Source organism: Rhinolophus sinicus, linkage group LG16 (genome assembly GCF_036562045.2).
Source record: "Rhinolophus sinicus isolate RSC01 linkage group LG16, ASM3656204v1, whole genome shotgun sequence".
NCBI classification, from domain to species: Eukaryota; Metazoa; Chordata; class Mammalia; order Chiroptera; family Rhinolophidae; genus Rhinolophus; species Rhinolophus sinicus.
The window spans coordinates 25,812,285-25,873,403 of record NC_133765.1 but is presented as its reverse complement, the minus strand read 5'-3'; the positions used below and the strand labels follow the sequence as shown (position 1 = coordinate 25,873,403).

At 52.7% G+C, this 61,119-nt stretch overlaps 1 protein-coding gene across 1 annotated transcript; it reads right to left on the bottom strand.

Annotated features, from left to right (window-relative positions):
* Window positions 1-3,992: 3,992 nt before the first annotated feature.
* FAM222A (family with sequence similarity 222 member A) lies at window positions 3,993-60,897 on the bottom strand. The gene is made up of 3 exons (XM_019757504.2): window positions 59,861-60,897; window positions 31,537-31,664; window positions 3,993-6,530 (listed from the first exon to the last, which is right to left on the bottom strand). The coding sequence occupies exons 2-3, from the start codon at window positions 31,616-31,618 to the stop codon at window positions 5,254-5,256; spliced, it is 1,359 nt and encodes a 452-aa protein (XP_019613063.2). The 5' UTR covers window positions 31,619-31,664; window positions 59,861-60,897; the 3' UTR covers window positions 3,993-5,253.
* Between the last annotated feature and the right edge of the window lie 222 nt (window positions 60,898-61,119).

The following is a 61,119-nucleotide window of genomic DNA, read 5'->3' as shown; positions in this document are numbered from 1 at the left end:
CAGTTGGGAAAACCGATCAAGTCTCTCTCCTCTCGGGTTCTCAGTTTCACCAATTGCAATACAAGAGGCAGGACTCAGTATTTCCTGAAGTGTTGTTTGTTCCTTGGGATGTTAATAGAAACAAAAACTTAGATGATCAAAAAAGTTAGGGAAATGCTGAATTAAAGTTGAAAGGGTGTCTTGCCTGCAGGACTTTTCAGAGCCTTTAAAATGCTAAGGTGATGTGTTTCACTCCAAGTGGGAGGGGGGATTCGAATCTGTTTCTCAAACTTGTGTGACCTGGAAACTCAACTTTTCAAGGTGACAATCATCTGGACTAGGTGGTGACAGAAATGACACACCTAACTTTTGGGGCATCTCTTACCTAACAGGCTCTGTGCTGCCTGGGGGATTTGACCACCCATCTCCTATGTTCAACCCCCATGGTGCGTGCTTTGTAACGTTAGCCTCACTTTACAGTGGAGAAAGAGTCAGCTCAAAGTGGGCGATCACTTGCCAAAGACCACATGCGGGTGAGGGGCAGTATCAGAATTGGAACCTCCAGGCACCCACTGCCCTCTGGTGGCTGGGGTGGGGGTTGCCTCTCAAAGACAAATTTGCCCTGTCATCCTCATCACACATCACCTGGTGCCATCGCAGTCTGTCAGGTGCCACCATCGCCTTTGACAGATCAGGAATTGAGACTCAGAGAGGCCACACAAGTCGCCCCCGGGTCACACATGGAGTCTATGGGATACTGATGTCTCTTCCCCTCCTCTTGCCACCCTCTGGCAAGCTGGTGATGGTGGTGATTTAAACAAAATATTTTGTCCACTGGGCTCGCCCACGTCAGCCACGTTCCATCTTCCAGGGGGCTGGTGGGGACGCCCAGACCCTTTAAGAGAGTTCAGATGCGCAGGCGCAGTGCAGCGGAACCTCGGCGCGCCTGAAACTTACATGAGCGCAGTCCTGGCTGCAGCTGGGACCTGAGCCTTAAACTTGCTGTTTCGAGGCAAGTCAGGGGTCGAACTTGTCTCAGCTTCCCCTTCCCAGAAACGGGACTGCTCTAAATGCTGGGCAATGAGTTAAGGAAACACGGAGCCACCCTGGAAAGGTCAGTGTCCCTATAGCAATCCCTCTATGCAGGTATTTGCCGAAGCTCTCACGCCCCTCGGGGGCAGCTCTGATGTCTCTGGGAGATGTGGCGATCTTTTAATAGTTGTTGTGACAGTAATTGGTAACAATATAGTCGAGGTTATGTGCCAGCCACATGTCGCTACTGTACTGGATTGCTTAGCTTTAAGCGGTGTGAGACCAAGAACTAAATGGAAAGGAGGGGTGTCCCCGGAGAGACTTAAGAGACAGAGGAAGGATTGCACCTGGTTAGGGGGCTGGACCGGATGGCAGATTCTCCCCTCTGCTCCTTCATCAGCCCGGGGTCTGGCAGCTAGAGATGTGGGACTCAAGGCTGGACTAAGATTCTGGAACCAAACAGGCCACGTTTGGGGGTTGGCAGTGGTTTTATGTTCTGTGCGTAGAGCGGCAGTTAACTCTAACTGAATCAGAAAGCCTGTGTTCTTTCTATCCCCGCTGCTTCTCCGTTCTCCATCCTCAGCTGTGTGGCTTTGAGCAAATCACTGCCCTTCTCTGGGCCTTACTAGCCTCATCTGTGACATGGGAAGGTGCAGCTGTGTCACCTGTCGCGCGTGTGCCTGCACAGGTGTGAGGACTATATACAGTAGGTCCACAAATAGCTTTATTTCGATCAATGATGTTTCATTATCACGCTGATGAGATGCCACAGGAACTTAACTCTTGTTTATGTCAAGTGGCCTATGGAGACCTCGGTTTTGTCATACATTGTTTTGCTTCAAGTCGCAGACCTTATGGACATTAAATGAGGGCTTACTGTACCGTTTAGCGCTGCAGCTGGTGACTAATCTGCCTGCAGTGATTGTGGGTGGTTGGTAATTGTAGCAGCGATAGTGACATTCTCATTGTCACCTGTGCTGCCCCTCCAGTGTTGTCATCAAAGGTGATTGTATAAAGGACAAGGGTGCCGCGATGTTGGAGGGCCCTTTGAGATCAGCTGGCTTAGCTGCCAGGGAGAAGGAACCCTGCCCAGGCACCCAGGGAGCCTGTGCCAGGCCAGGGCTGGAACCCCAGCTGGGCCTGGGGCCGGGCTCAGACTGTGCCACCCACGTGCTCCAGCCTACACTGTACACTGACCTGCCTGGCAGAGGACGGTTTCCCAGGACAGGAGGTGGGTCCTCAGCTCCCACCTGCAAATATGAGGGACCTGGCCTGGAGGGTGGTTCTAGTCTCACCTCCATCCCCTCTCTGGATGCCCCAGTGTGGGTGGGCATGGCAGTGGGTGCAGGATGTGGGGACCTGGGCTACCCTGACATCATGTTGGTGCTGAGGTGGTCCCTAGGATCAGGCCAACGCCCAGCCGTGATGGCTGTGGACCCTGCTGCCCTGCCCCCTCCCAAGTACCCACCCTGCTTTTGTCTCCTTGAAATCCATCTCTGGTCTGGTTGGGAATGGAATTTCAGGGCCACTCAGAGTAGCAGTAGCAGGATTTGAACGCACATCTAGCTCCAGAGGCTGGGTCTGCTGAGCTTGCCTGCCTCCAGGGGCCACCCCAGGTGCTGTGACGCCCCCAGGGGTGTTTCTCCTATGTCTGAGGGTGGAGGCTGGGGAGAGAATGGTTTGTCTGGAGGCAGCCTGATGCAGGACGTGGGGTTGATGCCAGACCCTGGCTCCCTCTTCCCATCCCCATGGCTGTTTTTCACATTCTCTGTGCCCTCATCTGTAAAATGGGGATGGTTTTATTCTATGCCTGGGAGGGGTGTTGTGAAACTCAATTAAGTGAGGTCAGAAAAGCACTTTGTCACCTGCTGTCTACACTCTGTTTATGTTTACTCCCAGTGGTGTTCCACACAGCACTGACTTACCCAGCTCGTCACCCTGCAGGACCCTGCTCCCCAGGGCATGAGATTCTTGGTTCATTGACCCAGCTCAGAAAGGCCCAAGTCCCGCCCTGGACATGGCCCCTTCCTCTTGGAGCCTCCGTTTCCTGCTCCATGTTCTGCCAGGCTCAGGGGCCTGGGCTTAGGGAGGTGGATGCCCCCACTGCAGGGTCACATCCAGGGAGTCCCCTCTGTCCCCACCTCTGCCAGGACATCACCATGCCAGGCATCCATGCAGAGAGCTGTGCATGGGAAGGGAGGCCCGTATCAGACTGGGACTCCCCAGTTCCCTCTACCCAGATGTCAGTGGAGAAGGTAGGGACAGGACGTGAGGAAGAACCTATGCTGTGAGGTTCAAACCCCCAACTTTCAGACCTGCTGTGTGACCTCGGGCAGGTCACTTCACATCTCTGAGCCTCAGTTTCTTCCTCTTGAATACCCACACCATTGTAAGGAGTGTTGAGGCCCCAACAAGACACATGGTATATGGAAATGCCCAGCACACAGGAAGTGCTTGATAAACACTGAGCTCCCTGGGGTGGGGTTGGTTACTTGCACACCCCCAGGCTCCAGGGAATGAGGTGCGCTGGGGCTGGCCAGGGAGAAGACCACTAACCAGCCACTTTGGCCTGTCCCCAGCCACACTGCCCCCATGGAAGCCTGGAGCATGCCAGGCACAGAGGAAGAGCTGGGAAGGAATTCAGTAATGCAGGGGGACGCCACCCCCAGACCACATGTGCACTATTCAGGAAAGGAGCCAAGGGCCTGGGATCGGTTCCATCTCAGCTGCTCTACGTATGGATCGCTGGCCTGACATGTGAACAGGGCAAATGACAGTGTCCACCTCGAAAGAGCTGGAAGAGTAAATGGAACACCGAATGCAAAGTGACCCAGCACGGCGGGTGCCAGGAGGCTCGGGGCTGCTTCCTTGGGGCTCCAAGCCTGGTCAGCAGGGGAGGAGACAGCCCGTTTTACTCCTAAGGGGAGGAAGAAAGAAACACAAAACAAGAGCTACAAAACAATCCCACAGCTGAGACACCATCTGTGTTTTGCTTTTTTCTTTCTCTTCGTTTTTAAAACAATATAGTGCAGACCGCACTTCTCACAGTAGAATATAATGGTCAATTTTAGTATAAAAAAAAAACATTCTCAGAGATTTGTAAATGCACTTAGTGCTTGAACAGGCCTTGGAGAGAGATACAGTACCGCTTCTGGAGCGCCAGAGGGGCCAGGACTTGGGGAATTTGGGCCTTGGGGACTCAGTGGGGGGGACCCCTGCCTGTCTTCCCCTGCTTGATGGGCAGGCCTTGGAGGGAGCTGGCTGGAAAAGAGTTGCACTGGGTCTCCCAGTTAAAACCAGAAGGTTGCCCCCTCACTGGCTCCTAGGAGAAACCCTGAAGAGGGCATGCTATGGCCCCTCTGATGGGGTCTTAGATGGCAGGCCCATTATTAGCCCCTATGGTACCTTTGTGCGAATAGGGAAATGGCACCCCTTCTTTAAGATTCGGAAAATTGCTGTAATAAATATACAAGTCTAGGATGCAAGTGGTGTCTCCTTGGATGAGGTGCCCTTGTGCAGTGCACAGCCTATACAACTGTGCCCAGCAGCCCTGTACGATATACTGGAGAGAACGGGAAAGGTGGTAGTCCGGGGTTTGGAGATTTGGGGTGGGGGTGCGATTTTTCTGTGTTGGGAAGGAATGGGGGGAGGGGAAGGAGAGTCTAGAGGAGGAGGTGCAGGGGAGCCAGTAATAGTCCCTGGAGCCTCTATTCGAGTGGTCTTCACCTGGATTGGCCAGTGGAGGACACTGAGGGCCCAGTGACTTCTTACAGGCCCCCTCTGCTCCTTTTCCAGGCTACTGGGGAGCTCGTGGGGGCAGAAGCTATCTGACCCTTGGGAGCTACTTTGACCTCACTCTGACTCGAGACCATCACCTTTCTTCCTTCATCCCACCCTGGCCTGAGCTCCTCTCCTGGGAGAGCCAGGAAGAACCACTCCTATTTTTAAGTGGTTTCTCTCCCCCTGCTGCTCTGCCAGTGTGGATGGAGGAAGGCATGGACGTCAGCAGCTGCCCCAGAGCCCTCCCCGTGTCCTGGGGTAGCTGATAGGGGGAGGGGCCTTGGTGAATATGGTCACCCGGCCAAACCGCCACAGGCACGGCAGCAGCCAGCCTGGTTTCCCTGTGGGCATCAGTGGGCACAGGGCGGGGCTGGACACCCCCACGCGCCCCCACCCTGTTCTGTGGCCTGCCTCCCCCCATCGGTGCCCTGTCCATCTGTCCGTGCGTCCGCCAGGCGGGCCTTATCTGTAGACTGGCAGGCGGATGTGGGCGTGCTGGTGGTCGAGCAGCCGGGGCACTGCCACCGTCTCGTAGCCCTTGCCCAGCATCTGCTCTTTGATGCAGGGCGGCCGGATGTCGTTGATGAGATACTCCAGGGACTGCAGGCTGCTGCTCAGCACGGCTGTGTTGCACACGCTCTTGCTGGGCAGGCCTGACAACGCCTCCGCGGGGGGCCCCGCCAGGTCTCGGGCCACCCCAGGACCCAGCTCCGTGACGGCCACCGCTGCTGGGTTGTAGCAGTCGCTGGTGGGGGTCACCAGCACGCTGTTCCAGGGGGCGGCAAAGTACTGGCCCACGGTGAAGCTGGTGGGCAGCCCCACGCTGCAGTTGAGGGGCGACCCACTGGCCCTCTCATACGCTCGCCCCCCGCAAGCCTCGGGGGATTTGTTGGCCACCGTGCCGCCGCTGTAGGCCCGCAGTGGCTGGGGTGGTGGCGGGGGTGGCTTCTGTGGCCACAGCAGGTAATCCAGGCCGCTGTCCACATACCCTGCAGGCTTGGTGGCCCCCGCTAACGTCAAGGCAGCGGTGCTTCCCTGGCCCAGCTCGGCGCCTTTCCGGCAGTCGGGCAGGCCGGCAGCCGCCGAGTAGGCCATGCTGGGGAAGCTGGGCACAGGCCCGTGCTTGGCCGGGCTGGGGTGGGGCACGGCCACGCCCTGGCAGGCAGCGGGCACGGCGCCTGGGGCCTGGCACTGCTGGTTGAGCTGGTAGAGCAGGCTGTGAATGGAGGGCAGGTTGGAAGGCGGCAGGGCCATGCCGCGGCCTGGCAGAGGGATGACGGAGGTGGCAGTGGCAGCAGCCGTAGGCAGCCCAGGGGGCGGGGCGGGAGCCTCGGGGGGTTTGGGGTAGGCCAAGGGCCCCAGAGTGCTGGGTGCTGGGTAGGGGGCGATGCCCACCTGCACGGCAGCCGGTGACAGCTTGGTCCGCTTGCCCTCGGCACTCTTAAGCACGCTTTTGGCAGGCCCCGCGGGCGCGGCCACGCTGGAGGAGGAGACGGCAGCCTTGACAATGGCCAGCAGGCCCTGGTAGCCGGCGGCGTGCTGCGGGTAGGGGCTGTAGCGCTGGCCGCTGGTGTCGTAGCCATTGACGGTGCGGCTGAGGTGCTTGTGCTGTGGCACACGGATGGTGGTGGGGAAGATCTTAATGGACAGCGGGCTGTTGGCCACCTTCTCAGCGTAGGCGTCCAGCTCGGCGGGGCTTGGGTAGCGGGAGGAATGCATGGAGCTGGCCACCGTCTCGCCTGTGGGGACAGGTGAGGAGAGCAAAGCGCAGGTGAGCACCAACCTGGTGACATGGGGAGGCCTGCAGCCACACCCTCCAGTACTCCCCCCCAGGACTCCTGGGGCTGCAGGGCCACCGGCCCCTTGCGCATTTCTCCTTTCATTCATTCACTCCTACATTTTAAAGCTTTGGTGCAAAATATATAAGCGGAGCCGCACACAGAAGCTTGCTGAACTTTCACCAATGGGACCCGCTCGTGTAACAACACCTAGGTCAGGGGACAGAATGCTGCTGGTCTCCTAAGGGCCCCCGGCACCCCCCTCCCAGTCACTAGCCATGCCCAGGTTAGCGGCTCTCTCTGACTTCTAACCACATGGACTAGTTGTGTCTAGTGTTTGTCCATGGAAAGATGGACTCATGCAATGCATGTGCCTTTGCGTTGGCCTCTATCACTTCAGGCTGTTGTTTGAGAGATCCATCCGGGTGGCCATGGTTTGTTTTTCGCATTGCTGTGTGCTGTTCGTGTCTGACTATGTCACGATTTATTCATCCTACCTCCTGTTGACGGCATTTGGGTCGTGTCCAGTTTGACGCTGATACAAATGGTGTCCCCGCCCCCGGTGCATGTATTCAGTGAGGTCTTTTGGGAACACGCCCAGGAGCAGAATTGCTGGGACACAGGGGAGGCGAATGCTCTGCTTTAGCAGAAAATGCCCTAACAGTTTGCCAAAGAGACCGTGCCAGGCTACACGCCCACCAGCAAAGCACAGGGGCTCCACACCCTCGATGGCGCTTGGTATTGTCTGTCTTTGTGTCTGCCCTGGTGTCGTCTGATGAGTGTTCACTCCTCCCTATCTTCTCGGTGCCTGCCTTTCCTCATCTGTAAAATGGGATGCTTCTGTGAGTTGCTCCGTGAGCAGAGCTCAGCATGGCCGGCACGGGGAGAGGTGGTGCCAGTGGGAGCTGCTGCTGTTGGCTTTCACCTGGGCTCACCTTGTCTTGTTCAGTCAGTAGGCAGGTGAGGAGGAGGGGTTTCACCCTCCATCCCCCAGTCCCTCCCTGAGTCTGCCTGTCACCTGCAAGGCCAGTGTGGTGGCCACTGCCTTTTTTGTGAGCTGTTGGCATGGCGCTGAAATATGTACTTTGTGTGACAGGTTGACTATCCCCATGATCAGTGGGCACAACTGGCCATGGGGGAAGCAGGTCACTGGTGGGCAGACCCCCTTCTTTCTAAGCCCCCTCCAGTCCTGAGACAACCCTCAGTGCCACCCAGGACCCTCCACGGGTGTGGGGACTGCACGAGACAGACAGTCCCCCTGCCTGGGCTTTGGAGCTGGCTGGCCTGGTTGTGGGGCTATGGGGCCTGGTTGAGCCTGTTTCCCACCTGTGGAACAGGGGTAATGATCCTGCCAGGTCTGTGGGGTGGCCTCGAGGAAAGATTGCGCCAAGTGGCCCAGCAGGAGGCGAGGTGCACAGTAGCTGTGGGGTGATGGTGACCTCTCTGGGCCCTTAAGCAAGGAGGACTGTACAAGTTCTCCCAGGCATACTGCCTTCCTCCCAGGGCCCACCGGTGATTCCCCGGGAATTTGGGAGGGGGCTTCACGACGCTGAGCCTCAGTTTCACCATCTATAAAATAGGGGTGATACTGCTGTGAACGCTACCTCCCACCGTGGCTCTGAGGTTTTAACCAGTCACGTGCAGGGGAGCACGTTAGCAGAAGCTGGTGCTCTCCTAGTGTGAGTTCGTAAGTACCCTCCCTGTCTGCCCGGAGCAAGGATGTTCCTGGGAGAGGAAGGGGCAGGGGCGTGTGCACAGGTGGGCCTGGCATTATGGCTGGGGCAGTGTAGACACTATGTTCCATCCTTCCAGGGCCTCACCCGCAACTCCCTCATGGGCTCACAGCCAGTCCGGGCAAAATTTGTGCTGTGATGGGGAGGGCAGACAGGATGGGGACGTGGGGGAGCCACACCGAGCCAGGGCTTCAGGGATGGCTTTTGGGAAGAAAGAGCACCCCAGTTAAGGTGATGGTGAAAGGGGTGAGGAGGGAGGAGAGAAACGTATTTCAGGCAGAAGAAACAGCGTGGGCAGAGGTCCAGAGGTGGGGAAGCATGTCTGGGTGGGAACTGTAAATAGAGAGCAAGCAGAAGCTCAGAGCAGCGTGCAAAGACTAAGGGGTGGCTCGGCAAGAGGTGCGTGGGGCCAGAGCACACAGGTGGGACGCCCTTCCTTGCAGGGCAGTGGTTCTTAAGGGGCACTCCTGTCCCCCAGGGCACACTGGCAATGTCTGGAGACCTGTTTGGTTGTCACAACGTGAGGAGGGGGTGCAACTGGCATCTAGTGGGTATTGGTCAGGGGTGCTGCTAAACACCCTACAGCGCACAGCACAGCCCCCACCACAAGGAACTGTCGGCCCCAAGTGTCAGCCGGCCACCAGGGCATTAGCAGCCAGGGGAGGTTTCAATCGGAGGAGGGCAGGGACAGGGGCAGACATGCGTGTTAGAAAGGTCATTCGATCTGCCTTGGGGTGCAGGGATGTGGTCTGACCTAGGCAGGGCAGCATGGAGGGGAGAGGTAGGCAGTACCAAGCACCCCGAGTATGCTGGGGCAGTGCCCTTCCGTCCCTCTGGCCTAACCTGGGCCAGGCAGGTAGAACTGGCCACGGGCCCCCATCCTGACCCTGCCTGGGGCAGCCCCCACCTAAGTGGCCCAAAATAAACTCAGTGTGGAGAATGGAAATGTCATTTTGGCCAACGGGGGAATCTTTCTCCGAGATTGGATTTAAACTACATTATACAAGCAATTTCATGGGCACTTAGCACCGCTCGGAGAGTCCCGCAAAAAAGGGACCAGCTCTTCATTTACCAGCCATAAATCAGCAGTTGCTATAATGAGCACAAAAATGTCACTTTTATGCAATTTTACAGATGAACAAAACTGGTGAAATTAACTGTGGTAACCTACTATAGTCAGCAAAAGCGGCTGCTGGGGAAAAAAAAAAAATTATCTGCATGTATTTCTGTTCCTCTTAAACTCTCTTCCCAAGCAAGTTTCTGCCATTGTGGTGTGAAAACTCATTTGTCCTCACCATTATCCTTTCATTTGGAGTTTATCTTGAGTATCCAATGAGCCACCAACTGTGAAAATGATTAAATCTACAAAATCTATCTAATGGATGGAATAAATTAGGTGTTTAAAACTTTAAGAAGAGGGGGGTGGGAAAGCAATGCCTGTTTCTAGTTTCCATTCATTGAAAGAAGGGGCCTGTGTGGCCCCTGATTGGTCAACAGGGCAAGAGTGGGTTGGTGTCTCTGGCTTTTGTTGGAGCCGATGGTGGTGCCATTGTAACACACAGCCTGCCCTTGGCCGAGCACTAAGGATGTGCTGGGCTCTGGGCCTATAGCTTTTCTTGGCTCCCTTTCTTTGGAGCACCTGACAGCGCTGAGAGGTGGTCCCCATTCCGCAGCAGAGGAAGCAGATAAGTTGTGGCATTTGGCAGGTGGCCTCCAAGACCTGCCATGCCCCCCGCCCCAGTGATTCTCACCTCACGGTATTCACGTCCTTGTACGGTCCCCTCCTACTACAAACGGGGCTGACCTGTAATGACCTATGAGATACCGTGGAAGTGAAGGAGTGTAATTTCCACAGCTAGGTCATAAAAGGCACTGCGGCTTCCTCCTTGCTCATTCTCTCTTGGACGACTTGCTCTGGGGGAAGCGGCTGCCACGTGAGGACACTGGAGCAGCCTGTGGGGAGACCCACATGGGGACCAGCTGAGGCCTCCTGCAACAGCACGTGAGCCTTCTTGGAAGTGGGTCCTCCAGCCACAGTCAAACCTTCCGATGACGGCAGCCTCACGAGAGACACAGAGCAGAACTGCCCAGCTGGGCCACACCTGAATTCCTGAGCCACAGAAACCACGAGAGATGCTGCATGATTCTTGATGTTTCACGCCACTAAGTTTTGGTGCAACTTGTTATGCAGCCATAGATAACTAATACAGGCCCCCATGTTACAGGTGAGGAAATGGAAGTTCAGCGCTTTCTGAGCCCACACCCCGTAAGGGGCACAGCTCAAGTGGGGCCTGGCCTGCTTTCCAGGTCATCTTCAGCTCGCTCTCCCATCCCTCCCTCTGCACCCGGTGGAAGCCAGGAGACTCATGAGGTTCTCCCTCTTCTTCCAGAGAATGAGGGGAACAATCCTGAGGAGGGACCGTAAAGACAGCCTGGAGGCTCAGAGAGGCCGGAGGTGACCCCCCCCCCGGGGGCCACACGGGCAGGCAGCTCTTACTCCTATTCTAGGCTGCTGCCTTGCTTCTAGAGACCGCCAGCTCGTGGCCTGAGCCGGTCTCACCCGGACACATGCTCGGTTGGGCCTGCTCAGCGCTCTTTGGTCTTTTGGACGTAAGAACCTTCAGGTGGACAGGCTGGTCACCAGAGTCCCGTCTCAAACCTGGCCTGGCTGCTGTGCCACTGTGGCCCCTGCTTTATGCCTTGTTCCTGCAGAGCTTTCTCCTGAGCCACCCAGGGTGCCTCAAACCCAGCCTTTTCCACCAGAATAGCCGTGGTCGTGGCTTGGGGTCCCGGCCACTCAGACCAGCCTGGACCCCTTACCCCAGCTTGGCTGAAGGCTCTAGAGCCTCCCTGGAGGTGGGCCCAGCCACCAGTGTTTGGTGCCATTCCGTAGCTTTGCTTTGGCAAATATAATGACACAGTAAAAGGCCTCACATGAAGGAACAAGCTGAGCCTGCGGTCTGGGGCAAGCTTCTAAGTGGGGGTGAGGATGGGGCAGCATTCACAGGGTTAATGTGGGAGGGGCCCATGGCCCTGTGGGCCCATTGGGGAACCGCAGGGCCCAGCCTCCATGCTATTTTCCTCTCCGCCTTCCCTGAGTCGCCTTCCCTGAGTCCCCTGTTGGGTGAGGGGCCTGGGCTTCATCACCGCATGATTGCTGGGGGTTTGTCCCTCTCAGGAGTCCCTGAACTGGCTTGTTCACTGCTGTGTCCCCACTCACACATACTAGGTGCTCAAGAATGTGGTATTGAATGGATGACGAGGCTGTGGCCAGCTAGACGTATCCAGACCCTGTTCACTGCCAGTCACAACACCTGGGAGGGGCTAAGCCAGACACAGCTCCATGGACCACTGCCTTCCAGAAGCCTCCCTGCAGCCCCACAGCCCCTAGACCAGGGGTGCCCAAACTGCGGCCCATGATCCATTGTTAATTGTCCCGCAGCAAATTCCAAAAATATATTTCGTTTACTTAAATAAACCAGGTGAGGCAATACGTACTTCACCTCGAGTGAGTGGCCCGGCTGTTTGTGTATTTTACCGCATATGGCCCTTGGTGAAAACTGTTGAAAAAAGTTTGGACACCCCTGGGTTAGATGTTTCCTGAGCCCAACTGTGTGGCAGCAAGCAGTGCCTTGGGCCTTAGGGACGCAGCAGCTGTCACAGCAAAGCAAAGGCCTGTCCTTGTGGGGCTGACCGCCTAGTCGGGGAAGACAACGCTGTATAACGCGTGAGGCAGCGGCTCGCCCATGAACGAGAATAAAGTGGCTCGGTGCACTGGTTTTAAAATATGTCCCTAGAATCTGTGACACACCCCCTACAAAGGGGGGCGCCTGATTTCCCTTCACTTGGACTAGCTGGGCGGCTCGATTCTACTGAATAGAAGGCGTGGTGTGGGTGATTTGGCCAGCACCCGCCACCCGATGTGTGAGGGAGCAAGCCTCAGGAGAGCGCAGCCCCCAGGCTGGGGCTTCCAGCAGATGCCCTTCCCTCCCAGCGACATCATGGAGCAGGGCCTCCATCCTCATTGGGCCCCGTCTGTATTCCAGAACATACTAAACGGCTGTTGGACGCCATTGAGTTTTGGGGTAATCTGTCACACAGCCCTAGTAGTATTTGTCACACAGCAGGGTATTAAGGACCGAGAGTGACGAGATGGAGGGGTGCCTACTTTGGACAGGGTGATCAGCGAAGAAACCTTCTCTGCTAAAGTGGCTTTGGAAGAAAGATCAGGAGGTGAGGGAGTGAGCCACGTGGGTGTCTGATGAACAGGCCGTCTTGGAATGGGGCCAGTGAACGCGAAGGCTCAGGGGAGTGGGCCAGGCGCGTCTGGGAAAGCAGAGTCAGCAGGGGAGGCCCGCAGAAGATGAATGGGAGAGGCGGGGGCGTGCAGGGTGCTAACACCTGTTGGAGTGGCTATTATCACAAACACTAGAAATAACAAGTGCTGGCGAGGATGTGGAGAAAAGGGAACCCTCGTGCACTGGGTGAGATTGCAAATGGGTGCAGCCACGATGGAAATCAGTATGGAGGTCCCTCAGAAAATTAAAAATAGAGTTGCCTTATGACCCAGCAATTCACCTTCTGGGTATTTATCCGAAGGAAATGAAATCACTGTCATGAAAAGATATTGGCATCTCCATGTTCACTGCAGCATTACTTACAACAGCCAAGACACAGAAACCGCCTAAGTGCCCATCGATGGACGAACGGGTAAAGAACATGTGGTATATTCACAATGGCATATTATTCAGGCATAAGAATGAAATCTTGTCATTTGTGGCAACGTGGATGGACTTCCAGGGCATTATGCTAAATGAAATAAGTCAGAGAAAGACAAATACTGTATGATCTCACTTCTATGTGAAATCTGAAAAATACATATTTAAAAAAACCAAGCTTATAGACACAGGGAACAGATTGGCGGTTGTCAGAGGGAGGCAGGGTGGGTGGAAGAAATGGGTGAATTATTATTATTGTTTTATTTTTTCAGTTAAAAAACAAAAAACAAAACAAAACCAACCTCAAGTGCCCTGTGAGGCCCTGGGCGTTTGTTCCACATTGGATGATGGGAACAGAGAAGAGCTAGGACCTGACCCGGGCTTTAACAGGAGCCCTCAGGCCGCTGGTTGGAAAATAGGGCTGGAAAAGGGGCCTCAGGAAGAGGTCCTGGAAGTAGCCGGACGGTCCCCAGGAGACGGAGCATGCAGGAGGTCCTCTAGCAGAAATATGCCTTGCTGGGCATTAAAACATAGCTTCTAGAAGGCTCTGACAACAGACAAATGTGTACGGTACCGGTATGTGGAAAGAGGTTACAAGGGGGTTGGCTTTGCCACACGAGCCTCGGTCTCCCTCCTTCCCTCTCGAAGGGTCTCAAACCAAGATTTGAAGAGAAAAGCCCCAGATGCCAACTGGGTCCCGGCCTAGGCCGGGGCATTTTATTTCTTCTCTGTGCTTTTCTGTAATCGCCAGTGGTAGCCACAACCGCTTGTTGCTTTAGGGTAGGGGGTAGGCTAGGGCTCCCGTTCCCACCAGGCGTCCTATCCTTGACATCTGCGTCATGCAGCCGAGTCAAAGCGGCCTCTGTTTCCCGTGGCCTTGAGCCGCCCAAGGCCCTCCTTTGCTCCCCGTCCGCTATCATCAGGCCAGGTCTGCTCCTGAGCAGAGCACACAGGGGGGTTGGCAGCCTTTTGAGAAGGCAGGGGGGTGCGAATGCCAGCTGAGTCACAGACACCTGGGTTCAAATCCTGGCTCTGCCACATACTGTGTGGCCTTGAGCAGGCCACTGCCCCTCTCTGAGCTTTGGCTTCTCTCTTGTGTAAAAGCGGGACGATGCTATTGCTGCTGCTGACCTTGGAGAGTTTTTGTGAGGACTGTCAAGGGTGCCTACCCTCCGTGGGGGCTGCGGTTGTTGGCGATCACTTCACTAAAGCCTCTTCTGCCGCTTCCACGCTCCCAGCTGCTTCTCTCTGTAAAACCCTCTAATGAGGCCGTCTGTGTGTCGTCTGAGCTACACAGGGTACAGTCACGGCCCTGGCCACCTGGCTCAGACCTCCCTCTGGCCCCTGGACGATGTCCTCCCACATGCCGACAGCCACCCTCTGTTGAGGGTTTGCCTCTGGACCAGCTATTGTGCCAAACGCTCAAGTCAGTCCCCATGGCGGCCTTGGGAGGTCGGCCCTAGGTTTCAGGAGAGGAAGTCAGATGTCCAAGGAACAGGGTGTCAAGCAGGGGTTGCAAACACACATGCCCACGTGTTTTTGCCGACCACTGGAGGACAGATGGGCTGGGAACAGCTAGAAAGCCCAGGAAGGGCAGCTGAAGTGTTCAGGGAGGGCGTGCCCTGCCCAGGGACATTCACTTTTGAAACGATGTTCAAACACGAAGCAGGGCAGACCATACACCTGGTGGGCAGGGTGAATGTGGCCCACAGGCCACCAGTTTGAGACCTCTGATGGCACAGAAAGGACTTGTGAGCCAGGATCTGAGCCCTGGTCATCCGTCTCCTGGGCCCCTGCTCTCAGTTACTAGGTACCATGGATGCTGGGACTTGGGCCAGTTGTCTCAAGCTGATGCACCTTCCTTTGCTAACCCAAACCCCACGGGTCCTTCAGTGTCCAGCTCGCATGATTCCTCCTTGACTGACTCCCTGGACACCCTACTCATGGGGGCTGTGTCCCTCTGTCTCCCTCGTCTCATGCCTGGATGGGAAGTGCCCCATCTCTGGGTCCCAGAGTGATGAATCCGGGGTTGGGGGGAATGTCCACACCGTGCCTGGCACACAGTAGCTGCTTGAATTATGTGCCAGAAGAATGAAGAGGAGTTGCCTACACCTTCCTTGTCTGCTGGCTCTGACCCTGCAGATCTCAGCCAACATACCCCCCAATCCAGGCAGCTTTCCCTGACATGCCCTTCCCCGCACCCCCAGACTGTAGCTGTCTGTTGATTTGTCTCCTAGGCTAGATTTGGAAGCCTTTGAGGGCAGGCCCTGCTCTTGCTCAGCATGCCTAAAAGAATGGGTGCAGAGTCCAGCAAATCCCGTTTCGGTGCCTCCGAGGCAGCCGCCAGACAGAACCTGGGCTCCTGTGTGCAGAAAGCTCCTGTGTGAACTGCCCCACTCTCCGCCCCCGCCCGCATGGCCCCCATCAAAGCCTTGTCAGGAAATTTTAAAAGGCTGCTGTGAGTGCGGGCTCGTCATCTCTGCCATTAACTTAATGTTATGGGCCTTTTACAGGTGCGTTAAGTAGACATGGTTATTAACGAGTATATTAAGCCAATTAAAAGCAGCCCTTTGTGTGAGATTTAATGTCGCTACAGGGAGACATGAAAGTGGGGCAGGACTCAGCAGTGCCCTGCCTTTCGGAAACTGAGCAGGGGAGCGGCATGGGGGCCCTACTGTGGAGACCACAGAGGTGAGAGGCTCAGGCTCTGGCTGGAGTCGGGCTGTGGTGGTTTGACGCCCAGCGTTACCACTTGATGTGGGTGACCTTGCATAGCAACGTGATCTGACCCTCAGTCTCTCGTCTGTAGGGGTGACTGGTGGACACGTCATACTTGCCGAAGTCGGCGCAGTTCTCTGCCCTGTAAGGCAGGGGGTGCTTGCTCATCGAGGGGCAGGTAGAGGTGGGGATGGTGGTGGACAGGGCGGGGGTGCAACGCCAGCCCAGAGTGCCTGGTCCCACACTCCAGGGTTCTCTGTGGCACCCCAGGCACCTGCCATGGATGTACCTCAGTCTGTCAGTTACCGTCCAGCTGAATGCAGGGTCCTACGGATCCACTGGACATACCCCTGGAGAGGTGGTTCCCTCAGCAGACCTCAGATTTTTTTGGCTGTAAATGGAGCTAACTGTAGCTTTCCCAAGGGAACGGTGAGAGAATTAAAGTTGTGCCAGGCATGCAGTAGGTGTTTAGCGAATGCCATTTTTCTCATGCTGTTGCAAGTTTTGCCTATTGCCTTCTCCCTTAAGGCTCCGGAAGTCACTGTGGGCATTATCTGTGTGGAGATGGTGGGGGAAGGGGTGTCCAGGGCTGTTCCAGGACAGAAGGGGCCCCTGGGCACAGGGCCTGGCCTCGGCTCGCAGGGAGGAGCAGCCCACATCTGCATTCCCCTTGGCTGAGACACTCTGCCCTTGGAAGTGGCAGCCTCCTGAATGCTCAATTAACGTGACACTAATTAGCTGGTGGCACCAGCAGAATCCCTAATGAGGCTGCCCAGGAGAGGGGCAGGGCAAGGTGGCTGGGCCAGGGCAGATGCAGCTGTTCTCTGGCCTCTGCTGGGAGGGCTGTGGTGAGAGGCAGAGCGGTTGCCAGCCACCCTGACTGCCCCCAGCTCCCGCCTACTGACCGGGGTGTCCGTCCCCGGGCCTTTGACGTCAGCCTCGGGTGTGAATCCAAGTGTCCCAGTTACTAGCTGGGGAACCTCAGGGAAGTGACAACAGCTCCCTGGCCTCTGTTTCCCCTAAGGGGACAGAGATTAAGTCAGAGGATAGATGTCAGAAGGCTTGGTACATAGTGGGTGTGTAGAAAAGGCTGGCTGCCTTCCTTCTAGCTGTTTCTGGGCCAGACTAAGCAGTGCAGGGTGGTGGTTATATCGCTGGGCACTACACAAAGGACCGTCTCGCATTCTCCACCCATGTGTGTGCACACATGTGAGCTCAGACACACGTGCTGAGACATTCAGGACCATCCTGCACAAAGCCTGGCAGGTGCTCACAGGCACACGTGTGTATCCACACACGCCTTCCACACCCCCTAAGCCCGGGCGGGAGCTCTGCAGTCCCTGTAGGCAGGGCTGGGAGGACTTTCATCCATCCCCAGCCTGACTTTCCTGCCCCTCACCTGTGCCTCAGTTTCTCTTATCTGCTCCCTGTCTGAGCTCTCTCTTTGGGAGTCCACTCCTTACTCTCTCCCTGTCCCCAGGTCCCTGGTTGGTCTGTGTTCCTGTCTAGCCTGGCGGCTGTTTTTGCCCTTTGGAACTACTGTTGCTTCATCTCTCCCTCCTTTATACACACCGCTGTCTGTCTCCATCCACACCCAGGCTGGTCTGACTCACCTACCCCTCCCCTCCTCACGCCAGTCTCAGTCTCCAGCTCTCACTCTTGGTCCCTCCTGCCCCTGGTCCCTGCCCTTCCCCATCACTCTCATTCGGTAGCCACGTCTGTGGCTCTCTAATCTGGATACTGGGCCATTATAAGTGCTGCAGACACCGTCTCTCACTTTTTGGCTCGTCTTGACTATTGTACGGTATATTTTGCTGAGCTGCAGTTTTTAATTTTAGTATGGTTCAACTTGCCTTTTCTTTATTTGTGCTGTTTTCCTTCTCAGTTTGCCAGTACTTTGTATCCTGAGGATGCTAGTCTGTCATTTTCTTCAAAAAATAATACGGTTCTGTTTTCCATGATACAGTAGTTCCCCCTTATCCGTCGTTTTGCCTTCTGTGGTTTCAACCACCTGTGGTCTACCACAGTCTGAAAATATTAAATGGAACATTCCAGAAATAAACAATTCATAAGTTTTATGTTACGTGCTATTCTGAGTAGCACAATGAACTCTTGCACCGTCCCACTCTGTCTCACCTGGGACGTGAATTCTCCCTTTGTATACGCTACCCACCCATCAGTCACTCAATAGCCATATTGGTAATCAGAGAGAGAGAACATATTCACGTAACTTTTATTATAATATATTGCTATAATTATTCTACTTTATTAGTTATGATTGTTAATTTCCTACTGTGCCTAATTTATACATTAAACTTTATAACAGGTATGCCTGGGTAGGAAAAAACATAGTAGATATAGGGTTTGGTAGTATCTGTGATTTCAGGCATCCCCTGGGGGTCTTGGAACGTATCCATCATAGGGGGATAGCTGATAAGGGGGGAACTACTGTATTAGATTTTTTGTATTAGATTTGTAGTCTGCCCAGAAGTCCTTTTTGTGTCTGTGTGAGTTAGGGCTCCAGTGTCATTTAGTCCATATGGGTGACCAGTTGTCCCAGCACCGTACATCCTACCCCAGTGAGCGGCAAGGCCCACTTGGTCCTTGATTGAGCTCACAGGTGTGTGGAACCACTTTTAGATACTCAGCTCCATTCCTTGGTCCCCTCTGCCCCTTTGCTGATTCCGTGGTCTCAGCCTTAAGCCATGGCACTCCCGGTCCTTCCACCACCCTTGTATTTCATTGTCAAAAGCACCTTGACATTTCATGGCCCTTTGTCCTTTCCTTGTCGACTTCAATGTCAGCTTTTCAAGTGACACACAGATGGTCAGGATGTAGGGATTGAACTGAATTTTTTCCACATCGAATCTCTGTCCATGTGCATAGTATATGTCTAAATTTATTTAGGTCTTTAAAAATAGAATTGAATAAACTTATGTTTTTCTCCATAGAGGTCATTTATCTCCTTTGTGAATTTATTTTAGATTCCTTAATAAACTATAATAGTATCATAATTTAGAGAAAATGGAAAATTCCTAGATAGACATAAACTACCAAAATTGAATTAAGAAGAAATAGAAAATCTAAATAGACGTAGAACAAGTAAAGAGATTGAATTAATAATCAAAACACGACCCACAAAGAAAAGCCCAGGCCAAGATGGCTTCACTGGTGAAGTGTACCCTACATGAAAGAAGAATGAATGCCAATTTTCCATAAACTTTTCTAAAAAAGAGAAGAAAAGGGAACCCTTGCAAACTAATTCTGTGAGGCCAGTATTACCCTGATTGCAAAACCAGACAAAGACACAACAAAATAACTGTAGACTAATATCTCATATGAATATGTATGTAAAAAAATCAACAAGTTGTTAGCAAACTGAATCCAGCAACATACAAAGAGAATTATACATCATAGCCAAGAAGACTTATCCCAGGAATGCAAGGTTGGTTTAACATCGAAAACTCAATTAACGTAACACACCATATTGACAGAACAAGGGACAACTAACTACTACATGATCAGACACAGAAAAAGCATTTGATGTCATCCAACGTCCCTTCATGATAAAAACACTCAACAAACTAGGCTAGAAGGGAACTGCCTCAACCTGACAAAGAGTAGATAGGAAAAACGCACAGCTAACATCATATTTAATGGTAAAAGAGAGTGTTTTCCCTCTAAAATCAGGAACAAGACAAAGATGTCCACACTTGCCACTTCTATTCAACATTGTACTGGAGATTCTAGCCATGGCACCTACACAAGAAAAAGAAATAAAAGGCATTCATATTAAAAAAGCAAGAAGTAAAACTGTGTTCATATATGCCATAATCTTGCACACAGAAAATCCTATGAAATCCACTAAAAAAATCGTGAGAACAAACAAGTTCAGCAAGTTTGCGGATACAAGACCAATATACAAAAACCAGTTGTATTTCTATATACTCACAATGAACAATCCAAACTGATATTAAGAAAACAATTCTACACGCAGGAGCGTCAAAAAGAATTAAATACGTAGAAACAAATTTAACAAAAGAAGAGTAAAACTTAGACTCTGAAAAACAGAACACATTGTTGAAAGAAATTAAAGAAGATTTAAATAAATGGAAAGACATCCCACGTTCATGAACTGGAGGACTTCCTGTCAAATGGTAATGCTCCCGAAATTGATGTACAGATCCAACACAATCCCTGTCAAAATCCCAGATGGCTTCTGTGCAGAAATTGACAAGCTGATCCTAACATGCGTGGGACTCAAAAGAGCCAAAACCATCTGGAAAAAGGACAGAGTTGGAGGATTCACAATTTAGAATTTCACTACTTACCACAAAGCTACAGTAATAAAGACAGTGTAACCCTGGCACAAAGGTAGACATACAGATCAATAGAATAGAATTGAGAATCCAGAAACAAACCCTCACATTTGTGGTCAATTGATTTTTGCCAAAGGCGCCAAAACAGTTCAGTAGGGAAAGACTGGTCTCTTCAATAAATGGTGCTGGGACAAAAGGTAGCCGTAGGCAAAAGAATGAAGCTGGACCTTCTTTCTCACACCATACACAAAAATTAACTCAAAATAGGTCACAGACGTGAAGGTAGGAGCTAAAACTAGAAAATTCTTAAAAGAAAACACAGCAAATTTTCACATCCTACGATTAAGCAAAGCCTTCTTAGATATAACACCAAAAGCACAGGTAACGAAAGAAATTCTGACCTCATCAAAATTAAAACCTTTTATGCTTCAAAGGACACCATGAAGAAAGTAAAACAACCATAGAAGGGGAGAAAATATTTGCAAATCATGAATCTGGTAAGGGACTTGTATCTAGAATGTATATATAAAGAACTTCTACAACTTAAAAAAAAAGAACCCAATTTAAAAATGGGCAAGAGAGCAGAATAGACATGTCTTCAAAGAAGACCTACAAAGGCCAGTAAAGCACATGAGAAGATTCCCCATATTCTTAAGTCATTAGGGAAATGCAAATCAAAACCACAATGAGATACCGTTTCATACACACCAGGATGGCTAGAATCAGAAAGACCTGGTAAGTGTTGGTGAGGATGTGGAGAAATTGGAAGCCTCATACACTGCTGGTGGGAATGTAACATGGTACAGCTGCTTTGGAAGCCAGTTTGGCAGTTCTTCAAAAAATTAAGCATAGAGTTAACCATGTGACCCAGCCATTCCACTCCTAGGTATGTGCACAAGTGAAATGTAAACATATGTCCACACAGAAACTCGAACACATGATTGTAGCAGCATTATTCCTAATTGCTAAAAATGTGGAAACATTCCAAATGTCTGTCAGCTGATAAATGGATAAATAAAAGGTGGCATATCCACACAATGGAATATTATTCGGCAATAACAAGGAATGAAGTGCTACAACATGGATGAACCTTGAAAACACTATACTAATTGAAAAACAGCCAGACACAAAAAGCTATATATGATTCCATTTATATGAAATGTCCAAAGCAGGTAAATATGTAGAAAGACAAAGTAGTTTAGTTGTTGCCTAGGGTTTGATGGGGCTGTAATGGGTATCGGGGTGCTTTTGGGGGTGATGAGGCAATGTTCTGGAATTTGATGGTGGTGACGCTTGCACAGCTCTGTGAATTTCTACTAAGAAGTCCTCACTAGTACACTTTGAATGGGTGAATTGTATGGTATGTGTGTTACCATCCACATAAAGCTGTTTCCCAAAGATTGTAATAGTATCTTTTTGTAACCTGTATTTTCCAGTTCTTTGTTACAGGTGTGGAGCAGGAGCATGCAAATCTGGCCTGTTGCCTGCTTTTGTAAATAAAGTTTTATTGGAACACAGCCATGCCCATTCATGTCTATGCATCTAGGACAGTTTTCATGCCACAGCGCAGCAGAGTTCTGTGGTTAAATAGAGACTGTATGGCCTGCAGGGCCGAAAATCTTGGCTCTTTACTGAAAAAGTGTGACAACTTCTGTTGTACAGGGATAGAGTTGCGTTCCTGTGTTGATCTTATATTTGTGATCTTGCTGAATTCTTACTCTCTTGGGGTCTCTATGCAGATAGTTTTACTTCTCTTTAATCCTTGTAACTTGTTATTTATGTTCCCTGTCATATGCGCTGGCCAGGACCTCTGTACAATGTGGAAAGGCAGTGATTTGGATCTGTCTCCTCTGATTTTTATCTACTCTCAGGTCGGCTCGTTGTGGTTTGTGGTTGAATACTCTGTAATAGATGAAGGGATTTGCCTGCCTTCCTAGTTTGCTAAGAGCTTATCTGTATTTGTTAAATCATAAAAGGGGGTAACTCTGTCCAGCCCTCTCCTAGCCCCTCATCCCTGAGGCTGTGTCCTCTCCTATGTCCCCTTCCCATGGCAGGGGCGGCACTGGACCTTCCTTCCACCCGCCCCCCAGGCTGCACTCAGCAACAGCTACATAATTGGATCTGCTGTGCGGGCAGAGGTTTGTTTTTAATTTTATTGGAATTTTAAATTGCTTTGTTTCTTCCGTATTTTATTAGTGTCAGTGGAAGCAGCTGCACCTGCAGGAATGCTGGGGGGGGGCAGGGGCCCCAGCTTCTCAGAGTCAGGCTGTTGCATGAGGGTGGGATGAGGGGTGGGAGTTGGGGAGAAGAGCTGCTCCCTGATTTGGGGGTAGCAAGCCCTTCGAAACTTCTCACCATGCTGAGAGAGAGGTCCGGGGATCCGCTTTTTCCCTGTGGGTATGAGTGTGGGGAGGGGGTCTCCCAGCCTCTGGAGGGGATGGGGGCAGGTAAAGTGTTTGAGTCCACACGCCCTGGGGGTTCTCTCCTTCTGTTCTTATCCCCACATCACAGCGGAGGAAACTGAGGGCCAGAGAGGGCCGTTCACTCTCTTGCCCAAGCCCACGCCCCATGCAGGGCAGAGCCAGGCCTTGACCCACAGACTGTGTTGGTCTCAAAGCCTGTGCCCTGGGGTCTCACAGGGATGAGGGCAGGGTGGGCACGCTACCCTCCCTTACAGAGGAGCAGACTGAGGCTGCATCACTTATACAGGGTGGCAGAGTGAGGGTGGAAGCTCGTGTCGGTGTCCTGGGGTAGCTGCCTCCGCTCCCCTCCTTGGCCTCTTTGGATGACAGGTCCCTGAGTCCCGCCCCACCCCCACCAGCCCCCACAGCACCTCTCTGGAGCTGTCTGCACAGCCTGTACTTTTAGCAGCATGTGACTCAGAGTTTACGTATCAACATCATGATGAGAAAGTCAAATATTTATTAGCAGGGAAGGTCCTGAGCAGCTGAGAAAAACAGGCTTCAGTCGCAGGGGTGGGCAGGTCCTGTTTGGAACCCAGGGACTCTGGCCAGCTGGGAGTAGTCCAAGATCTTAGGCCTGAGGGAGGGGACAGGGAATGGGCTTTCCCTCCCCCAGCATCATTTTTTCCTTTCTTTTTCTCCAGGTTACTTTCTCTACTCACCCAGAACAGGCTACGACAGCCAACTCCCAGGCTCCCCTACCTGCCTGACCTCGGATCCTAGACAGGTGAGCTGCCATTTCTGGTTCACTGGCCATGTTGAGGGCATATGTGGTGGCCGTATCCTCACGCAGCCCTGAGTAGTCAGGCTCGCTGATGCCATTTTACAGGAAGCGTGGGGAGGAGGTCTCAGACTGGGCCACGTCTTCCCCCCACCGGGCTTCTGACACTAGCATCACAGGTGGTTAGAGCTGGACGGCTTCTTAGGGCCATCTGATCTGACCCTTCCCTTTCTAGAAGGGGGAACACAGGCCCTAAGAGGCTGACAGACTCATCCAAAGTCATGCTGAATATGGATGGCCCAGTTGAGACCTTTCTCTCTTGGTGAGAAACACAGCCCAGTTCCAGCTCTGGTCCTGAAACCCTGTCTTGATTCTGCCCAGGGGCCATAGGGACAAGAGGGTGGGCTTAGGGCCTGACTGCCCAGGAGGAAAGGGCAGGAGCCTCCCCTGCCAATTATCCAGGCCTTGACTGGCGGCAGGGTGCCCAATTCAATTTGCTTATCTCCCTGCCTGCCTCCCTTTCCTGTGCTCTTCAATTACAGGCAGAGACAATGTCTTTTCCAATAAGTACAAAGATATCAAAGAGGCTGAGTGGGCAGGGGCAGCAGGACGTCCTTGGTAGACCTCCACGCTCCCTAGTTCCAGCCTTGGAGCAGGAAGGAAGGACCAGCCCAGGTCATCAGGCCCAGTCCCAGCTGGCAGCAAGAGGCAAGGCAGGCAACCCGGGCAGCTGGACAGCAGCAATCACAGGGGAAAATGCACAGATCCTTTGAGCTAGCAAGTCCATCCTGGAAGAATTTTTCTTTGCACAGATACACACACATGAATACAAAGGACGTTCATCACAGCACTGTTCAGAATAGCAAGAGACTAGAAACAACCTAAATGTCCATCAACAGGGGTATGTTATTATTCTTTATCCGTGCAATGGAATACAGTGCAGCTGTTAGAATGAGGGCACTCTTTCTGTCCGATGGGGAATAATCTCTAAGATATACTGGGAAGGCAAACAGGCAAGGAGCTGAGAAGAGTGTGTAGGGGTGTAAATGTTTACTTAAAAGGTATTTACTGCCCCTCATGCATGTGTGTATTTTTCAGGGGGGTGTTTAAGAATACACTGGTTTGCTCTGGGAAGGACAGTTATTTTTCATTCTAAATTCTTATGTTTTCTGAATGGAGTGCCATGGACAACCTATTCAGTGAAGTATTTAATTTTAAAAAGGCAATGAGATGTGGGGCAGCCAGATGGTTCAGTTGGTTAGAGGCCGAGCTCTCAACAACAAGGTTGCCCGTTGAAAATGGCAACTGGTCTTGGAGCCAAGCTGTGCCCTCCACAACTAGATTGAAGGACAACAACTTGACTTGGAGCTGATGGATCCTGGAGAAACACACTGTTCCCCAATAAAATAAAATAAAATAATAAAATAAAATTTAAAAAGGCAATGAGATGTTCTCCCTGGAGATCCCATAAAGGAGTGAAGGGGGCTGGTCATGAAAAACATTTTTCCTTGAAACTGAAGGCCATTCCAGATTGTCTGTCATTGTTCTGTTTTTGATGAGACAAATATTTCATTAAAGCTCTGTCTCTGAAAGGCCATCAGAGGACCTTCAGTTCTGAGGATGTTGATATAATATCTTAGGTCCCCTTTCTCTTCCTAGAAATACCCTGAAAGCAACATGGAACAAAAGCACAAGCTCCACTCTTGGAAAAACTAGGAGATCACTAACCCCCTAAGCAAACAAAACATAGGTGGCTAGGCTGCCCAGAGCAATTGCGATCAAGTGGGGCTAAGGGAGGAAGCAGAAGGAAGGTGCCACAGCTGTAGATTTCAGAAAGAGCCAGCAGTGTCCACTTCCCAGATGTGAGGGGCACACCCTGCCTGAGGTATAAAATTGAAACTCCTTCTTTGCAGCAGTGAAACCTGGGGTGCATCACCTCGAAACAGAGCTTCCTTAGACCCACTTGGTTCCAAAGAGCAAAGGAGGTAGGAATCGATAAGAAATCACACAAATATACCATATTTGCAGGAACCTGTTTGTCTCTGGGGCAACTGGAGGGAAATAACTGGGCTGGGAGAAACTCACCTCCTCTAGAGGCAAATAATCAAAATTGAACCAGCACAGGACTTAATAAAATATATATATATATATATATATATATATATATATATATATATATATGTATGCATACACACACACACACACATATATACGTATATATATATACACACATATATGTATATATATATGAAAGGTGAAGGAAAGGCAAAACATAAGTAAAGTAATGCATGGGAAAAATAAAACCCCCCAAAACCAAAACACTTCCCATCAGAAAAATGTGGCCCCAGAAGAGATGAAGATTATGGCTAAATATTTCATTGTGAAGGAAAAAGCTTAGTAAACAATTGTTTCTATAAAGCAAAAACACAAAGCAGATATACAAGAGAAGAAAACTTATTGCAAAAGGGGAACATGGAATGAGTGCAAGAAAAAAAAGGGACAGAAAACAGGAATAAAACTGAAAAAAAGAAAAGGAAATAAGGAGTTAGAACGGTTTAATCAGAAGAGAATATATAGGGAAGATGGGAGAAAGACAGCCAATCTACGCTTATCTGGGAAAGAAAGAAACTGAAATAATACAAGCTTTGGATCTGCCTGTCAGAAGGGCACAGTGTTGTGTTCCAGGAAAAGTAGATTTGAATGGTCAACCCTAAGACACATGCTGGTCAAGTAATGACATGAAAGATATGGAAAGATCAAAATGAAATACAAACGAGAAAAAAATCAGGCTTCCCCTTCTCCATGGCAACATTCAACATTAGAAGAGAACAGAACAAGGTCTACAGAAATCTTCAAGGAAACTAAGTGGCCCAGAGATGCCTTTTGACTCATTCAAGTAGAAAAGTGACAGATAGACAGTTCTGAAGATGCATGAACTCCAGGAATGCTGTTCACTTGAGACCTTAAGCCACAGACTAGAGGGCCAGCTTCAGATGCTAGGAAAAGCAGGCACAAGTACTGGTGGTGAGCGCTGACCCATTTACCCATAAGACTCAGATTGAAATTATTGGGAGATGGTTGTAATGTAACCAGATGCTATCATTACAAGCCCTAGGACAGTAATGGTATCCTAATAACAGAAGCGAGGGGACAAGGAAAGGAGACAGTAATGTAAGTACATGGATGTCCTCATTTTTAATAGCTGGGATCAAAGAACATCATTTAAAGCTGATGTCCAGTAATAGAGGTTTAAAGGTTTGAAATGAACTACAAGAAAATGTGCAAAGAAAAAGAAAATACAGTTGGCTCTCGATCAACATATTTTGTATCTATATGATATGTATTATATACTGTATTCTTACAATAAAGTAAGCTAGAGAAAAAAATGTTACTAAGAAAATCGTGAGGAAGAGAAAATACATTTACAGCACTGTACGTATTTATGGGAAAAAAATCCATGTATAAGTGGACCCACGTAGTTCAAACCTGTGTTGTTCAAGGGTCAACTGTACACTAATTACATCATATTGTTCATCTTAGGGAAAGTAATAGATACTGTTCCAAAGAAATAGAGAATTAGGGATTATTTAAAGGGGTAATTACTAATAAATAAACTAGAAAAACACTAGCCTTCCTCATGGTTAATAGGTGTACAAAAGAATACAAAAAAACATAGATCACATAGGGAAAGACTTTTAGAAGCAATTAAAACAAAGCACAAAATGATTGAGTTAAGATGAGACATCTGTCATATCAATAAATGTGAATGGGCTAAACTCTCAAAAAATTTAAAAAGGCATTCAGATTGGATCACAAAATTTAATCCAACTCTGTAGTATATGAGTCATAGCTAAACAAAATAATCCAGAAAGGCTGAAATAAAAGGATTGGCAAAAAGGTCTCAAGAAAAATGTGAATCAAAAGAGCAAAGGTTATCATCTTAATAGATAAAATTGAATCTACCCCCAAAGTATTAAATACAGCAAAGAAGTATGCAATTCACTATGAAGATTTAAGGTATTAATATCTATGTGTTAAATAACATTGTATCACCACTCCTAAGGCCAAACATACAGGTGCTACAAGAAGAAAAAGGTTGGAACACAGCAGTAGGCATCTAATTCATTTCTCTCTACATGACAGGTAAGTGAGGATATAGAAGACCTAATTTGCATAATAAATAGGGTAGATATAATTAGTATACACCAAAATCTGAATCCTGAAAACAGAACCATTATCTTCTTTTCAAGTCCCCATAAAAAAAAGTCTCAAAACTCACAAAAATGACCATATATTGGAAAGAAAACTTTGGTAAAGTATAAAAAGTAAAGATTATAGACAACATTCTTTGATCATAATGCAATAAAACTAGAAAAACAAAACACAAAGCACCTATTGCCTGGGTAAGAGATGGCACTCAAATGAGCCTTACGTCAAAGAAGAAATGAAAGCCAAAATTATAAAATACCTACAAAAAAAATGATAATACTACATATTAGAACCTATAGGATATAGCAAAAGCAGTGTTCAAAGAATTCATACCCTTAATTTCCCCTTTTTTTCCTTGTTTATCAGTATAAAGATTTAAGCCTCTATCTCAAATTAAAAAATAAAGAAAACAGGAAGAAGAGCTTAATAAAGGCACAAATTAATGAATTAGAAACCAGGAAGGGCTCTGGGTAGTGAACACACAATGTGAGATATAGATAATGTATTGCAGAATTGTACACCTGAAATCTATGTAACTTTACTAAAAATTGTCGCCCCAATAAACTTTAATTAAAGAGGAAAAAAAAAGAAACCAGGAAGGGGTAATTACTAATAAATAAATCCTAAAGATGAATCTTTGGAAATAGGGGACAGATAACCTCATTAGCTAACTAATCTAATTGAGAAAAAAATGAGGGGGAAAAAGTACAAAATATATAATATGAGAAAGAGGGTGAAATAATTTTGTTCAACCTCATGCAAATAAATTTGAAAACGTGGACAAAATGAATACTTTTCTAGAGAAATGTAATTTACCAAATGCATTCTAGGAACAGAACAATTAACACAAATAAATTATTACAGAAGAAACCAGAGAACATTATCAAACAGCTACTCACCCAACCCATATAAATGCACTAGCACGGAATGTTTCAAGGAGGATCAACCGATCTTTAAAGAACAGATAATCTATTTCTACTTACACTGTTACAAAATCTATTTCTATTTACACTGTTACAAAGCATAGAGAAAGAAGGAAATCCTCCATTCTCTTTATGAAGTGAGCATAACACTGAGAGCAAAACCCCCCAAAACACTGTTCCACGAACAGAAAACTAAAGACTACTCTCATTGATGAAATTGAGGCAAAACTCCTAAGTAAAAGAGCACATGCGATCCCTCAGTAATTATAAAGAAATATTCACCACAACCAAGTGGGATTCCACTAGGAATGCAAGGATGGTTCAATATTAAGAAATCTATATCACTATTTCTATCAATATATCAAAGGGAAAAAAACTATATGATCATTTTTATAGACACTGAAAAGTAATTTGGTAAACTTCAACTTCCATTCTTGATTTTTAAAATTATTAATAAAACAGGGAAGGATGGATGCTTATTTAACCTGATAAAATATCTGCCCCCAAAACAGCATTTTGCTAAAGGAGAAATACTAGAAGCTTCTCGTTCAAGTCAGGGACAAAGCAAGAATATCTATTGTCACCATTATTATTTTTCATTGTTCCAGGGATAGAAGCCAACACTATTAAAAAGACAAAGAAATGAAGGTATAAAACTTCCAATGTAGGAGGTAAAATGATCATTTGCAAGTGATATGATAGTGTAACTGGAAAACCTAAGAGACTAAATTAAAAAATCATTACAAACAGAAGATTTCAGTAAGGTGGTAAGACTTAATAGCCTTTACATAAACAACCTCCATTTATGGAAGAAAAGACTAGCCAAAAAAGGCTATCCAGAAGACGTAAACTTAGAAAATGTACAAGATTTAAATGAAGCAAAATATTAAAACATCACAAGGGACACACAGGAAAATCTGAACAAAGAGAAGGGTATATCATGTCTTTGAAAGGAAAGACATCATCCCAAAAATGGCATTTCTTCTAAATTAATTTATAAATTTAATGCAGTCCCAGTAAAAACACAAACGGGATTTTTGTTCTTACCTAGATGATGTCTATAGTTCAGACAGAAATAAACAGAACATCAAGGAAACTCTGCATGGGGGGCTGGTGAATGACAAGGAACACACACCACCAAATATTAAAATTTGTTTTACATACACTACAATACAGATGAACCTTGAAAACATTCTGTTAAGTGAAAGAAGCCAGCCATAAAAGGCCACATACTATGAATATATGATTCCCTCCTTACGACAGTCCAGAATATGGGAATCTATAGAGAAAGAAGTAGGTGAGGGAATAAGGGAATGACTGCTAATGGGTAAGGGATTTCTTCTTGAGGTGATAAAAATGCTCTAAAACTGACTGTGGTGATGGCTGCAAAATTCTGTAAATATCCTAAAAACCATTAAATCGTGCACTTCAAACGGGTGGATTGTATGTGAATTACATCTCCATAAAGCTGTTTTAAAAATTTTAAATGTATTATAATGTTACAAAAATGAAACCATTATTGCAGTGATGCTTGATGAGACTTGGATCCACAACCTCACACTTGCCACCAGATAAATTACAAAACAATCGGATATCAGATATTTTGAAAATTAAAATGTAAAAGAACTAGAAGAAACCCTGTGGCAGAAGTTCTGTGTTTTTTGTTTTGTTTTGTTTTATTTTTAATAATTGCAGCATGAGGAAGGGCATTATAAATATGACACAAAAATCCAAGGTCTAATTCCATCATATACAAAGAGCTCCTACAAATCAGTAAGGACAAAAACAACCCAATTGGAAAAATGGACCAAACAGATGACAGATAAGTCCGTCAGAACCACATCTATCAAAATTACAAATGCACATACCTTTGACACAGTATTTCCACGTCTAGAAATTTATCCTGTAGTTTTATTCACACCTTTGTGGTTGTTTAGCAACAGATGGGGTATGGTTCTACTTAGGGGACTAGTCAAATAAATTATGGGTCATCCTTGCTCTGGAAGACTATATGGCAAAAGAATGAGGAAGCTTTTTAGATGTATTGCTAAGTGAAAAAGTGAGGTGCAGGACAGTGTGTACACACATTTGATGGGATGTGCATAAAGGAGACACAGGAAGCTGACAACACAGGCTGCCTCTGGAAGTAAACGGGGCTGGACAACATGGGGAGAGGGAGGCTTTTGTCTGTATACCCTTTCATTCCTTTTGAATATTGGACCACGTGAATGTATTACCATTTCTGAAGATACATATTAAAAAGGAAAAAAGCAACAGTGTAAGCACACTGCTCAATGGCAACGGATCCAGTGCTATAGGATAGGCGCTAAGGAGGGGTGGGGACTGAGGTGCACTAGGGAGGGGCGTCCCCTTTAAAAAGGCAATCGTTCAGTTCTAACCAATGGCTGCTACAGGATGACAGGCCTGTTTCTAGATCCTCTGATTTTTTATCAAGAGACACTAGAAAGCCAGATTTTTATACAAATCGCTCTGTTTTTAAATGTTTCCAAATTCTTCACAACTAAAACAACAACAACAACAACAACAAAACCCTAGGGTGGCTAAAAATAATCCGATCAGAGGGCTTGGGATCCCTACCCTAGGTACTCAAGGGGGACAGACCCTTGGTGGACCATGTCCAGCTCCCGAATCTGACTCATTGAAAAGCAAGGCCTCTAGAGGGAAAGGAGACACAGTGAATCAGGCCCTGAATGGCGATCCCATTCAGGCTATTTGCTTCCTCCTTAGCCTACTCTCTGCTAATGCAGGAAAATGGTGGTGAGCAAGACAGACATGGCATCTGGTAGGGTCACGGTGGGGGCTGGCATTGGGGCCATGGTGCTGGCAGTAGTTAGAGAAGGCTGCTGGGAAGGTGGTCACACCCAGTGGGAGCTGGCCAGACAAAGGGAGTGGGTGCCACTGTAGGGGAGGGCCTCCGAGGAGCCAGCACTGCATGAGCAAAGGCCGAGAGGAACATGGCGAGCTCCAGACAGGGCTGGCGTGCGGAGGGCATTCCTTCCCTGCCTGGGTACTGCCCTGCAAAGGTCTGAGATAGGACAAGGCTGGTATGTCCAGGAACAGAAACAGAGCCCTGTGGACTCAGGGTGGGCAGAGGAAGGGGAGAGGCGGAGGGGGTATTGTGCAGGGTGAGGGCTCCCACTCACACTTCCGCAGCTCCAGGCTCTTGCTCGGGCAGGCCAGGTGTTGGCCTGGTGGGTTCTGGGTCCTCTGCAGACAGGCCAGCATGGCTGAGCTGGGGGCCTGCGGTACGGCACACTCTGCGGCAGGTTCCCTGTGAGGAGGGAGATGAAGTGCTTGTCACACAGGCTGCCATGCCCACCTCCCACCTCCCTCAGGTGGGACTCACCGCCAGCAGCTTCCCCACTACCCTGCAGAACACCGGAGACTTTCCAAGCAGACACCCTTCCTATTTGACAGATGACGCCGAGAGGTATCAAGAGGCTCCTGCATGGCCTCACAGGAAGGAAAAGAATCCAGATCTCCTGAGTGGTGGACTTCTACCATGACAGGGCCAGAACTGCTCAGAGGGTGGGTCACCTCCTCCAGGGTGGCTTCCCTGATGCCACAGGTCTGCTCAGCCCCTCGCCCCTCCATGTTTCCTTCCAGGTGGTGGCTTCCAGTTCCCTCGTAACCACCTGGGAGCACATCTGTAGTCCTGCCCCCTTCAGCCTTGAGCTCATCAAGGGCATAGACCCGGTCTGGTCATTTTGGAAGCTGCACGGAGGGGTGCCCAGGAACTACCAGTGGGCGTATACGTGTTCCAGTTTATTGAAGCTGGTCTGCCTCTTGTCTGGGGTCTGCTCACATCACCTTGGAGGGCTGATGTCCAGGATGGCGTCCCTGAGAGAACGAGGGGGGCTCCCACCCTGACCCATGATGAGCTTGGCCTTGACCTCAGACTGAGCCCTGAGCCCAGGTCCCAAAGGCCACAAGGGCTCCCTGACTGAGTTTCCTACCCCAATGGAAAGGGCAGCCCTGGCAGGCTGGGAAGAGGTCCCCATAGCTGGCAGCTCAGATGTGACTCCAGACAGGTCCACGTTTGCTCGCTCACCCAGAGTCAGATGCCCAGCGTTCATACGGAAATGCACATTTATTTCACGAAACCCACTTTTCTGAGAACCCAGAGTCCCTGAGGAGCAGGGTGTTACAGGCAAGGCCTTCCCTGGAGGCCACGGGAGAGGGTGGGGCTTTCCCTGCCAAGTCTTTCCCTTCTTCTCTTCTTAGTAAGAAACAGCAGGCCCAGGGGTGAGCTGAACACTGGACACCCCTGATGTCCAACCAGCCTGGGCACCCCATCCCTACGACCTCCTGACCCCACCCCACTCCCATGCCCAGAGTCCCAAGCGGCCAAGCTTGGCCAACTCAAACCTCATGCTGGTTTTAAAAAAAAGAAAGAAGAGAGTGTGTGTGGTTGGGGGGGGTTCCAGGGGGGAGTTGGGGGGTTGGGGGCGGTTTAAGGGGGAGAAAAGGAAGTTATTTAATACTAAACAGGTGTCTGGAGCCCTAAATTCTGCCGCTTTCTTCTAATAATGAAGTATTCATGAGGAAAAGCCTTTTTTCACTACTTTCTTAAGATACTAATTTCACAACAAGCTCCTTGTTACCACGCAATTATTCCCGTCTTGTATTTCCCGAGACGGCTGCAGCCTCCTGTCTGTCCTGGCCTCGTGGTAAATGAAAGACAATCACGTAACCACCTTTCATTATGCTCTATTTTACTCTCAGCAAAGGTGCCCTGAAAGAAATGATTTACACTGAAAGGGACTTTTATTCAGTTTCGAAACCAATTTTCTTCTATTACTGTCTAAAAAAAAAAAAGAAAAAAAAACAAGAGCGAGAAAGTAGGGGATAGATGGGGGAGGGGAGGTGGTTCTCATCCTTCCCCCACCCCCCAATCGCCAGCTTTAACACAGCGACGTAATAAAAGCTACAGTATCCACTTTCTGGCTTTGATTTCTGGTAATTTTAAAATATGCCATTACAATCAGGCAGAAATTATACAGTTTAAAAAGGGAATGAAGTGGGGCTTATTGCAGAGATGAAAACCCTTGACTGAGGGAACGAGGCACCGGCTCCTTGGGGACTTGGGACGTGAGCAGGCGGCAGGAACAGGCCTCACTGGGGCCCTTCAGGACACAGCCACACACCGTGGACATGCTCTGCCCCTCGCGGACACTTGGGGACACTTGGACATGCCATCCACCGCACTGGGCGTCCACACACACGTACTCACTCACTGCATGTCTGCCTGCACGTGGGCATATAACTGTTGCACCCTTGCCCACACCACGTGACACACCCCTCCACACCGTCTGGCACCCTCTCACACACACAGAGGCAATCTACAGACACAGACATGCACACCTGGAAGGTAAGAGGCCAGTGGCTACCCCACGGCACAGCTTCTCTTCCCCACTCCAGCCAAGGGCAGCCTCCACCTCCTGCCTCTCTGATGCAGGGGTTGGACAAGGCCAGCTCTCCCCTCTGTCCCAAGCCTCTCCCTCCACAGATGGGGAAACCCAAGCCAAAGGGAAGCAGCACCCTGCCCAGTGGCACCCAGCAGGCAATGGCTGGGGGAACCTGCCCCCTCACCACTGGGCTATAGTGCTGCCCACAGCCCGGGGCAGTGCTGGGCTGGAGAGGAGGGAGGCCAGTGACCCAGTGCGCTGAGGAAACCTGGGCTGGAAGCCTGCATCCCCCCACAGCCCAGCTCCTGCTGTGCACCCAAGGGAAGAGACCCCCTCGCTCACAAAAGGGGCTCCATGACCCCTCCCAGGTCATTTTCCTCCAGGGTCCTGGACGGGCGCAGCCCCATCTCTGGAGGTCCTCCCCACCTCTGGCCTTTCCCTGGGGGCCAGGGGCCGAGAAGCCCAGCCCCCGACACGTCCCTACTGCCACGCATCCCAGCATGCTTTGCAGCTGAAAAGGGCAGGCTGGGGGCTATAGTTGCTAGCAGGGCAGGGGCAAGCTGTATATTCTGGGGCCTCTCTGGACTCCCTCTCTGTCCTTCCAGTTGGACTCTGGTTTGCAGAGGGCACTAATAATGGACACCCAGGCAGTTCTGGGAGGCAGGAGGTCATCTGCCCCAACTCCCCTGAGGCCTCAGCTCTGCTTTTCCAGTGCGGCCACCTGCATTCATCCCCGCTTCTAGAGGCCCCCCCCCCAGTTCCCCCAACTCACTGCCCATTCTCCCAGGAACCCCGTGTCCTGCTGCTGGGGAAGGTGGGGGACCAGGGTGGGAGGGGGACAAGGGCCAGCTGAGCGTGAGGACGAGTGGACCACCACCTCCAGCTTCTGTATCATCTCCATCATCTCCACGCAAAACGAAGTCAGATCCCTCTTCTTGGCCTTAACACTTCTGCCTGGCCTCACACTAGAAACCAGCCCTCCTTGCCTGGCCCTCGGGGCCCCCATGGCTGGCCACCTTCATCTCTCCCAGCTTCCTCTTAGCCCTCCTGCCAGCCTGGCTGCCTCACACCTCTAAACCTTTGCCTGCGCCGGTCCTTCTGCCTACAGCACTGCTTCCCTGATCCGCTTTAACTTGGACTCTGGCTCCCTACCTCTGGGCATCCGCCTTCTCAGCCCTCATCACACCGAGTTGTAACTGCCAATTTTCATGTCTGTCGCTGTCCACCGGACTCTGAGTTTCTCAGGGCCAAGGACCATGTCTTATTTGTCATTCTCCCCAGTGCCTGGCACAGTAACCTTTTAATAAACAGGTGCTGAATGAATGGCTGAATCAATGAACTGGTTATTGTCAGATGAAGTGACGGAGGCCCAGAGAAGCCAACTGCCCTGCACAAGGTCACACAGCAAGCGGGGGACAGAACTGGGGCAGGCACCTAAAACACTCATGATCCTCCCGTGACCCCACCCTGCCCCTTCTCTGTTTAGCATCATCCCATCTGCAGAACGCCAGCCCTTCAGAGCCCCCACCCACACTCATTACTCCCCCAGCCAGGGACCATCCTGGGAGCGCTGCTCATTTTGAAACCCTATCTGCAAATCGGGCTGTTTATAAGCCCAAGGTCTTTTGTGACTTTAATAATAAAAAAGGGGAGGGGAGGGAGGGGGAAGTGTCGCAAGCCTCAATGATTAGAATGCTTTGGCACCATCCCTGACATGGGGGCTGATAAGACACCTTATCTCAGAGGCACCCCTAGGAAAAGGTCCCCTCCACCAGATAACGCCCCCAGCTGTCGATATGCCCTTTCATAGCTGAGGATTTAGATAAAGGAAATGTGACAGGGGAGGGGAGAGAAAGGAAGGAACTTTTCAAGTCCAAGGAGGAATTGAGTCTGTGCTGTTTGCCTTGGCAGAACAATGCATAGGAGAAGGATGTCTAAAGCCTCTTTATTTTTATTTAAAAAAACCGAGAATTGGGGTCTGGGGCCCTGCCTGCCTTTTGTCATCTCTCCCTTTCTGTCTGGCTTTCGGGACCTCCAGACCAGTGGGAGGGGGTAACTCGAAAACAACAATCCCCCCACGAGTACTAATAATAGCAGCGCACATTTATCAGGTGCTTCCTCTGTTCCACACCCCACGTGCATCCTGTCTGTTATACCTCGCCACATTCTCCTAGCAGCTTCTGTGGTCTGTTCTGTTTTCAGTCCCATTTTACAGATTAGGAAATGGTCACAGAGAGGGGAAGTCATCTGCACAAGGTCACACAGCTTTCAGGTGGCACAGCCCGAGGGTGTCAACCCCCACCAGAGCTGCACCCTCAGCCCCACTCTGTACGGCCCACACCCCTGGCTCCATCGAGGCTGGGGGCCTGCCAGCCTCTAGCTCCTAGACAGCGAGGCAGGAAGAGCAGAAGCAAAAGCCTGCTTCTCCCCAAGGCCCAAATCGACTTTGATGCTACTCCAGGAGGGGCTGGGGTCACAGAGAGGGAGGAGGTGAGAGGAGGGGAAGGAGGCCAGGCTCCCAAGGAGGCCACTTATCCCATAAATATTCATGGCGGACAAGTGTAAGGCCTGCCTTGGGCACAGCAATACTGAGATGGAGAAAGCCTAGGCCCGGCCTCTGCGAGGGAACCATTTTGAAGTGGCTGTTATTTCCCCACCCATCCTTCTCATTCATTCATTCATGCATCCATGCATGCAGGCAGGCAGGCAGCAAACACTCCCTGAGCACCTTCTGTGGGCCCATCCTGTGCCACGTGCTGGGAGAATGAAAATCGGTGGGTGTCCTACCAAAAGGCAACATCCAACCAGAACTGGCTTCCCACTCCCAAAACTGGCCCATTAAAAATGGGCTGGTTCCTCCCGCTGGCCTCCAACGTTTCCCTGAAGCGACAGGTGGGCAGAACTTTCCCTGTAGTCAGCAGTCTGCCCCTCGCCATGCTGGGCTGGCCTTGGAGCAGGGCGCAATGTGAGTACACACTCGGGCTCCCCAGCAGCGTGAGGCTGGGACCCCAGGAAGGTCAAGGACCGAGCCACTTCCAGCCCCTGTCCTTCCTCTCTCCCAGGGGCTGCCTACTCTGGCCTCTGTGGCTCCACTCAAGGCCAAAGACTGGCGTTGGCTCGGAGGCGAAGGTCATGCCAGTCTGGCCCTTCCCAGCATCCAATGAGACTAGGAGTTCAGAGAGGAGGGCCAGCCCTGGAGGCCTCAGGGTGGCACCTGCCAGGCAATGCCAAGCACTGGGGTTCTGACTGACCTTGAGGAAGTCACGGCACCTCTGGGAGTCTGTTTCCCTCACTGAATCTTGATGGGGAGTAGGCCAGCAGATGGTAGGAGGGCCATCCAGCCTGCATGAGGGGATATTATAATCTGGTTTGCAAACACAGTCCAGTGTGCTAGCTTTGTGCAAGACACAGGGCTAGGTCCTTGGCGCACTGGCACACAGAGGGGTTTCTAGAAGCCGTCCATCCTTGAGGGATTTAGAATCTTGAGTGGGGATGAGACAGGAAGCTAGAAAAACCCAGCAGTTCATGTACAGCGATTAGTGGAGCGTTAGGACTAAGCGAAGGAGATGCCTGCTATTCCCAGGGCCTCACAACCTTGCTGTACGTGAAGCCCATTCTGCTTCACCCAGGCCTGGCCACAGAGTCAGTCCCCAAATGCAGGGAAGAATTTGAAGTGGTGGCAGGCGCCCAGGGCCTGGGGAGGGGAACGAGCAATGGATTGGGAGGCTGGGAGAGCTAGGGTCAGATCCTGACTGGATGGCCCTGAGTGCGTGGCTTTTCTGCGTGGGTCCTACCACCACGAGCCGGCCAGCATGAAGCCTCAGAAAGCTCAGTCCTCCCTAAACATCCAGGACTCCAGGACGGAATGAGAAACCCTCGCCCAGGAGAGCCAGGGACTCTGGGTGCACGGTCCCTCCCACAACAGGAGGATTCCTGTCTGTCTTTCTTCCTCTCCTGTCTCTATCCCTTTCTCTTCCTGTGTCTGCCTCCCTGTCCTTCTCCTCCTTTCCCACTGGCTCCTTTCTTACTCCCTTCCTGACCCCACTCTCCGCTACCCTTTCCCTCTCTCCCCCCACTCTATCTCTCTGCAAAGCAGCCAGAGGAAAAGCCCACTCCCAGCCCCCTCCTGCAGCTCCCTCCCCCACCCCTGTTCCAAGCCTGAGGCCTTCCAGGGGACCCTGTTAATAATTAAATGTTAATCTAAAAAGCAATTTGAGCTGCGCCTAGGCAGATCTGGTTAGAGATTACATTAGCATGGCGGAGGAGAGGGTAATTTTCTTTAACCCCTCTCCTGCTCTCTCAAGCCTGGGAATCTTTAAGTCACACTGGCACTGCTGATTAAACTGGCGCAGGGCTTGGCTGTGGATAAGGGGCCTGTGAAAAGTGATTATTTCCCACTGCCATTTGGGCCACAGCACGAGAAGGGGATTTTCACTTTCTTTTTTTTAAGGCGGGGATGCGGGGGTCATTGCCCCCCTTCAACAGGAGGCCTCATCTATTGCCAAGATTACTGCTGCATTCATCCCCACAATTGGAGGTCTCTCTAAAATGCAAATCTGGACACAGAGCATACCTAGCCCCCTCTGGTCCCAGGACAGAAATGTCAGTCTCTGGTTGGGCGACACCCCTCCATTCAACCCTCACTCACTGTTCCTAGGACCTCATCTGGACCTGGGTGAGGCACCGGAGCCACAGATACTGGCAGGTCTGGGCCAAGGAGAGGCCAAAATGCGAACTGACAATCACTCATTCTGGACAGAGAAGTCCCAAGGCAGGCATCCCCCAGAAAACACCTCTCACAGCCACACTGGCAGGCCTTTGCCCACGTAATCCCTTCTGTTTGCAAGGCCTTCTCACATCTCTACCCCTTGAAATTCTACTCGACTTTCAACGGAAGCCCAGGTTTCTCAAGGGCTTCTCGGAGACATGCAAAGTGCTTAATGAACGTCTGATGAGTAATCGAATGAATGGGGCTCCTTGCGTGACTCTCCCTGACCAGTTCCCCATGGGTTCAGGATGCTATGACCAGTGCCTGTGTATAGCAGGCCCTCAGGAAACCGTCAGCTGAAGGAAGGATGGGCGAGAGGCTGGCTCGGGGAGTCAGGGCGAGGAGGGGCTCAGGAAGTGTCCAACTGGAACGCAGGCCTGAGGTATGGGGGTGGGCGGCGGTCCGGGCCTTCAGCACCACGGCCAGATCCCAGCGCACGTGCCCTGGAGAAAGGGGCGGGGCCGAGCCTGGGAGCATAGTGACGTCAGTCGCCATGGGAACTAACCGTGTATCTGCCCTGGGCAGCAGTCTAACCTCCCCGATATAGCATGACAATTAAGCACCCACGTACTGTGTGCCAGAACCTGTGCTAAATGCTGAGGTAGTGACAGACCCTGACGGGGAAGGGAGTCAGAGGGGCAATTATAAAGCAGAGTAACAAGCCAAGATGGGGCCACCTTACCTACCCTGGGAGTGTCAAGACAAAAGGACAGCCCTGCTGTCTCCTCAGGTTAGTCTCCACGGTACTATACCCCAGGCTTTGGAGCCAGATGCCTGAGCTTTATCTCTTAACTAAATCCCAGCTTTACTCCTTAACTCTGTGGCCTATGGCAAATTCCTCTCTGAGCCTCAGTTTCCTCATCTCAAAAAGGGGTTAACTCCTTACCACAAATTACTACAAATAAAGTGCCAGAGTCATAATAGTAACTTCCTAAGTGGTAGCCATTATTAGTATGATTTTTTATTATCACCATAATCATTGTCATCAGCAGGGAAAGTTGGTAGGATACAGCCAAGTGAAGAAGGCGGTGGGAGAGGGCCCCAAGCAGAGGACTGTACAGGCAAGTGTATGGAGACGTGAAAGAAATTGGTGTGTGTGGAGAAGCTGAAGCAGCTTCAGGTTGAAGAAGAAACCCTCTTGGTGAATAATAGAGAACACGCCATCTGTACAAGGCCAGGCCGAGTCACCAGAACAGAGGGAACAGGCGCAGGGACCCCCACCTCAAGGTGGGGTGATCAGCTTCCTGTGGACAACTGCTGGTTCAGGGCAGGGCGAGGCTAAGAGAAGGTGCTCGGTGGATGTATTGGGGGGGCTCATATGAAGGCTCAAAAGCTGCCCCCTTCAGTGATGGGGTTAAGGGGGCAGTCATTGCCACTGGCCACAGACCTGGTGGCCCTCTCCCAGAGCCAAGGTCCCCCCAGGGGCAGCACCTAGGGAGTGAATGGGGGGGGCTCATTCTCATGCAAATGATCCTTTCCTAAGCCCTAGATGGGGGAGCAAAGCACCTAAATCTCAGACACCCCACCCCCAGCTTCCACCCCCTAAAGCATTCTTCCCTGACAGCCAGAGCTCATGGTGGGAAGTTTGGGGTGGGGCCAACTGTACAAGTCATTGGAGACCTCCCCTCTCCTAGTTCTGGCTTTGGCTCTTTAATGACAAGTGCTGTCAAGTCTCCATCCTCACCCCCCAGAAAAGGGGTGGGGGGTGGGTGAAGCTGGGGATCAGTACGTCAGTGTTCTGACGCTATACTGGGGGCTGAGGGAGCTCAGGGGAAAGGCCTCAACCCAGCATTTCTGGAGAGAGTCACAGAACCTTCCTGAAGGAGCAACATATTAGCAGAGACCAAAAGGACAGCGAGCATTACCAGATGACACTGGATAACAGGATAACAGCTGGAACTGTGTGTGCAAAGGGCAAAAGTAAGACCCATTGAGGACCTGGGAGGAGTTAGCTGCTCCCAGCCATCCTCTCACCTGTTCCCCTGCCCACCCCCATTCCTGTACCCACAGTTCAGGCTTAACTCAACGACAGGAAAGGAGAAAATCTAATAATCAAAGCAATAATAGGAGCTAGTTTTTATTTCCAGTGTTCCCCATGGGCTCAGCACTTTACAGACATCACCTCATTTAACCTACCCCCCACTCGGGAGAAAGAGAGAATTACTATGGTCACCGTACCCACGAGCAAACAAAGGCCCTAGACAGAAGGGGCTGCCCGGGGCCACAGGCTGGTTGGGAAGAGGATTAGACCCCAAGGAGAGAGGAGGAAGGGAAGAAGACTGGGCCCGGCAGGAAGAGCCAGGAGGGCTGAGGGGAAAGAAGCTGAGAAGCCGAGGAGGGAGAGGAGGATACAAGTGGCTGGTGGAGGCTGGTGTTGATTTTAGCTTGAAGCCAAGGTTCAACAGATGCTTCCAGAGGTCAGGCCGGTGCAGAAATAAGCGGAGACTTGGGGCAGGGGCTGGGCAACAGGACAGGGCACTCCAGCCCAACAACAGAAGCACACACACACACACACACACACACACACACACACACACACGGGAACCACCCACAGCTTCTACCCTTTGCTGGGCTGGGTGGGGAATGCAGTGTCTCTAATCCCTTTTTGGGTGGAGGAGCTCCCTGTGTGTCATCAGGTCACAGGGGACCCTGATGTTAGCACTGGGGTGCAGGGGCCAGACCACCTGGGTTCCAACCCTAGCTACGCCACCACCTGGCTGTGTGACTATGTTTATCTCTGGGGAGTCTTGAGTTTTCTTCTTTGTGCGTCTCTGCATTTCTAATTTTTCTACAGTAAACATGCATCACTTTTCTTTCAAATAGCTTTTTAAAAGGGATCGAACCACGGACGCCCAGGATGCTGGGGTGTATTGTAAATTCACTGACGTGACAGGGAGCAGCTGCTCCAGGACGAGGCAGTGGCAGCCAGGGAAGGTGGAGATGGGTGAGGAGGGAGGCGGGAGGACAGGAAGGCTCAGAGGCTTGGAAATCCAGGATGGAGGGAAGCAGTGAGCTTTGGGGGGGGGGGGGGAGCGGGATCCAGTCCAGCCAGCCCTCCAGCAGTTCCTGTCAGCACTTTTCTACAACAGACCCCTGCTCCGATCACGTGCCCCATCACCTCCCAGCTTCCACACGGCCCAACACGCCATTCTCCACCCTGCAGAGGCCAGGCTGAGCCTCTCCATGAGGAATTCACTGCCTTCTCCACTCAAAACTCCCCCACTGGTTTCCACGGCCTTTCTAACAATATCCTCAGAGGCCTTGCGTGAACCTCTTCCCCTCTCCTTCCCTGGACTGTCCTTCTCCCCCGGGTCACCCTGCTCAGCTGCCCTGGCTTTTCTTCTGGTCCTCTAACAGGCCAACTTTGGTCACGCCCCAGGGCCTTTGCATTGGCATTTTTATTTCTACCTAAATACTCTACTACAGTGCTCTCCCAGAGAAATGTAACGTGTCATAAATTGTCTAGTCACCACAGGAGAAATTATGTTTAATAACTTATTTTATTAAATCCAGTATATCCAAAATGGTATCACTTCAACGTATAATCAATACTCAAATATTTTACATTTCTTTTTTTCACACGAAGTCTTTTAAATCTGGGGTGGAGTCTACACTTACGGGACATCTCAGTTCAGACTGGGTAGCACTCTCTGTGCCAACTCAGTCTCCTCATTCACCCCTCAACTCAAACATCACCTCCTCCAAGAGGCCCTCCTTGATCCCCCCACCTGTCGGCAACCCTCTGCCCTGGCCATTATCCCGTCACTGTTGTAGTTCCTTCATTGTCATTACCACTCTGAAATTATCTTATTGATGAACGATTTAACATCTAGCTCCTCCACTGGAACACAGATTCAGCTGTGTTTGCCCACTGGGGCACACAGTAGGTGCTCAGGGTAGGTAGGTGGTAGAGGATGGGAGTCGGGGGGCAGCTCGGGGCTCTTGTACCCCTTCCTCCTTCCAAACTGTACTCTCAGTGAGAGGCAGAGGCCAGTATATATGTATGTGTGTACACACATGGGTGGGGGACGTGTACACACACACACACACCCTCCCCTCTCCCCCCACTTATGAAAAGCAGGCCCAGAAGATGGGCCTCCTTTCAAAATCAGCCCCGCGCAGAAAAACGGCTGTGACAGCACAAAGCCGAGATTGAATCAGCGACGGGCCCGATTGCCTGGTGACGGTTACAAATGATCTGATGTGGAAAAGATGGGATCAGATGTGTGCAGAACAACGGCTGCTGGGAGCCCCCACAGGCCAGACAATGGCTGCTGGGCAGGCAGGCGGGCAGGTGGCTCCCAGAAGCTCAGGCCAGAGCATGCCGATGGGTACAAGGCCTGGCCAGGCTCAGCAGAGAGCAGGCCCGTCCGTGCTGTCATGTCCCTGCACCAACTGGCTCACGTGAGCCCTGCTTGACCAAGCTGGTCATTTAGGCAAGCGCAATCAGACACGTCGTGAATGCTTGACACCCGGGAAGAATGTCCCCCTCATGAGACCAAGTATACGGCTGAATTTTCCTTCATCAGACTTGTCATTTCCAAATACTAAAAGATGAATATTATTTTTGTAATAGGGGAGCTAAAAGAAACTTTGCCCTCCTTCTTGCACCCCACCAGCCCCCAGCTTTTGCTCTGAGCCTCAGAAGGGGGGGCAGGAGGGAGCCAGGCCCCCCCTCATTCACAGTTCCAGGACGGCCGCCCCTTAGGAGGTGCAGGCAGGGGCTGCTTCATCCAGCAGCGACCACGTGCTGGACACCACATCTCAGCCTTGGGCTCATCCTGAGAGGTGTGGGCGTGTCCTCTTCTCCCGTTCTCTAGTGGGGAGCAGAGGCTCAGAGAGGATGAGCGTTTGTTGGTGGGGTCTGGCTGTGGAGCTGGGTCTATGGGACTCTCGTGCCTTGGCAGGGCTGTGCCAAAGGAAGGCTGGGATTCCAAGTGGGTACCCAATGTCCTACAGGACTGGTTACCTCCCCCAGGTGCCGCCCTGGTCCTGAGGGGTTGGCATGACTGTAAGCCAAGAGGCTGATGCCAAGGGGATGTTCTGAGACCAATGGAGTTAGCCCTCTACCCCCACAACCGGGATGGCACCACAACTGGTCCTTGCTCTCCAGACCTCGAGGCACTGCCCGCCTCAGCTCCTCACTGGCGGCATCCAGAGAGGCCCAAAGAGCACCACGGCTAAAGCGCAAACCCAGAACTGCTGGGTTTGAACCCTGCCTCTGCCACTTACCAGGGGGGCTCTCTTATGTAAGTCTCCATCTAGAAAAGGCTAGAAGCCACACCTTCCTTTCCTGGCCGTGGTGAGCACGAAGCCAGATAGCTGAACTATTGAGTGCAATCACTCGCTCAGTGACAGTGGCTACTCTCACGGTTGCCCTTCCAGGTCCTTGAAAGCCACTGCCCGCTAGGTACCCACTGTGCCAGCAATGTCCACCCTCAGCTTTCACTGTCACGTGCCAGAGGTCACAGCAAGAGGCTTAGAGAGGTAGAGGGATTTGTCCATGGCCACACAGAGCAGGAAGGGGAGACTGGGGGTGCGTCTGCAGCCCTGGCCCCGAGACCCTTGAGCTCCAAGACCTAAACCTCAACTCCTTCCAGCACAGTTGGTCCTTCAACTCCTAGGGACAAGCCCCAACTATGCCCAGGGGAGCGGGGATGGCTCAACTAGCCAAACCTTGCCTGTGCCCCCCGTGTGCCAGGCTGTGGGACTGGAGAAGAATCAGACACAGCAGAGATTAGGCTCACACCGAGCCAGCCCAGCCCCAGGTCAGGCGGAGCTCCGCGGGAGCCCAGGGAAGGAACAGGGGTTGTTGCCAGGAGCGGTTTCCTGGAAGAGGGGCATCTGAGCCCCTCGACTGTGTGCTCTGGGGGCAAGGGCAGTGCCTGGCACAGAGCAGGGGCTCAGGGAGTCTGGTGAACCAGGTCTTTTCGGGCCAGCTGCATGGTGGAGGGGTGAGCGCGTTCTGGTGGCGGGACAGCCCCCCAATGGCAGCATATTGCAGTCATTCACCCACCGAGTCCTAACGTCCCTGAGGCAAGGACTGTTATTATCCCAATCTTCCAGGAGGGGAAACTGTGGCACAGAGGAGAAGCCGCTTGCCCAAAGCCATCCAGCAAGGGACTGGTGCATCTGGGATTTGAACGCATATCCATTTGGCTCTGCGATCACGACTACCCACCCACAGGCCTCAGCATGAGAGAGCGTGCAGGGCAGGGGTGGAGGGTGCGAGAGGAGACCGGACACAGGCTGGTGGAGCTCGAGATGGGGAGGGGCCCTGAAGGCCAGGCCCATCATCCATAGGCAAGAGGGAGCCACAGACAAGGTGTGGTGCTGGCCCATCTGGGTTCAAATCCCAGCTCTTCCACTCACCAGCTGTGCAGCCTTGGGCAGGTCGACTAACCTCTCTGTGCTTTAGTTTCCCCATCTGAATAAAGGGGTTCAGATCAATGAGGCTGAATTTTGCCACACAATGAAATTTGTGTGTTTATTAAATTGGGGGGAAAAACCCTGAAAGCTGGTGAATTGAAGCCGTGCCCATTGGGTTTGGGGACAATCTCATGGCTGGGCCTAGGGCACGTTTTGGCCCAGGGCAGTGGTCACAGCCTGGCATACCCCAGCCCAGCCCTGCCAGGTGGGTGCAGGCCTGGGGAGGGATGGCAGCAGCATCTCAGCCTCACCAGTGCACACGCCAGCATGTGCGTGCGTGCGGCTGTGTACGTTGCTGCAGCAGCTTCTATGCAAACATGTTAATTTGTTTTCATTTTGTGTGTTTTTTTCCCCTCGCAGGATAATTGGGTGAGTTTGAAGTCTTGGCGAGGCTGCTGATTATAGCTATTTGGGTGGTGCCCTCGCAGGGCTTGGGCCCTGCCTCTGGCAATGAAGGCGGCAGCGTCTGGGGTTGTCTTGAAGGGTGTGTGGAATTGCTACTGGGTTCTGGGGGCTCTTTCTGGCCGGGGATGGGGGGATGGGGAAGGTGTGACATCCTGGGACCCCCATCATGCCCTCCGCCCAGGCAGTACCACATCCCTGAAGGGTGCAATCCCATCCACAAACATCTTTCCTTTGCCCTGTTTACTGCAGTTAAAAAAAAAAAAAGGCAGTTTGCCAATACTAAAAAGAAACTAAATAAATAAAATTCCACCTCAAATTCTCATTGTCTTGTTTCTTTTGAAAACAAACTAAAACCGGCAGCTTTGGAACCACTGAGCCTACATTCCCACGAGGCTAAGTGGCAGCTGCTTTGTTCACTGTGCCACCTGGTTGGGCCCACGGGCACCTGAGTTTTCTGCCCTGGAGAAGGGCATGGGCTTTGGGGTCCGGTGGCCCACGGCTCAGACCGAGGCTGTACCCTGAGAAGCTGTGTGGCCTCAGCAGGCATCTGCCTTCCCGAGCCTCTTGTCCCACCTGTAAACTCCCTGCCTTGCCTTGGGAGGGTGAAAAGGAGATGGCCCCGTTTTCAGGAGCACAGTAGGGCTCGAAATGTTCTTTCCCTTCTGTAGAGGAGGGAGAGCCAGGGTGGGAGCTCCTTGCGTGTCCTGTACTTGACCACATCCCTGGACATGCAGTCTCGTCACTGCTCTGTTTGTATCTGTTTCTCCTGCGAGGCGGGGACCAGGGCTTTGTTTCAGGCTTCAGTGAAGGCACACTATGTGCCACACTGAAGAGCGGGGAGAGAGGCGAAAAGGCTTGGGGCTCTGGCAGCGGTGAGCAGGGTACGAGACCCAGAGGGGAGAGTCCAAGCCTCCACCGGACGGGGGGCATTTAGGGAAGAGGCAAGTCGGAGTTACCCGTGCAGAGAAGGCACGTGTGTGCATGCATGAGTGCACCGGGGAAGGGGACAGTGGAGGCACTCGCTGTGGGAGCTCCGGCCTTAGCAAAGGCCCAAGGAGGGAATGGCCTGGTGGGTGTCAGGGGGCCCCAGGCAGCTGCAATATGCTGCCAGAAGCCAAGTGGCCTTTGGGGGCTTCCTGTGGGAAGTTCTGGGCCTCCCACAGAACTGGGCTCATACAGGGGCCTTGGTCAGTGTCTGCAGCAAACAGCTGCCCAATGGGCTAGGTGGGCATCAGGAAGAGACTAAGGGCGGGGCCTTCTGGGAAGCTACCTTCTTTGTGTTCCTGGCTCCTTGGGACCCTGGGACCCTTGACCAGCCATTTCAGTTACCTGAGCCTTAATCTGCTGACCTGTAAAATGGGGCTATGGCAAGGATCCAATGAGACAATCCCTGCCACAGGCTTATGCTCCTAAGAGTTACCCCCTTTCCTCACTACCTACACCCTGCCTCAGCTTACCCTCTCACCTCTCCCAGGACATAGTAGGAATGCTGGCAACCCTACGCCACGTTTGTGCGGCCTGAGTGTGCAGACCTCGAGTTCAGCGCTTCACCTGCATTGTGGCATAACAGCCCCCAATGGTGGATTCTATTTCATTCCCATTTTTAAGCCCAGGAGATCGAGGCTCAGAGAGGGTTTAATGGGTAGGGCAGCACTCAGCAAGGTCCTGGATTTGGCCCCCACTAAGGCAGCAGCTGCTGGCCTGGCCAGGATGGGGGGATGGAATGGATGCCTGGTGCCTGCCCAGGGAGTGAAGACAGCCAGCAGCCTTCTTGAGGCCGCCCAGGCAATGGAGGTGGGCACCTCAAATTGCAGCCCTGGGTCCCGGGACTTAGACCAGCAGGGCACAGATCCTGGCCCTATGACAAGCTGTGGGAGTCTGGTGAGTCACCTGTCCTCTCTGCGCCTCAGTGTCTTCACCTGTCACATGGGACTACTGTCCTTTACCTGCAGGGGTGGTGGAGTGTTTGGCCCAGTAACGGCACATAGTAGGCCCACAGCAAACCCAGTAAATGTCTGCCAGAGGCTCCATAGCAGCCAGAGGCCACCAGAAAACAAGAGGAAGGCAAAATAATGGTGGAAGGAGGCGGTAGAGACGATGACAGGCTCCTGGCTGGTCCCCTGGGGGGGGTGGCAGACCTCTGTGGAGGGCTCGGACGGCCCCAGTCACACAGGGTGGCAGCTGGCAGCACCCCCTCCCCCACTGAGCACCACACAAAGGGGCCTCTATTCCTGGCTCTGAGCATTTATCCCTGGCCGGCTGGGCTGCACCGCCCTCTCCCCACCCCGCTGGCTGCCCACCCTGGCCTGAGCCTGCTCAAGCCGACACAAAGGCTGGAGTGTCCCTGCAGGGCCAGGCTGGCCTCAGAAGACCCCGTTCACAGAGAAACAGAGAGCTCAGAAGGGTCCTGGGGAGGGTTCGTAGTGGGTGGCAAGGCCACATCCAGGCCACGATGGGGAGGGGGTTGGGAAGGCATGAAAAAGACTCTGGAGTGGATGAACCTGCCCATGAACCTGGCTCCAGCTCCTCCCCCACCCAACCTGTGTAAACTTAGGTCCGTTTGGACCTTGGTTTCCTCATCTGTACAATGGAGACAATAACAACACGTGCAACTTTCTGGGCTGCTGAGGGCTCAGGCGATGTGGGGCCTGGCGCAGTTAGCAGCCAGCCCCTCAGGGCCACATCAGGGTACCTAGGGCAGGGGCGTGGCAGGCAGGGTCCTGGGGCTTGGCAAGGTACACTCAGCCCTTCCTCAGCCCTACCCTGCCAACCTGGGGGAGGGAGGAGGAACGGCACCCCCTTGTAGACCATTCCACCCTCCACTCTCCATCCAGCAAGGTCCATGTGTGTTGGTACTGACCCACAATTGCCCCGACCCACCTGCTGGCAGTGGGAGGACAGCAGCTACTATTGATGAAGCACCTACTGTGTGCTGGAACTTTTAGCTCCATCAGCTCCTTTCAACCCTATGGCTACTCTGAAAGGCACAGCAGGAGGGCACCATGGATACGGGCTCTGGAGTCCAGTGACCGAGGTCCAAATCCCAGCTCTCCCACTTCTGGCTGTGGGACTCCGGGCCTCGCCCTTCCTGTAGATGCTGGGAGTGCCTGTGCAACAACCAAATGAGAAAAAGCCTGCATGATGCCCTCAGCTCACAGCCCAGTCCCGGCAAACTTGAAATCCTGACCGCTGGGTTATTTCCCCCAACTCACAGATGGGGAAACTGAGCTCTAGCTGGCACGGCGCAGTGCCTGGCATGCAGGAGGCAATAAACCCCATGGACCATTCTAGGAGATGGACTCGTGATTCGAAGCTAAGTCTGGAGGACTCTGAGCCCTTCTTTTCCCCTTGAGGATTTTGCAAACATATTTTAGCAGTTTGTTCTTGTTTCACAGATGTCCTCAGCTCCAGGGGCCACGTGGCCTGCGGTGGGTGGGGCAGGAGACCCAGGTCTGGAGCCTTACCCCTCTCTCTGGCTGACCCCCAGGAGAACCTCACCCCGCCACACAAAGTCCTCCTTTCTCCCTCCCACCCAGTCGGGGACAGCCAAGAGAACAGCGGAATACCAAATCATTAAGCTGGCGCGCACCATCCGGGCGCCTGGGAACACTGTGGAGTTTCCCTTTTATGTTTATAGCAATTGTATGAAAATGTGCAACATGAAGCGGCACCAGCTGACAAATGAGACGAAACAGACAGGATTCCGGGCCGGCTTTTTTTCCGGGCCTGATTGGCATTAATTGTGAGCGTTTACAAAGCACAACTCGGCGCCTGACATTTGCTTCAAGCAAACGTTTCCTTCTAATAGTTTTAATGATTACAACGGGAGCTGGTGATCACCGCCGGGCAGGAGTGGGCTGCCCGGCTTGGGCTCCTGCCAGAGGCCTGGCTAGCCTATGCTTGCCCGGGGCCCCGGGGTCCCACTTTCCTCTGCTGCCTGTTGCAGGAGGGCTGCACCAAGTACCAGGACTCGGGGCTTTGGGCATGGGGACCCCCCCACATGGGGCCTAGCTCCTGGCACACACCGAGCTGCCAGTTTATAAAGTTGATGGGGAAACCTACAGGTACAATGATCCTGGGCACAGACCTGGGAGAGAGCGAGGGAAGGAGGGAGAGGGAGGGAGGGAGGGAGGGAAGAGCAGTGGGACTCAGCTGGCCTGGCTCTGAGGCTGGATGGCCTCAGACTCCTCATCTTATAATGGGGGTAGGAAGGACCCCACAAATGCTGGCTGCTGTTTCCTTGCTGTTTGATCTGGACCAATTCCTTCTCCTGTCTGGGTCTAAATGCCTCACCTGCAATGTGAGGGATGGGACTTGGTCTGCTGGAGTCACAGAGATCAGGGTTCTAGTCCCAGCTGTGGCTTCTTTCCAGCCTCATGACTTTGGGAGAGTCTCTTGAGCTCTCTGAGCCTCAGTTTTCCTCATTAATAGAATGGAGTTCATAATCCCCATGGGTTGCACAGTGATTTCCAGACTCCAATGGGAAGGGCATAAAAACTCTGATTGCTGGCAGCCCAAGAGCCTGTCTCATTCCCTCCCTGGAAAGTCCTCTAAATACCTCACCCATGCATGCATTCATTCATTCAGTAAACATCAATTATCCTGATTAGGAAGCTGGGAAGATATCCGAGAACAAAGCAAAGACCCTCCCTTGGGGAACAGAAGTGACAGACCAATACAGAAGCATTTCGCATGCAGTATCCCATCAACTGCGCATCCCCATTTTACAGAGGAAGAAAGTGAGGCACAGAGAGGGAGAAAGGACTGTCTAAAGTCATTGGGATGAGGCGGTGCGACAATCAAACCCTGGCAGGCTGCCTCCGAGGTGAGTCCTTTCAGAACCCTGACAACCAGCCCACTCAGGCCCCAGGTGGAAGTCCCTTCTGAGGGTCTGGGGGAGCTGACCCTTGGGTGGGACACATCTGTGAGCTGGGCACCACCGCAGGAGGCCTGGACCCTGGGAAGAACAGAGTCTGTGAGCCTGAACGGCCCTATGGGGAACTGGCCCAGCTTCCTCAGGCCTCTTGGAAGCAGGTAGGGAAATGAAGGCAGTCTCTGAGAATATCCCCAGCCCCTCTGGGGTCCATTTCCTGGGCTAGAAACGGGAGAGGAAGTGCCTTGTCTGTGGGCCCACAACACACTCATTCCCACATTTCCATCAACACTGTGCAATGCCTCCTCCGTGCCACGTCCCGCTCCAGAGGCCTGCACACAGCACCACCGAGGTGGCTGGGAAAGCACAGCAGGTACAACCACTGCACGGCCTGTGGCATGTGCAAAGGCCGGGAGCCGAGAGAGAAGCCGGTGGGTACAGGAACTGCTGGTAGTTTGCTGAGGCCTCCTCTCGGCAGTCAGGCCCCATGGGCCCTCTTACCCCTGCCCCACCTGGCCCCCTGACTTTGCCAGGCTCATGCTGCAGGAAGCCTCCAGGATAGGTCCCAGCTCTGTGCTCGGCTCCAGCCTGAAAAACCTTAGCAACTGTTTCTGTTGGAGTCAGTTTGGGGGTGGGGCAGGGAGAAATTTTTTTTTTTTTAATGGGGATTTTTTTTTTCTCCTTTTGCATATGGTGGCACAGATGGGCCCATGATCCATAAAAACTGTTTGCAATTAAACTCCTACTTTGCATGGCTGGATATGTCAGTTGTCTGAACCACGAGCGTGGGGTTCTCCACTGACAGGGAGCTGGGATGAGGCACAGGGTGGGGCCAGAGGCTGCAGGACGGGCAGACGCCCAGGAACCTGCTTTGGGCTTGGGGCCCGAGCTGATGGGATGTGGAAACAACCATGCCAGCTCCCTCTCTGGGCATCCCCCAGCCTTCGCCAGGAGTCGGCGTTATGGCCAGGCAGCTGGGGTGGGACTTGGCAGGGCTTTCCTGCCCAGCAGAGACTTGGCCAGTACCGGGTGCCCGGGCGGAGGGTGGGTGGGTAATGAGGGTGGACAGAGTGGAGCTAATCACCCAGAAACTGGGTCTGGGACCCAGGACAGGAAAGAGGATGGTCGTGCAGTGCGAGCCATAATGGGGGTCCAGCAGGCAGAATGCAACAGCAGGTTCAAGGCTGAGAAGTCTGAACCTCTGGCCCAGTTGGCAGAAAGGACCTACGATAGTGCCAAGAAGAGCTGCCAAGGGCCACAACGGGCTCCTTCCTCATCCCCAGGGGAGTTGGCCCAGCCTCCTCGTGGCTCCTTGAAGCAGGTAGGGAAATCGAGGCAGTCACTGAGAACATTGCAAGGACCTGGGCTTCCCTTTGCCAAACCAACAGGCTCTCTGCCTTTGGGAGCCTTTTCAGAGGGTCTCCAGAATGGGGCTATGGGGCCTGCACCCCTTCCACTACTCCAGGGCTCAAAATGCCAGCCTGTCACCCCAGGATGCTTGCTTGTTTGGGTTCACAAATGTATCATTTGGCTTTGGGAAATCCTGAGATCGCTAATAATTGTTCCCTTATGAAAAGAAATAAGGCCCTGATACCCTCTTCCCCCGCCCCCTCCAAGCTGGGAAAGAAAAGTCATAAAAATAGCTTGTTATCTCACCTATTGAGGCTCCGACTGGATGTTACTGCTAATTGGGTATAACATCCTTGTCTTGTTCTCTCAGAAGCTAAATCAAGAAAGCGCCACTGCTGCGAACTAATTATATCTCCGGCCTGCAGCCTGCAGCTTGTCTCTCCCTTTATTGAGTTAAAAAATGGTCATGAACCTTCATCTTTTATCCCCCCAAGTGCTGGGTCCAGGCTGCCCGCCAGGCACAGCAGCAAGTCAGGGACAGCACTTCAGGAAGGTCTAGGAGGTGTCCCAGGGGCCGGCAGCAGGGGTCAGGAGAGCTGCCAGGGAAGCCTCTGCCCCAGGTAACCGCCTGGCTCCCTCGCCAGCCCCACCTCCAGACCTGGTGTCCAACTTTTCCTGGAAAGAGGGACTCTGGCCTCCCCTCCTTGCAGCTGAGCATTTCAGTCCAGCGAGTATTCATTATTCATTTATACATTCAACAAACATGTCTTGGATGCCTACCTACTGTGTACCAGGCTCTTTTCCAGGCTAAAGCTTCTCAGAGACCAGAGGTAGCCCCAGGCACCAGCTGACCTCACCCTAGGTTCATGGAGATGTTGAATAAATACACTTAGACAGGACTGGGTTGTGCCACCCAACCCAGAGCTGCCAGAGTTCCCTACGACAGGGAGGCAAAGCCCCAATGCCAAGACCAGCCCTGGCTCCCTCCACGGTCCCCTCTCTCTCCATATTCCAGCCATGCAGCCACACACTCATCCCTCCACCTAGAAGGGCCCCCTTCCCTTTCTTAGAAGGCCCAGTTCCGTCTGTTGGAAGTCAACCAGCCTGTAACGACAGCTCCTCCCGAAAGGCTGCCTGTCTGTCTGCCACTCTCAGCCCTGCCCCAGACTGTGGACTTCCAGACCTGGGTGTGAATACCAGCTCAGCCACTCAGCAAGTGCATGACCATACTCTGCGTGAGCACTCTAAGCCTTGGTTCCCTCATCTCTAAAATGGGCTGACTTCTTCCTAGAGGTGCTGAGACCCACACTGCAGGTGGGCTGCAGAATGATGAATGAGTGGGTGCCCACGAAGGACCTAGCTCTCAGGAAGAGCTCAGTGAATGCTGTTGTCATCATCCAGACGGAAAGCATCTGGAAGCTGCCCGGTGTGCTGGGCTGCGTGGACGGGGACACAGGTCTCTCCGGGAGATGGAGGAAGGTAACAGACTCACACCACCACAGCTCTCGTGGCTGAAGAACAAACCCATATCCTAGAGAAGATGCCCCAGAATCCCTCGCTCTGGTACCTTGGTCCTCTGAACCACATGCAGAAGGGCCAGAGGGACACCTGAGCTCATCCAGGCCAGGCAAGCAAAAGGGCTTCAGCTCAGAGATTGCTGCTGCCTGCCCAGAGCCCTGGAAAGAACCCAAGGTCAGAGAAGAACGCAGCAGGGAAAGAGGGCAGCAATTGATTGGCGATGCCTGCCAAGGGCACAGCGGTGTAGGGAAAGCCAGGCGTGCCACAGATTCGCCATCCTTGACATTTTACAGAGGACATGGCTGAGGCCTGGCTGGGATGGGGGAGTGACCTGCTCAAGGTCTTGTAGCTCATAAAGACAATAGCTGGCCCAGAACTGGGCCCCTCGGCCCCTGCCCAAGGATCCTCCTGTGACAGCCCCACCCAGCTCAGTACCCTCACAGGCAGAGGACAGACAAAAGCTTCCATGGATAACAAATGGAATTCTGTTGACCTGCCATGTAGGCGCTTCACCTCCATGAGCCCGCAGTTTTTTCATTTACACAACAGGGATGAAAACACCCTTCCCAGAGCCATATGAGGATTAAATGAGAACAAAATGCCTAAGCCGGAAGCTCAATCTAGCACACCGCAGATGCCAACAGTGTCCTGTGATTCCCATAATAGGCAAAGGTGTTTAGACAGAAGCCCCCAAAGCCTGCAACTGGAAGTGCTTCCACCTCCAGGGAGCCTTCCCTGGCTACCCCACTCGGGTAATAATTTCTATCTCTGATTTTCTAGTGTACTTTGACAGACTGGGAGCCCCAAAGGGCCATATCTGGTTTGTTCCCTACTGTCCCCCTGCTCCTGGCACAGTGCCTACAGACTGTGAATTCCTGTATTGTGGTGACTAACCCACTGTACTGTGATGGTGTGTTGGAGGCCTCACCACCTTTCAAGGCAACTGGGCTTGTTCATCTTTGTGTCCCCAGCACCTGGCAGGGAGCCTGGCACAGACCAGTGAATCTCTCTAAATGAGCGGATGGATAAAGAGCGAAAATAGCAGTTCCTGTTTACTGCCCACTTGCTATCAGTTACTGCCAAGCCTCACAGCTGCCCTCCAAAATGGGCTCCTGGCTCTTCTGACAGATGAGGAGACTGAGGTCACGCAGATGCTGACGGGCAGGGCCAAGGCCCAAATTTAGGGCTGGGGACTGCAGGTCCAGAGGCCCTACCACCTCTGCCTCCTCCAGGGCCAAGCTCTGACCTGGACCCTGCGGGGCAGCTGCCTCTGCCTTGGCAGCGAATCTTGGAGCAGACAGCTGGCAGCTGGAACTCCCTCCTCTTCCTCCTCTTCCTCCTCCTCCTCCTCTTCCTCCTCTTTCTCCTCCAAGGGAGCCCCCCCACCCCAGGCTCTGGGTCATTCAGTTCTATATCATTAAGACCCCATCCCCAGGCGCCTGTTCATAGCCAGCCTTGGCCTTACCCCTGACCCTCCAGGCCTTAGACCCCTGCGCCCTCTGTACAAAGGCAGGGGCTCTTAGGGCCCCAAACTGCTGCTGTGGCCAGGATGGTTTGCTATGGTGCCAAGATGACTGGCTGGGGCCTGAGCCTGGCCCATCCAGCTCTGAAGGGCTCAGTCGAGCTCACCTGAGCACTCCCCACACTCTAGCTCATCCTACCCCCAAGCCTGTGAGAAAACTACTATGATTCCCTTGGACAGATGAGCAAAGTGAGGCCCAGAGAGGTTAAGTGACTTGTTTGAGCACACACAGCCAGTAAGAGAACAGGAGACAGGGTTCCACCCCAATCACACTTAAGGCCCTGCACACCCTCCTAGTTTATCTCCCTTTAAACTCTGCCCTCTTATAAGCTTCCCCTGCTTTCTGGGTCATACCCCTTGGTTCTCAAACTCCCTCTTGCCAGTGATATCGCCATTCACCCAGTCTTCAGGGCCCGGAGCAAAAGCCCCTGTTAGGAAACCCTCGGTGACCAGTTGCAGATTTCCCCTCTTTGATGTCTTTCCTCCAGCCCTGCTCTGGCTTTGTCCAGAATCTGAGTTAGTTGCAGACTCATCTTACTCCCCATGGAGGTGGTGGGCTGTCTGATTCCGTAGAGCTTTGCCACCCAGAGAGTGGCCAGCAGGGTGCCCTGGCCCAGGCTGATGCCAAATGAACCACAAGAGGGTGGAGGAGGGGGGAGCTTGAACCCCACTTCTGGCTACCTACAGACTTCATACTTCTGCCATTCTCTGGCTGTGTGACCATGGGCAGTGATGTAACCTCTCTGTGCCCACGTTTCTTCCCTGGTAAAATGGGGTAGTAACAGCACCTGCATTTCATAGGGCTATGACACAAGCCCTAGGAGGTGCACAGAGGTGACCTCCACCCAGGAATGATTACCATTATTATTTCTGTCTGCACCAGTGGCCAGCACAGGAATTTGGGGGTCAGAGACTCAGGTTCCCCGCCTGAGTCTGATTTACTGGGTGTGTGATTCTGCGCAGCTGGCTCATTCCCCAACACCTCTATTTCCCTATCTCTGTAATGGCACTAATGCCGCCCACGGGAATGCAACACCCCATCTCCGCACCGTCTTTTGTTCCAGGCACGCAGTAGGCACTCAGATATTTCTCAACTAATGAATCGATGGTCCAGGTGGAAGGAATCCATCCTCCTTGCAGCCTCCTCCCCCGCCCCAGCCTCAGAATCCCCCTCCCTACCCCCAGGCCGCGCAGACTAAAATAGTCATTAGGCAGATTTCAAAAGATGTCAGTAGCTTATAATTATAGTCGACATCCTTCTCAGATAAAAGTGATTACCTTGGATGCAAATCACTTAGCAACCAATCAGGGCGGTGGGCGGCGCCCGCGGAGGGGACCGGCCGGCGTGCAGCCCTCCTCCCGCAGCCCGCCCCGCACAGGCAGAGAAAGCGCACAATAGCTCTTGACACGCAAATGGGTTAACACAATAAAGGTGGCTCCGGCCTCTGCTGGGGGAGAGCAGCAATTCCCGGCCCGCGGGAGGTAATAAAGCGGCCCTTTTGTGCGTGCCTCCTCGTTCTCACCCCCGCCCCGAGCCCAGAGGAATCGCCGCCTGATTGAATTACGGTCCATGAATATGAGCTGCTCCACTCGCTTCCTCCGGTTTGTGAGGGATTGGAAGGCGGAGGGGGCACGAGAGAGGTTGGGGAGGGGCCCCCTGGGCAGGCCCCAGTGCCCCCCCCCCCCCGGAGCTCAGATGGGAGCCACATGTGCTCACCACGTGGGGTGCCCTGGGCAGGTGGGTGGGAGACCCAGCAGAGGCAGCTGAAAGGGTGGGGGTCCCAGACCTGCCCTGGGGGATCTTTGGTCTTTGGCTCCGAGAGGAACTGGGAGAGGCTGTGTTCAAGGCTGTGTTCTGAGGATGAGGCTAACAGTGGTCACAAGAATGTGCATTTATCGAGTGCTTACTGTATGCCACCACCTACCTGTTCTAAGCCCTCACTGAATCCTTACCACACCCTGGGCAGTGGGTGCTATTATCAGCTCTTTCTCACAGATGAGGAAACTGAGGCTCAGAGAGGCAAAGTGACTCACCCCAGGTCACAGAGCCAACAAGTGTTTGACCCGCTCCACGATCTGGCTGTTTACCACGAGCCACTGTCCACCACTAGGGGTTAAGTAACCTAGCCCAGCCCCAGTCCAGGGCAAATGTGAGGCTCAGAAAGGACAGGGGATGGGAAGCTTACATGGAATTAGACAACTGATAAGGATTACTGGGGGGGCGGGGCGGGGATCAAAGCTAACCTTGAGAGAGGGGACTGCCCAGAGAGCTGAGAAGGCTCACCACCCATCAAGGATGCTGTACCGAGATCCTCTCCCCTGCTTAAACCTCCCCCATTCACCTAAGCCTCCAGGACACAGCCATCCCAGGGCCACCCTCTCCCCTCATTCAGCACACCCCAGCACTCACAGGCAAGCTACATGGCCACTCCCACTGCCCAGAACACTCTTTCCACTCCTCTGCCTGGGGGATCCCTATTTGTCCTTTCCGAGAGTCACATGGCACCCCTCCTACAGGGCCCTTGGGGACCCTCAAGCTAGGTCAGGAGCCACATCTACCAAAGTTGCCTTAGCCCCACTGACATTCTTGCCTTCCCCACCAGCTGGGTGCCTACCAAGATGGTCCCTGGGATATCTGGGGGCAGCCACACACCCCACCCCAGTAAGCCCACAGGGACAGATGACAAGGAGCCTCGGGCTGGCTCTTTCAACCCTTTCTGGCAGGCTGGTTTCAAGCCATACCTTCCTTCCCTCAGTTCTGGAGAAAGAGGTGCGGGGGTGAGGGGAGCAGGCTGCCCACAAGGCCAGGGCAGCAGTGGCTAGATACTCTGCTCAATGTATCCTGCAGGTAATGGGGAAGCAGGATTCCAACTTGGGTTTTAGTGTGGCAAAGTATCTCAGTGAGACCAGACTCTCTCCATAGCTGATAGCTGCTGACTCTTGCAGGAACTCTGTCCAAGAAACGGGGCTGCCTCCCCTCCACCCATGGAAGGGGGTGGGAAGACCTGGGGACTCTGGACCCAGCGTAATTCAGAGCCAAACCTCTGCGGTTGCCAAGCTGAGCACCCTCAGCCCATCACTTCCTCTGTCTGAGCCTCAGTTTCCTCATCTGTATAATGGACCCCAGCACATGAGGCACTGCAAGTTGTAACTGAGATCCTATAAAATGCCTGGCATATAAGAAGATGCTGGGTAAGCTGGCACTCCGTCCTGCACTTCGCTTGGTACTATTGCCAAGCCCAGGGAAGGGAACAGAAGGAATTGCCCAATTCTGACAGCCTTTCCCTCCGCCTTGGCTGTGGAAGTGTAAATACTCCACGAAGGACCTCCAACTGCTGTGTTTGTGGATCTCTGGCACACACTCTGAGTTTGTTTCTAAACTGGGAAGCTTCAAGAGGCAGGGCAAACAGCCCTTCTGCCCACCTCTCCCCCCATCTGCTACTGCTCCTCTGTCCTTGGAAACCTGTGTGTTTAACGATACCATTTCAGCTGGAAATATCATCTCTCTGCCAAGCCCCCAAAAGCGGCTCCACTGATATTTATTGACCTGTTAATCTAGCTAGAGCCTGGTAGGAGAACAGAAAAAATGCTCACTGCATAGAGATGGGGCCTGGCTTCTCATAATGACCTGAGATACACTCCCTTCTGTTCTCACCCCACCCCATGCTGCTGAAGCAATGACACAGTTAGTTCTCTAACCTTTTCCTAGAAATGTGATCACAGCAGTTTTACCCACATCCCACACTGGCAAATTGCTGGGAGAAACTTAGAAGAGGAATCAAAGAGCCAGCAGCAGGATGGAGGGTAGGGGGCGGTCCTCTGGGCCTTCACAAGGAACAGGGCCAGTGCTGGGGTGCGGTGGGGAGGATAGAGCTAGTACCTGATCCCCATCAAAGCTGGCCCCTTCGCAGAGACACACTTACTCAGACCTTGGCACTTATGGGCCTGACTTGCTCTTCATTCACTTAATGAGCACCACATGGAGCTTGTCAAAATCATCTTCAACACCAAAGGAGTGGGGCAGTCAGGAGTTCAAGCTTGGCCAACGCCCCTCATCTTGGCCTTGAACAGCAGAGGACCCCCTGAACTTGAGGAGCAGCAGGCAGCAGCAGCTCCTGTGTACTTTCCCTGGCTGCGGAGGGGGGGACACCCACATTTTCCTGAGCAGAAGTAGCCTGTTTTAAGGCAGGGGGTCCACAGCTCTCTAGGGACCCCAGGAACTTCAGCCTGCTGGTTGGGTATGTGGTGGGGTTCAGGGAGGTGGTCTCTGCAGCATCCCTTTTGAAAGGAGAAAGTTGCTGTTTGGGAATCCTAAGCCCCCAGGCACTGCCAGGCTATGTGACTAAAGCTGAACACCTGTCCTTGGGGGGAGGAGCATCAGCGGGGACAGCTGGTGCTGCCTCCCTCCCCCACCTCACCAGGGCGCTGGGGATTTAGGTCAGAAGGCTGCATTTGGGGCGGGGGGAGTCTGCCTTCATCCCTCCACTTCCCAAAGGCATCCAGCCCCGCCCATGGTTACCATGAGATCCGCCCCTGGTTACCACGACCCCCGCCCCCTGCGGCCTTGGGTCAAGGCAAGTCCGGTCGCCACTGGCAACCCCAGTGGCGTCGGAGGCCTAGTCGGAGGCCTGGTAGTGACATCACGCCGCGTCCCCACTGGGCACCCGCTGTCCCTGCGAGTTTTTTGTAGGAACGTGGGATGTAAGGGGACCCTGCTACGGTCTAGCCTTAGAGAGTACAATCCTCAAAAGCGGCCACCTGCATAGACGAGACTCCACAGACCCCTCTGAGCTGATGTCCCTTGAAGATCTCAGATATGACTTGGGAGAAGCCCAAGCTGTCCCATTCTGGGTGTCCTTCTCGTCAAACACTACAAGACGCGGAGTTCCCGGGGAGATTTTCGGAAGACTGAACCGCTACCCCCGCTACCTTTGTTTGTTGGTTTTAGGGGAGGGGTGACCTCTGGCATATGCCCAGCCAAGGGCCCAGCAGAGTCCCCACAATGGGCTCCCAACCTCCACGCTGGCCGGTTGGCGAGTCCAGACAAGTTGTGTGTGAGGAAAGGGGCGGTCAAGAGGCACTTCTGCTTCAGTATCCCCAACAGCCCCAGGGTCCCTTTATTTCCAATCCAGACTGCCCCGACGCCAGGGGTTGCCTCCCGTTCCAACCAGGAACCCCACCCCGCGGAACTCACCGGATCAGCCAGGCCGTCGAAGGGCCCCAGGTCTCAGCGGCGACGACCCTCCGCTCGCCGGGTCGCAGCCATGCAGAGGTGGCAGAGCTGCCTGACGAAGCCCCTCTTGGGAGCTAATACCTCTCTCCGGGTGGGAAAGGAGGCTATCAGTGAAGGCGATCCAGGCGTCCGAAGTCGGGGGTGGAGGTTCTCTCCGCTCAGCGGGGGTCGCGCCCGCCCGGAACCCGGGCCCCGCGGGCGCTCAGGCGGCGCATCCTCACTTGGGGCCTGTGCTCACCGCGTCCGGCGGGCGGCGCTGCGCCTCCCCTAGGGGTCCCGCTCAAGGCTGCAGCTCGGCCCGCGCCGCTCCCCGGGGCGCCCTCTCCGCCGGCGCCCGGAGCCCGGCGGCCGCAGCCCCTCTCGCCGGCCCCAGCTGCAGCCGGTCTTTGTTGCTTCCTCTCGCTCGACCGCCCGCCGGCGGCTTGCAGCCCCCCGGTTCGCCCGGGGTTGGGGGGAGGGTCGTCTCCGTTGGGGTTGCACGCACCTGCAGCGGCCCGGGCGCCTCGCTGGGCATGCACCGGCCCCCGCAGGTTGCAAAGAGCGGCCGCGAGAATGCACCGGCCCCTCCTCCTCTTGCTCCGAGCCCCGGGAGTGGGGGGAGGGGAAGCCGGAGAGCAGCGGCAGCCGAGGCGGCGGCAGCGGGCGGCGGAGGCTCGGATGCAGCGCCGGCGACCTCCGCGCCGAGAAATAACCGGTCCGGGTGGAGCAGGGAGGACGTGCGGACCGCCGGGAGGACGGTGCACCGGGCGTGTGAGCTCGCGAGGTGCAGTAGAGGCGGCGCGCGCTGGGCTCTCACGCGCCCATGGCCCCGGGCGACGCGCGGGGACTCCCGGGGCCTCAGCCTCGCGCCGCCCGGCGCGCGCCGGCGCCTCGCCTCAGGCCCGGTGCTGCGCGCTTCGCCCCGCAGGTGGCGGGCCCCACTCTTCGCCTCCTCCGGCTGGCGCGCGCAGCCTCTTCGCAGAGCCGCCGGCCCGGCTGTCCTGCCCGCTGCTTCGCTCCAGCCCGACTGACAGGCGAGAGCGCTGGCAGCAGTCGCTGCGTCTCGCTCCTCACCCGCCCCCTACAGTTCGGTCCAATCAGCGACGGCCGAGAGGCGGTTACCACGGTGACGCGGCGCCGCGTCCTGCGGAGGGCGTGGCCGGGGTCCGCCACGCGCGTTTTTCGCGGCAAAATTCAAAGGCCGCAGGGAGGCTCTCCAACCTCCTCCCCCAACTGGGGTG

Bases quoted from the DNA above. Each gene is read 5' to 3' on its own strand.
- FAM222A (XM_019757504.2), bottom strand. From the start codon at position 31,618: ATGCTGGCCTGTCTGCAGAGGACCCAGAACCCACCAGGCCAACACCTG. The intron at 6,531-31,536 runs GTGAGTGGGAGC...CTGTCCCCACAG, and splicing joins GAGCCTGGAGCTGCGGAAGT to GCGAGACGGTGGCCAGCTCC.